Below are 72,089 nucleotides of genomic sequence, written 5' to 3'. Positions count from 1 at the left end.
ATGAGGCTTTGTATGGGAGGAAATGTCAATCTCCACTATGTTGGTATGAAGCTGGAGAGAAAGACTTGTTAGGGCCAAAAATGATAACCGAGACCACTGAACAAGTTAAGAAAATCCGAGATAGGATGCTTAGGGCGCAGAGTTGCCAAAAGAGTTACGCCGATCAAAGGCGGAAGCCCTTGGAGTTTGAGGAAGGAGACCATATTTTCCTTAAAGTTACTCCAACCACGGGAGTAGGTAGGGCAATTAAAGCAAAGAAGTTGAATCCTCGATATATTAGTCCATTTCAGATCCTGGAGAGGATTGGACCGGTGGCGTATCGGATGGCTCTATCACCTCATCTTTCGAACCTGCACGATGTGTTTTACGTATCGCAGCTTCGGAAGTATACTCTTGATGCTAGCCATGTGTTAGAACCTGAATCTGTTCAGTTAAGAGAAGATTTGATGCTTTCGGTGGCTCCGGTCAGAATTGATGATACTAGTATTAAACGGTTGTGTGAAAAAGAGGTTTCATTAGTCAAGGTGGCATGGAGTCGAGGCGGTGTTGAGAAACACACTTGGGAACTTGAGTCGAAGATGTGAACGGATTATCCGCACTTATTCTTAGGTAATGGAATTTGAATTTTGTGGGCAAAATTCTCAATTAGGTGGGTAGAATGTAAAACCCAGTTAATTAATGGCTAATTAACCCATAAATGAGAATTTATTATAGAAAGCCAAAAATGTGATTTTTATGGCTTAATATGATAGAGGAGATTGAGACGAGAATTTCGGTACCAATTTTATAGAAATCGGACCAAGATTGGACTGAACGGGCCAAACCGGGTCAACCGGACCCAAAGTGGGCCCTTGGCCCAACATAACTAAACCAAAACCCTAGTTTTCAACACTCTCTCTCCTCACAACACTCTAATTCACGCTAAAATGGTGGAGAGCAAGGGAAGAACACTCAAGTTCTCTCCCTTGGTTGACCTTCAAACCACCATAACTTTTTATCTAGAGCTCCGATTGTCGCACCGTTTGCGGCCATGCGTTCACCGCAGAGAGCTCTACAAAACCCATACAATCAATCTTGAGGTAAGCTACAGTTTTCTCTTCAAATTTCCAGCTTTGATTTTGAGTTTTATGAGCAAAAATGTTGAGATTTTGGGCTCTTTGATGTTATAGGACCCAACTCTCTTGAAAAAGAAGATTAATCTTGTCTCCTTAGACCTTGGGTGTGGTAAGATTCTCAACCCTAGTGTAATTTGTTGTTCTATGATGTTTGGGTATTGAGATGTTGTGTATGGGTATGATGATTGTGGCTTAGGTTGTGTATATGCAAATATTTGAGCTTGATTGAGACTTTGAAAAGCTTGAAGAGGGTTTTGTATGCAAAAATCTATTCTTGGAGGTGTTGAAACCTTGAGAGCTTGAGAAAATGTGGTTTGGAAGTGCTTTGGTTGAGCTTGGAAAATCGGCTAAGGTATGGTCTCGGTTTCTCGTATCTAATATGTAATATGGTGGGAAATACTTAGGGTAGAGGCCCTAAGATAGGCATTGAATTGTTGATGTTGTTGAATGGTTGAGATATATGATGTGGTCATATATGTGATGATGATTATTGATGCCTTGATGGTATGATGTATGAGAAATATGCATGTTGAATGAATTGTGAATGTTGCACTTCCACTATCGAAGATAAGAGTTTCCCTGGGAGAAAGCAGTTGCTAGCCACAACGTGCTCCAGGTTGAGACTCGAAGCTCTTTTGACCCTATGTCGTCAGGGTGGCCGGGCACTGTGAAAGCCCTGGATGAGCTCACCCCCATAAATATTCACTAGTGAGGGTGATGGATATGGATCATGATTATGATCAAGTTTATATTGAGTATAACTCGAGTTGGGGAGATACTACAGAGGGACAGTCCAATGGTTAGCTACCAGGACTTGTCGGGATGTCTCTATAACTGACAGATGATATCATCAATCATTAGGGACAGGCATTCATCATATTCATACTATGTGAATTGTTTGAGATTGCCTATTTGACTGCATATTACTTGCTATTTGTCTAAGTGCCTTATCTGTTCCTACTTGTATATCTCTTGTCTGAAATAACTGTGTTTGCCATTTTATACTCCTGCTGGCGGTTGGGAGGTCTGAAGAAATTGGAAAGGGAAGTATTAGTTAGACTGAACAATCTTTAGTCAGATGCCCTTTATGGTTTAGCTTGTTTATAAGCTTTGATTTTTTTTTATCTGGAGGAAGTTCTAGGATTGCCTTCGGCTTTCCTCTAATATTACATGTTATATATGTGGGAATTGTTACCATGCTGGGAACCTCTGGTTCTCACCCATGCGGATTTTGTGGTTTTCAGATGCAGGACGCGAGGCTTCTCGTTGAGGCATGCTGGAAACTTCCGAATCAGCGAAGATCCTTTGTTCTTGGGGTTCTGTTTTAGTCTTATATGTTTTGCATAGATAGTTTTATCTCCATTGAATAATACAAACTGTGTGACTCCTCTTATAGGAGATTTTAGAGAATATGTTCTTAGTTTTATGTTCCCTTTGGGTTTTCCTTGGGGTTTCCTATTTTATTTACATGTATATATATATATTGCTATGCTCGGACCGGTTATCTTCACAACCGGATTTTGAGTTTTGATATTCCTGTTTTGACACTCTTTTGTATATATATAATTTCACGTTAGTTTATTCTTGTTCGTTACGTTATCGATTGGAGTGTTGCGCTTTTTGAGTTACGATTTTTCTTGTACCCCCTTTCTTTCAAATGCTCCTAGTTATAATTATTATTCACATTACTATATGTACTAAATTTTTATTTTAGAGGTCGTAATACCTTGCCATCTCTGAATTATGACTTAAGCATAAGACTCTGTATGGTAGGGTGTTACAACTTGTAACCCTGAATGAGATGAGATAAAAAGAGAAGTGACTCCTATTGGATTGAAGGCAGAAGACCGTCTTGATATATTGTGTCGAGTTTTCAAGATTAAGCTTGATGGTTTGATTGATGACCTAAAAGAGGGAAAAATCTTTGACAAAATTTTGGGATGTAAGTTTGTGTTTATGCAACGCTTTATTAAAATCTTATGTTGTAATGATTTGCTCATTTGCCTTTTTTAATTTTCAGACGTTTGCACTGTAGAGTTTCAAAAGAGAGGGCTTCCGCATGCACATATCCTTTTATTCATGAGTAACGAGTTCAAGCCACAAACATCAGATGACATAGATAAACATATAATAGCTGAGATTCCTGATGAAAATGAAAGGCCAAATCTACATAGAGCTGTTCAAAATTACATGGTACATGGTCCATGTGGTCCGTACAACAAGAATTCACCTTGCATGAAGAATGGATCCTGTTCAAAATTCTATCCTAAAGAGTTTAGATAGCGAACACTTATTGATGAGGCCGGATTTCCCAAATATAGGCGTACTGATAACGGTCGAACAGTGAAGAAAAGAAAATATGTACTAGATAATAAATTCATTGTTCTGTATAATCTAGAATTATTGCTCAAGTTCGGGTGCCACATAAATGTGGAATACACATGCCAAAAAAGTTCTATTAAGTATCTGTTTAAGTATGTACACAAGAGTAATGACCACGTAACAGCTACTCTATACAATGTTGGTGATCCATCAGAAGCCACACAAGTTGTTGATGAAATTAAGAATTACTACGATTGTAGGTACATTTCGGCATGTGAGGCAGTCTGGCGTTTATTTGGATACGAAATCCAAGAGAAAGAACCATTTGTGATTAGACTTCCATTCCATTTGGAGGATGAGCAACCTGTGGTTTATGGTGAAACTTCTAATGTGAATGATATCGTTAAAAGAGCAATATCTCATAAGTTCATGTTTTTGGGATGGATGGCAGCAAACATGTCATATCCCTATGCTCGAAGTCTGACTTATGCTGAGTTTCCAACCAAGTTTGTTTGGAAGGACGATTCTTCAAAGTGGTTTCCTCGAAAGAAAGGCTTTACAATTGGAAGGTTGACTCATGTACCTGCAGGTAATGACGAGTTTATATTCAATTTTGATCTTACTTATTTAATGATTTAAATTTAAAATCTTAACAGCCTGTACCCCACGTCTATTTTATTCGATTTATCTACACTAGAAAATAAATGTTCAAATAACCTTCAACAGTTATAACCTGTAGATTATACAATTTTTTATTTTTCTATATTTTTTAGGAAAATTATTCTTATGCGGATGTGTAGCTACATAATAATTAAAATAGCGTAGCTTAATCCATTTAACAACTTAAAAGTAGGAGTTTAACCAAACTTTTTGCAGCAAATACCGAAGAATATTACCAACGACTTCTCTTGAATACTCAAAAAGGATGTATGAGTTTGCAAGATATAAGAACAGTAGGAGGAACAATTTATGCTACGTATAAAGATGCATGCTTCGCCCTTGGACTCTTGCAAGATGACAAAGAATTCATTGATGCAATTAAGGAAGCAAGCTCATGGGCCTCAGGATCATATGCTAGGAGGTTATTTGTCATTCTATTAACATCCAACAATATCTCAAGACCAGAACATGTTTGGGATAGATGTTGGCATCAACTCTCAGATGATATTTGTATCGACAGAGAGTCGTGATGAACATGAGGGGTGAGTTTTTATTAATTACAATGATAAAAGTTCTTCCTTATTGATCATTTTTAGTTTGATTGAATTTTTACAGTATCGTATAATATGCAGAGTTAACAATATTAGATGATGAGATTAAGAAGTTGTGCTTAATGGATATAAACAAGATCTTACATTTCTATGGTAAAACCTTCAAAGACTATCCTCCTATGCCTTTAACAACTGAAGTTGATAGTTCTTTGTTAACCGAAAGGGTTATTAAGGAAGAGCTAAACTTTAACAGGGATGATTTAAAGAAAAATGCCTCAGACATGTTAGCTATTGCAACACCTGAGCAGAGATATACATTCGATAAAATTGTTACAGCTGTGTATTGTGATGAAGGGGGGTTTTTTCTTTGTGTATGGTCATGGGGGTATTGGAAAAATATTTCTCTGGAACCTTATGTCTGCTGAGATTTGCTTGAGGAGTGATATAGTTTTAAACATTGCTTCGAATGGTATTGCATCTTTACTTTTTTCCAATGGAAGAACGGCACACTCAAATTTCAAAATACTACTGAATATAACTGAGGATTCTGTATGTAACTGGTGCATGAAATTGTGATCATCAATGGCGCCATCAATATGGTACGTGATGAGCGGATAATTTGTATGCTTTTTGGCATTATTTTTAGTATGTTTTTAGTAGATTTAGTTAGTTTTTATTATATTTTTATTAGTTTTTAGTTAAAATTCACTTTTCTGGACTTTACTATGAGTTTGTGTATTTTTCTGTGATTTCAGGTATTTTCTGGCTGAAATTGAGGGACCTGAGCAAAAATCTGATTCAGAGGCTGAAAAGGACTGTAGATGCTGTTGGATTCTGACCTCCCTGCACTCGAAGTGGATTTTCTGGAGCTACAGAAGCCCAATTGGCGCGTTCTCAACTGCGTTGGAAAGTAGACATCCTGGGCTTTCCAGCAATATATGATAGTCTATACTTTGCCTAAGATTTGATGGCCCAAACCGGCGTTCCAAATCAGCTCAAAACTGCCCGGCGTTTAACGCCGGAACTGGCACAAGAATGGGAGTTAAACGCCCAAACTGGCATAAAAGCTGGCGTTTAACTCCAAGAAGAGTCTCTACACGAAAGTGCTTCAATGCTCAGCCCAAGCACACACCAAGTGGGCCCGGAAGTAGATTTTTATGTCATTTACTCATCTTTGTAAACCCTAGGCTATTAGTTCTTTATAAATAAGACCTTTTGCTATTGTATTTTCATCTTTTGATCACTTTAGATCTTAGATCAGATCTTGGTCCTTCTGGTTCCCTCTCTGGGGCCGAAACCAATGATCACTATTATCACTTATGTATTTTCAACGGTGGAGTTTCTACACACCATAGATTAAGGTATGGAGCTCTGCTGTACCTCGAGTATCAATGCAATTACTATTGTTCTTCTATTCAATTCAGCTTGTTCTTGTTCTAAGATATCACTTGTTCTTCAACTTGATGAATGTGATGATCCATGACACTCATCATCTTTCTCACCTATGAACGTGTGCCTGACAACCACCTCCGTTCTACCTTAGATTGAGTGGATATCTCTTGGATTTCTTTAACCGGAATCTTCGTGGTATAAGCTAGAATTGATGGCGGCATTCAAGAGAATCCGGAAGGTCTAAACCTTGTCTGTGGTATTCTGAGTAGGATTCAATGATTGAATGACTGTGACGAGCTTCAAACTCGCGATTGTGGGGCGTTAGTGACAGACGCAAAAGAATCACTGGATTCTATTCCGACATGATCGAGAACCGACAGCTGAATAGCCGTGCTGTGATAGGGTGCGTTGAACATTTTCACTGAGAAGACGGGACTGTAGCCATTGACAACGGTGATGCCCAACATACAGCTTGCCATGGAAAGGAGTAAGAAGGATTGGATGAAGACAGTAGGAAAGCAAAGAGACGGAAGGGACAAAGCATCTCCATTCGCTTATCTGAAATTCTCACCAATGAATTACATAAGTATCTCTATCTTTATCTTTATGTTTTATTCATATATCATCCATAACCATTTGAGTCTGCCTGACTAAGATTTACAAGATGACCATAGCTTGCTTCATACCAACAATCTCCGTGGGATCAACCCTTACTCGCGTAAGGTTTATTACTTGGACGACCCAGTGCACTTGCTGGTTAGTTGTGCGAAGTTGTGTTTTTGCCATGGTATTGAACACCAAGTTTTTAGATTCATTACCGGGGATTATTTGAGTTGTGAAAAGTATTGATCACAATTTCGTGCACCAGTACGCTCAATTGCAATCTCAACTCTTTATCACAACTTCGCACAACTAACCGCAAGTGCACTGGGTCATCCAAGTAATAAACCTTACGCGAGTAAGGGTCGATCCCACGGAGATTGTTGGTATGAAGCAAGCTATGGTCATCTTGTAAATCTCAGTCAGGCAGATTCAAATGGTTATGGGTGATATATGAATAAAACATAAAACAAGGATAGAGATACTTATGTAATTCATTGGTGAGAATTTCAGATAAGCGTATGGAGATGCTTTGTCCCTTCCGTCTCTCTGCTTTCCTACTGTCTTCATCCAATCCTTCTTACTCCTTTCCATGGCAAGCTGTATGTTGGGCATCACCGTTGTCAGTGACTACAGTCCCGTCCTCTCAGTGAAAATGTTCAACGCACCCTGTCACGGCAGGGCTAATCATCTGTCGGTCCTCAATCAGGTTGGAGTAGAATCCATTGATTCTTTTGCGTCTGTCACTAAGGCCCAGCCTTCAGGAGTTTGAAGCTCGTCACAGTCATTCAATCATTGAATCCTACTCAGAATACCACAGACAAGGTTTAGACCTTCCGGATCCTCTTGAATGCCGCCATCAATGATGATGAGAACGGGAGTGGTTGTCAGGCACGCGTTCATAAGTGAGAATGATGATGAGCGTCACATAATCATCACATTCATCAAGTTCTTGAGTGCGAATGAATATCTTGGAATAAGAACAAGCTGAATTGAATAGAAAAACAATAGTAATTGCATTAATACTCGAGGTACAGCAGAGCTCCACACCTTAATCTATGGTGTGTAGAAATTCCACCGTTGAAAATACATAAGAACAACGTCTAGGCATGGCCGAATGGCCAGCCCTCATGATCTAAGATAGCATAAGACTAAAGATAGCTACCCAGATGAGAATACAATAGTAAAAGGTCCTATATGTAGAGAACTAGTAGCCTAAGGTTTACAGAAATGAGTAAATGACAGAAAAATCCACTTCCGGGCCCACTTGGTGTGTGCTTGGGCTGAGCATTGAAGCATTTTCGTGTAGAGACTCTTCTTGGAGTTAAACGCCGGCTTTTGTACCAGTTTGGGCGTTTAACTCCCATTCTTGTGCCAGTTCCGGCGTTTAACACCGGGCAGTTTTGAGCTGATTTGGAACGCCGGTTTGGGCCATCAAATCTCGGGCAAAGTATGGACTATTATACATTACTGGAAAGCCCAGGATGTCTACTTTCCAATGCCGTTGAGAGCGCACCAATTGGGCTTCTGTAGCTCCAGAAAATCCACTTCGAGTGCAGGGAGGTCAGAATCCAACAGCATCTGCAGTCCTTTTCAGTCTCTGAATCAGATTTTTGCTCAAGTCCCTCAATTTCAGCCAGAAAATACCTGAAATCATAGAAAAACACACAAACTCATAGTAAAGTCCAGAAAAGTGAATTTTAACTAAAAAATAATAAAAATATACTAAAAACTAACTAAAACATACTAAAAACAATGCCAAAAAGCGTATAAATTATCCGCTCATCACAACACCAAACTTAAATTGTTGCTTGTCCCCAAGCAACTGAAAATCAAATAAGATAAAAAGAAGAGAATATGCAATGAATTCCAAAAACATCTATGAAGATCAGTATTAATTAGATGAGCGGGGCTTTTAGCTTTTTGCCTCTGAACAGTTTTGGCATCTCACTCTATCCTTTGAAATTCAGAATGATTGGCTTCTATAGGAACTCAGAATCCAGATAGTGTTATTGATTCTCCTAGTTAAGTATGATGATTCTTGAACACAGCTACTTTATGAGTCTTGGCCGTGGCCCAAAGCACTCTGTCTTCCAGTATTACCACCGGATACATACATGCCACAGACACATAATTGGGTGAACCTTTTCAGATTGTGACTCAGCTTTGCTAGTGTCCCCAATTAGAGGTGTCCAGGGTTCTTAAGCACAGTCTTTTTGCCTTGGATCACAACTTTATTATTTTTTTTCTTTTTCTTTTTCTTTTTCTCTTTTTTTTTGTATTCACTGCTTTTTCTTGCTTCAAGAATCATTTTTATGATTTTTCAGATCCTCAGTAACATGTCTCCTTTTTCATCATTCTTTCAAGAGCCAACATTCATGAACCACAAATTCAAAAGACATATGCACTGTTTAAGCATACATTCAGAAAACAAAAGTATTGCCACCACACCAAAATAATTAATCTGTTATAAAATTTAAAATTCATGCAATTCTTCTCTTTTTCAATTAAGAAAATTTTTCATTTAAGAAAGGTAATGGATTCATAGGACATTCATAACTTTAAGGCATAGACACTTAGACACTAATGATCACAAGACACAAACATAGATAAACATAAGCATGATTTTTTGAAAAACAAGAAAATAAAGAACAAGGAAATTAAAGAACGGGTCCACCTTAGTGATGGCGGCTTGTTCTTCCTCTTGAAGATCTTATGGAGTGCTTGAGCTCCTCAATGTCTCTTCCTTGCTTTTGTTGCTCCTCTCTCATGATTCTTTGATCTTCTCTAATTTCATGGAGGAGAATGGAATGTTCTTGGTGCTCCACCCTTAGTTGTCCCATGTTGGAACTCAATTCTCCTAGGGAGGTGTTGATTTGCTCCCAATAGTTTTGTGGAGGAAAGTGCATCCCTTGAGGCATCTCAGGGATTTCATGATGAGTGGGATCTCTTGTTTGCTCCATCCTTTTCTTAGTGATGGGCTTGTCCTCATCAATGGGGATGTCTCCCTCTATGTCAACTCCAACTGAATAACAGAGGTGACAAATGAGATGAGGAAAGGCTAACCTTGCCAAGGTAGAGGACTTGTCCGCCACCTTATAAAGTTCTTGGGCTATAACCTCATGAACTTCTACTTTTTCTCCAATCATGATACTATGGATCATGATGGCCCGGTCTAGAGTAACTTCAGACCGGTTGCTAGTGGGAATGATTGAGCGTTGGATAAACTCCAACCATCCCCTAGCCACGGGCTTGAGGTCATGCCTTCTCAGTTGAATCGGCTTCCCTCTTGAATCTCTCTTCCATTGGGCGCCCTCTTCACAGATGTCTATGAGGACTTGGTCCAACCTTTGATCAAAGTTGACCCTTCTAGTGTAAGGGTGTTCATCTCCTTGCATCATGGGCAAGTTGAATGCCAACCTTACATTTTCCGGACTAAAATCTAAGTATTTCCCCCAAACCATTGTAAGCCAATTCTTTGGGTCCGGGTTCACACTTTGATCATGGTTCTTGGTGATCCATGCATTGGCATAGAACTCTTGAACCATTAAGATTCCGACTTGTTGAATAGGGTTGGTAAGAACTTCCCAACCTCTTCTTCGAATCTCATGTCGGATCTCCGGATATTCACTCTTTTTGAGTTTGAAAGGGACCTCGGGGATCACCTTATTCAAGGCCACAACTTCATAGAAGTGGTCTTGATGCACCCTTGAGATGAATCTCTCCATCTCCCATGACTTGAAGGTGAAAGCTTTTGCCTTCCCTTTCCTCTTTCTAGAGGTTTCTCCGGCCTTGAATGCCATAAATGGTTATGGAAAAACAAAAAGCAATGCTTTTACCACACCAAACTTAAAAAGTTTGCTCGTCCTCGAGCAAAAGAAGAAAAAAGAGAGTAGAAGAAGAAGAAATAGAGGAGATGGAGATGGCTTTTTTATTCAGCCAAAGGGAGAAGTAGTGTTTGGGTTGTGTGAAAATGAGGGGGTGAAGATGGGTTTATATAGGGGTGGAGAGAGGGGTAGGGTTCGGCTATGGGAGGGTGGGTTTGGGAGGGAAAGTGGTTTGAATTTGAATGGTGAGGTAGGTGAGGTTTTATGAAGGATGGATGTGAGTACGGAAGAGAAAGATGGGATTTGATAGGTGAAGGGTTTTTTGGGGAAGAGGTGTTGAGGTGATTGGTGAATGGGTGAAGAAGAGAGAGAGTGGTGGGATAGGTGGGGATCCTGTGGGGTCCACAGATCCTGAGGTGTCAAGGAAAAGTCATCCCTGCACCAAGTGGCAAGCAAAAATGATCTTCATGCCAATTCTGGCGTTAAACGCTGGGCTGGTGCCCATTTCTGGCGTTTAACGCCAACTTCTTGCCCTTTCCTGGCATTTAACGCCAGTCTGGTGCCTCTTTCTGGCGTTAAACGCCCAAAATGGTGTCAGACTGGGCGTTAAACGCCCATTTGCTGCCCTTACTGGCGTTTAAACGCCAGTAAAATCTTCCTCCAGGGTGTGCTGTTTTTCTTTCTATTTTTCATTCTGTTTTTGCTTTTTCAATTGATTTTGTGACTTCCCATGATCATCAACCTACAAAAAACATAAAATTACAAAGGAAAATAGATAAAATATAACATTGGGTTGCCTCCCAACAAGCGCTTCTTTAATGTCAGTAGCTTGACAGTGGGCTCTCATGGAGCCTCACAAATGTTCAGAGCAATGTTGGAACCTCCCAACACCAAACTTAGAGTTTGAATGTGGGGGTTCAACACCAAACTTAGAATTTGGTTTGTGGCCTCCCAACACCAAACTTAGAGTTTGACTTTGGGGGCTCTGTTTGACTCTGTTTTGAGAGAAGCTCTTCATGCTTCCTCTCCATGGTGACAGAGGGATATCCTTGAGCCTTAAACACAAAGGATTCTTCATTCACTTGAATGATCAATTCTCCTCTGTCTACATCAATCACAGCCTTTGCTGTGGCTAGGAAGGGTCTGCCAAGGATGATGGATTCATCCATCCACTTCCCATTCTTTAGGACTATGAAATCAGCAGGGATGTAATGGTCTTCAATCTTTACCAGAACATCCTCTACAAGTCCATAAGCTTGTTTTCTTGAGTTATCTGCCATCTCTAGTGAGATTCTTGCAGCTTGCACCTCAAAGATCCCTAGCTTCTCCATTACAGAGAGAGGCATGAGGTTTACACTTGACCCTAAGTCACACAGAGCCTTCTGAAAGGTCATGGTGCCTATGGTACAAGGTATTAAAAACTTCCCAGGATCTTGTCTCTTTTGAGGTAATTTCTGCCTAGACAAGTCATCCAGTTCTTTGGTGAGCAAAGGAGGTTCGTTCTCCCAAGTCTCATTACCAAATAACTTGTCATTTAGCTTCATGATTGCTCCAAGGTATTTAGCAACTTGCTCTTTAGTGACATACTCATCCTCTTCAGAGGAAGAATACTCATCAGAGCTCATGAATGGTAGAAGTAAATCCATTGGAATCTCTATGTTCTCAGTGTGAGCCTCAGATTCCCATGGTTCCTCATTAGGGAACTCATTAGAGTCCAGTGGGCGTCCATTGAGGTCTTCCACAGTGGCGTTCACTGCCTCTTCCTCATCTCCAAATTCGGCCATGTTGATGGCCTTGCACTCTCCTTTTGGATTCTCTTCTGTATTGCTTGGAAGAGTACTAGGAGGGAGTTCAGTAATTTACTTGCTCAGCTGTCCCACTTGTGCCTCCAAATTCCTAATGGAGGACCTTGTTTCAGTCATGAAACTTTGAGTGGTTTTGAGTAGATTAGAGATCATGGTTGTTAAGTCAGAGTGGCTCTGCTTAGAATTCTCTGTCTGTTGCTGAGAAGATGATGGAAAAGGCTTGCCATTGCTAAACCTATTTCTTCCACCGTTATTGTTGTTGAAACCTTGTTGAGGTCTCTGTTGATCCTTCCATGAGAAATTTGGATGATTTCTCCATGAAGAATTATAGGTGTTTCCATAGGGTTCTCCCATGTAATTCACCTCTTTCATTGAAGGGTTCTCAGGATCATAAGCTTCTTCTTCAGATGAAGCATCCTTAGTACTGCCTGGTGCATTTTGCAGTCCAGCCAGACTTTGAGAAATCAAATTAACTTGCTGAGTCAGTATCTTGTTCTGAGCCAATATGGCATTCAGAGTATCAATCTCAAAAACTCCTTTCTTCTGATTTGTCCCATTGTTCACAGGATTCCTTTCATAAGTGTACATGAATTGGTTATTTGTAACCATTTCAATTAGTTCTTGAGCTTCTGTAGGCGTCTTCTTCAGATGAAGAGATCCTCCAGCAGAGCTATCCAAAGACATCTTGAACAGTTCAGATAGACCATCATAGAAGATACCTATGATGCTCCATTCAGAAAGCATGTCAGAAGGACACTTTCTGATTAATTGTTTGTATCTTTCCCAAGCTTCATAGAGGGATTCTCCTTCCTTCTGTCTGAAGGTTTGGACTTTCACTCTAAGCTTACTCAATTTTTGAGGTGGAAAGAACTTTGCCAAGAAGGCATTGACTAGCTTTTCCCAAGAGTTCAGGCTTTCTTTAGGTTGTGAGTCCAACCATATCCTAGCTCTGTCTCTTACAGCAAAAGGGAATAGCATAAGTCTGTAGACTTCAGGGTCAACCCCATTGGTCTTGACAGTATCACAGATTTGCAAGAATTCAGCTAAAAACTGATGAGGATCTTCCAATGGAAGTCCATGGAACTTGCAATTCTGTTGCATTAGAGAAACTAATTGAGGCTTAAGCTCAAAGTTGTTTGCTCCAATAGCAGGGATAGAGATGCTTCTCCCATAGAAGTTGGGAGTAGGTGCAGTAAAGTCACCCAGCACCTTCCTTGCATTGTTGGCATTGTTGTTGTTTTCGGCTGCCATAGGTTCTTCTTCTTTAAAGATTTCTGTTAGGTCCTCTACAGAGAGTTGTGCCTTAGCTTCTCTTAGCTTTCGCTTCAAGGTCCTTTCAGGTTCACGGTCAGCCTCAACAAGAATGCTTTTGTCTTTGCTCCTGCTCATATGAAAGAGAAGAGAACAAGAAAATATGGAATCCTCTATGTCACAGTATAGAGATTCCTTGAGGTGTCAGAGGAAAAGAAAAATAGAAGGAAGAAGTAGAAGAATTCGAACTTATCAAGAGAGATGGAGTTCGAATTGTTCATTGAGGAATAGTGTTAGTCCATAAATAGAAGGATGTGAGAAGAGGGGAAGAAATTTTCGAAAATTAAGTAAAAGATTTTAAAAACATTTTGAAAAATACTAATTGATTTTCGAAAACTAAGAGTGGGAAAGAAATCAAGTGATTTTTGAAAAAGATTTTGAAATTAGAAATCAAAAAGATATGATTGAAAACTATTTTGAAAAAGATATGATTAAGAAGATATGATTGAAAAGTTATGGTTTTAAAAAGATGTGATTGAGAAGATATGATTTGAAAAACAATTTAAAAAGATTTGATTTTAAAAATTAATGACTTGGCTAACAAGAAAAGATATGATTCAAACATTAAACCTTTCTCAACAGAAAAGGCAACATATTTGAAATGTTGAATCAAATCATTAATTGATAGCAAGTATTTTTGAAAATGGAAAGAAATTGATTTTGAAAAAGATTTGATTGAAAAGATTTGATTTGAAAAAGATTTGATTTTGAAAAATTTTGAAAACTTGAAAAAAATTTGAGTTAAAAAAACAGAATCTTCCCTCTTGTGCCATCCTGGCGTTAAACGCCCAGAATGGTGCACATTCTGGCGTTTAACGCCCAAAGCACTACCCTTTTGGGCGTTAATCGCCCAGCCAGGCACCCTGGCTGGCATTTAAACGCCAGTTTGCCCTTCTTCACTGGGTGTTTTGAACGCCCAGCTTTTTCTGTGTAATTCCTCTGCTGTATGTTCTGAATCTTCAATTCTTTGTATTATTGACTTGAAAAGACACAAATTAAAAATATTTTTGGATTTTTAATAATGAGGAATAATCAAAATGCAACTAGAATCATATAACAATGCATGCAAGACACCAAACTTAGCAGTTTGTATACTACTGACACTAACAAAATGAGAATGCACATAACAAAACACTCAAGTCAAGAGAATTCAAAGATCAAAGCAAGGAAATCATCAAGAACATCTTGAAGATCACTTAAGACACATGAATGAATGCAAGAAGAACAGAAACATGCAATTGACACCAAACTTAAAATGAGACACTAGACTCAACAAGAAACATACAATATTTTTTGTTTTAATGATTTTGTAATTTTTTTTTGGATTTTTCGAAAATTAAGTGGAAAAGAAAATAAAGGTATCAAAATTCTTAATGAGAATTCCAGGAATCATGCGATGTTAGTCTAAAGCTTTAGTCTAAAGGAATTAGACATGGCTAGCCAAGCTTCAGCAGGACATTGCATTCAAGAGCTAAATTGATGAGAATCAATCAGCTTTGGTGATGATAAGAGCATCACCTTGAAACACTAGAATTCATTCTTAAGAACTCTGAAGAAATACCTAATCTAAGCAACAAGATGAACCGTCAGTTGTCCAAACTCGAAACAATCCCCGGCAACGGCACCAAAAACTTGGTGCACGAAATTGTGATCATCAATGGCGCCATCAACATGGTACAGTCAATTGCAATCTCAACTCTTTATCACAACTTCGCACAACTAACTAGCAAGTGCACTGGGTCGTCCAAGTAATAAACCTTACGCGAGTAAGGGTCGATCCCACGGAGATTGTTGGTATGAAGCAAGCTATGGTCATCTTGTAAATCTCAGTCAGGTAGATTCAAATGGTTATGGGTGATATATGAATAAAACATAAAACAAGGATAGAGATACTTATGTAATTCATTGGTGAGAATTTCAGATAAGCGTATGGAGATGCTTTGTCCCTTCCGTCTATCTGCTTTCCTACTGTCTTCATCCAATCCTTCTTACTCCTTTCCATGGCAAGCTGTATCTTAGGCATCACCGTTGTCAGTGGCTACAGTCCCGTCCTCTCAATGAAAATGTTCAACGCACCCTGTCACGGCACGGCTAATCATCTGTCGGTCCTCAATCAGGTTGGAGTAGAATCCATTGATTCTTTTGTGTCTGTCACTAACGCCCAGCCTTCAGGAGTTTGAAGCTCGTCACAGTCATTCAATCATTGAATCCTACTCAGAATATGACAAACCTCAATTTGACGGTTTGTTTTGTATTGAATTTAGAGTATTTTGATAACCTTTTGTCACATTTAGCCTAGGAATTAGCATGGTTTTGTTATCTCTCCCTTATTTGTGCTTAAGTGTAAAAACATGCTTTTTAAGCCTTATTTTGATGAATTCTAGTTCCTCTTTGATTCCATAAGATGCCTTGATGTGTTTGCTAGTAATTCCAGGATTGAAATAGGCTAGGCATGGATCAAAGAAAGCAAGGAAGGAAGCATGCAATTGGAGAGAAGCATAAAAAGTCAAAGAAGCAAAGTCAGCCATGCACGCGTACGCGCACAAGGCGCTCGCGCGCACATTGCGGAATCGGCCAAGGACGCGCACGCGTACCGTGCGCGCACGCGTCGATGATCGCACATGACTTCATTAAGGCAACATGTGCCTGGCGATTTTGGAAGGTTTCAACAACCAACTTTGGCGCCAAAATGCATATAAGAGCCAAGGATTGAAGGGGATTGATACACATTCACATCCATAGACTAATTTTAGATCATTAGATAGTTTAGTTTTAGTTAGAAGATTAGTTTTAGAGTTTTAGAGAGAGAAGCTCTCTCTTCTCTCTAGAATTAGGATTAGGTTTGGTTCTTAGATCTAGATTTTAATCTTTGCTTTCTTCTACTTCTACATTTCAATTCTTTGTTGTTAGATTCATCTTCTTCTACTCTTTTATTGTAATTTCCTTTATGTTGTTCTTGTGTTTTGTTGTAGATCTACTTTTGTTTCTCCCATTTTCTTTCAATTCAATAAGAGGTAATTCATAATAATTGTTCTTCTTTGCTTTTCTATTGTTGATCTCTTGCCTTTGTAGTTAGATCTCTCTTTAATTCTTGCAATTTATGTTGTTTACTTTTATTGCCTTTTATGTGTTTGATGAAATGTCTCTTATAGCTATTAGTTAGATTTTGTTTCTCTTGGCCTAGGTAGAGTAATTAGTGACTCTTGAGTTATCTAATTCCTTTGTTGATCGATAATTAGAAGTTGCTAATTGATTTGAATGCCTCTAAAGCTAGTCATTCCTTTGGGAGTTGATTAGGACTTGAGAAATCAAATTGATTCATCCACTTGACTTTCCTCCATGGTTAGAGGTTAACTAAGTGGGAGTAATGAACAATTATCATCACAATTGAGAAGGGTAACTAGGATAGGATTTCTAGTTCTCACATCTTGCCAAGGGCTTTGTTAGTTGTTAGTTTATTTTCATTACCATTTACTTTTCATGCTTCCTATCCAAAACCCCAAAATAATTCTCAACCAATAACAAGACACTTTATTGTAATTCCTAGGGAGAACGACCCGAGGTTTCAATACTTCGGTTTATAAATTTAGGGGTTTGTTACTTGTGACAAACAATCTTTTGTATGAAAGGATTATTGTTTGGTTTAGAAACTATACTTTACAACGAGATTTCATTAGTGAAATTCTAAACCGTCAAAAATCCAATCATCAGAATACCACAGACAAGGTTTAGACCTTCCGGATTCTCTTGAATGCCGCCATCAATTCTAGCTTATACCACGAAGATTCCGATTAAAGAATCCAAGAGATAAACATTCAAGCCGTGTTTGCTTGTAGAACGGGAGTGGTTGTCAGGCACGCGTTCATAAGTGAGAATGATGATGAGCATCACATAATCATCACATTCATCAAGTTGAAGAACAAGTGATATCTTGGACAAAGAACAAGCGGAATTGAATAGAAGAACAATAGTAATTGCATTAATACTCGAGGTACAGCAGAGCTCCACACCTTAATCTATGGTGTGTAGAAACTCCACCGTTGAAAATACATAAGAACAAGGTCTAGGCATGGCCGAATGGCCAGCCCCCATGATCTAAGATAGCATAAGACTAAAGATAGCTACCCAGATGAGAATACAATAGTAAAAGGTCCTATATGTAGAGAACTAGTAGCCTAAGGTTTACAGAAATGAGTAAATGACAGAAAAATCCACTTCCGGGCCCACTTGGTGTGTGCTTGGGCTGAGCATTGAAGCATTTTCGTGTAGAGACTCTTCTTGGAGTTAAACGCCAGCTTTTGTGCCAGTTTGGGCGTTTAACTCCCATTCTTGTGCCAGTTCCGGCGTTTAACGCCGGGCAGTTTTGAGCTGATTTGGAACGCCGGTTTGAGCTATCAAATCTCGGGCAAAGTATGGACTATTATACATTTCTGGAAAGCCCAGGATGTCTAATTTCTAACGCCGTTAAGATCGCGCCAATTGGGCTTCTGTAGCTCCAAAAAATCCACTTCGAGTGCAGGGAGGTCAGAATCCAACAGCATCTGCAGTCCTTTTCAGTCTCTGAATCAGATTTTTGCTCAAGTCCCTCAATTTCAGCCAAAAAATACCTGAAATCACAGAAAAATACACAAACTCATAGTAAAGTCCAGAAAAGTGAATTTTAACTAAAAACTAATAAAAATATACTAAAAACTAACTAAAACATACTAAAAACATACTAAAAACAATGCCAAAAAGCGTATAAATTATCCGCTCATCAGTAACATCAAACCTGATTCCCCTTAAGCAATGTTACTGTTGAAAGCCAAACTTATAATTTGGGATGAGGCTCCAATGGTTAGCAGGTACTGCTATGAAGCACTTGATAAATGCTTGGGTGATATCTTGAGGTTCTCTCCAACATATAGCAAAGATTTGCCCTTTGGAGGAAAAGTGGTTGTACTAGGTGGAGACTTTAGACAAATTCTTTCTGTCATTCTACGAGGATCGAGACAAGATATCGTTCATTCAACTGTGGATTCGTCTTACCTTTGGAAGTTTTGTTAGGTGCTCAAACTAACAAAAAATATGAGACTTTCTGTAGGGACGACTGCTTCAGATCAAGATGAGACAGAACAATTTGGTGAGTGGTTATTAAAAGTTGGTGATGGTCTAATAGGTGACAATATGGATGGTGAATCTGAGATATGTCATCCAGGAGATATTGTTATTCCTTCTTCGGATCAGGCATTTGATGAGTTAGTTCATTTTTCTTATCCAAATATTTTGGAAAACATGTCCTCAAATGATTTTTTCAAAGCAAGAACTATACTGGCTCCCACACTAGACATCGTTGAAGAGGTCAACAACCATCTGATGGCTATCATTTCTGAAGGAAAAAAATTATATCTTAGTTCGGATTCCATTTGTATGGATGAAGAGAATATGGAGAGTCAACTAGATCTCTATGGTCCGATCCTGAATTACTGAATAGCATAAATTGCTCTGGTTTGCCTCCACATAAATTAATACTTGATGAGCGGATAATTTGTACGCTTTTTGGCATTGTTTTTAGTATGTTTTTAGTATGTTTTAGTTAGTTTTTATTATATTTTTATTAGTTTTTAGTTAAAATTCACTTTTCTGGACTTTACTATTAGTTTGTGTGTTTTTCTGTGATTTCAGGTATTTTCTGGCTGAAATTGAGGGACTTGAGCAAAAATCTGATTCAGAGACTGAAAAGGACTGCAGATGCTGTTGGATTCTGACCTCCCTGCAGTCGAAGTGGATTTTCTGGAGCTACAGAAGCCCCATTGGCGCGCTCTCAACGGCGTTGGAAAGTAGACATCCTGGGCTTTCCAGCAATGTATAATAGTCCATACTTTGCCCGAGATTTGATTGCCCAAACCGGCGTTCCAAATCAGCTCAAAACTGCCCGGCGTTAAACGCCGGAACTGGCACAAGAATGGGAGTTAAACGCCCAAACTGGCACAAAAGCTGGCGTTTAACTCCAAGAAGAGGCTCTACACGAAAATGCTTCAATGCTCAGCCCAAGCACACACCAAGTGGGCCCGGAAGTGGATTTTTCTGTCATTTACTCATTTCTGTAAACCCTAGGCTACTAGTTCTCTACAAATAGGACCTTTTACTATTGTATTTTCATCTTTGGATCTTAGATCATCTTTAGATCTTTGAATCTTTGGATCATTTTCGATCTTAGGATCATCTTTGGACATCTAGTTCTTAGATCATTGGGGGCTGGCCTCACGGCCATGCCTAGACCTTGTTCTTATGTATTTTCAACGGTGGAGTTTCTACACACCATAGATTAAGGCGTGGAGCTCTGCTGTACCTCGAGTATTAATGCAATTACTATTGTTCTTCTAATCAATTCAGCTTGTTCTTATTCCAAGATATTCATTCGCACTCAAGAACTTGATGAATGTGATGATTATGTGATGCTCATCATCATTCTCACTTATGAACGCGTGCCTGACAACCACTCCCGTTCTACAAGCAAACAAGGCTTGAATGTTTATCTCTTGGATTCCTTAATCAGAATCTTCGTGGTATAAGCTAGAATTGATGGCGGCATTCAAGAGAATCCGGAAGGTCTAAACCTTGTCTGTGGTATTCTGAGTAGGATTCAATAATTGAATGACTGTGACGAGCTTCAAACTCCTGAAGGCTGGGCGTTAGTGACAGACGCAAAAGAATCAATGGATTCTATTCCAAGCTGATTGAGAACCGACAGATGATTAGCCGTGCCGTGACAGGGTGCGTTGAACATTTTTACTGAGAGGACGGGACTGTAGCCACTGACAACGGTGATGCCCAACATACAGCTTGCCAGGGAAAGGAGTAAGAAGGATTGGATGAAGACAGTAGGAAAGCAGAGAGACGGAAGGGACAAAGCATCTCCATTCGCTTATCTGAAGTTCTCACCAATGAATTACATAAGTATCTCTATCTTTACTTTATGCTTTATTCATATATCATTCATAACCATTTGAATCTGCCTGACTAAGATTTACAAGGTGACCATAGCTTGCTTCATACCAACAATCTCCGTAGGATCGACCCTTACTCGCGTAAGGTTTATTACTTGGACGACCCAGTGCACTTGCTGGTTAGTTGTGCGAAGTTGTGATAAAGAGTTGAGATTGCAATTGAGCATACCATGTTGATGGCGCCATTGATGATCACAATTTCGTGCACCAATACTCAAGGTTGGTGTTCCGGTGATGTTACTGAGGAATATTGAATTATTGACCAATCCAGTGGTCTTTGTAATGGTACAAGGCTACAAGTTAAAAAGCTTGAAAATCATGTCATAGAATGTGAAGTCTTAACGGGTAACAATATTGGTCATATTGCTTTGATTTCAAGAATGAATATGGTACCAACAAATAAAACCGTCCCAGTTATATTCCAACGAAGACAGTTTTCCATAATAGTATCGTTTGCCATGACAATTAATAAGTCTCAAAAACAAACTTTATCTCACGTTGGATTGTACTTGCCCAAACCAGTTTTTACACATGGCCAACTATATGTGGCACTTTCAAGAGTTAAGAGTAAGAGAGGTTTAAAAGTTTTACTTATGTATCATGTAGGAATGTTTGTAAATTCAACCATCAATGTTGTTTATAGAGAAGTCTTTGAAAAAATAGTATTCTAATGTAAATATTTTAATTTTATTTTAAATTCTGTGTCAGTGTATAATTATTTTACCTTAAAAAATATAAAATAATTATTACTCACTTTTTTAAGTTAAACTTTGATTTTGATAATAATTTTTATAAATTTTTTAAAATAATAATTATTTTATATTTTTATTTTAAATATCAAAGCATATAATTTTTTTTTACTTTTATAAATTTTTTCGTGCTGAGCACGGGTTTATACACTCGTTAAAATTAAAATAAAGATTCAATTGTATAAAAAATAATTTATTTTTAATTTAAATTTATAAACTATTGATAAACCACTATTTTATGGTTTATCTTGTGCTCAATTGAGTGGTTTTTATCTACTCTTTACCCACTTATTCATACTATTTGCATGGTTTTATATTTCCTTCTTGATTATGTGCTTTGATTGAAAACATGCTTCTTTGGACTTATATTTGCTTATTATTAATCCTCTCTTATCACCATTAGATGCCTTGATATGTGTGTTAAGTGATTTCAGAGATTACAGGGCAAGAATGGCTTGGAGGATGGAAAGGAAGCATGCAAAAGTGGAAGGAATACAAGAAGTTTGAGAAATTGCTAAGCTATCCAGCCTGACCTCTTCGCACTCAAACGGCTATAACTTTAGCTACAGAGGTCCAAACGACGCGGTTCCAGTTGCGTTGGAAAGCTAACATCCGGGGATTCGATTTGATATATAATTTGCCATAGTTGCTCCGACGCCAGGCGACGCGAACGCGTGACCTGGCCAACACCCAATCCGCGCGGTCGCGTGGACGACGCGGCCGCGTCACTTTTCCGCGACCTGTACGGACCAGAAAGTGCTGGAAGTGATTTCTGGGCTATTTCTGACCCAGTTTTCGGCCCAGAGAACACAGATTAGAGGCTATAAAGTGGGGGAATGCATCCATTCATAAGGAGGCCTCTCATAATTTACTTTTCATGTTTTAGGTGTAGTTTTGGAGAGAGAGGTTCTCTCCTCTCTCTCTCTCTCTCTCTCTCTCTTAGGATTTAGGACTTCTCTTTCTAGAGTGACTCTTGATCCAGGTTCAATATTCCTTTTTCTATTTAAATCTCTCTTTTATATTTTGATTATTCTGAAGCTTTTATTATGTTTGATTGATGTTGCCCAATTGGCTGTTGATGACATTTTTATTTAATGATATTTGAGGTATTTCAGTTTACTATTGCTCTCTTTGATTTATGTTATTGATGTTTCCCATCTGAGGATATTTTCACTCTAGCAATTTTACTTTTTCCCTTTTTGGTTCTCATTAAGAATTTAGTAACTCAACAGTTATTAAACTCAACGTAATTAATAATCGTTATCTTGCTAATTGAGCTGAACCTGAATAATCCCAACCTTTTCTTAGGAAATAATTAGGATTCAAAGGTCAATTTAATTAGTCCCTTAACTTTCCTTTGCCCTGGTAAAGGTTGACCAAGTGGAGTTTAGATTCAACTTTTATTATAGTTGAGAGAGATAACTAAGTTAGACCTCTAAATTCCCTTATCTTGCCAAGAGTTGTTTTATAGCTATTATTTATTTTAATTACCATTTAATTCACTCATCATTTAAATTACTTGCTTCTCACCTTCTAAACCCCGATTACAACCTTTATAACCAATAATAAGAACATACTTCCTCGCATTTCCTTGAGAAGACGACCGAGGTTTGAATACTCGGTTAACAATTTCAAAAGGGGTTTGTTACTTGTGACACCCAAAACGTTTGCATGAAAGGACTTTTGAAGGTTTAGAAACTATACTTGCAACGAGGATTTATCCGTAAATTTCTAGACCACGCAAAAGTTTCTCTCATCAACTATAAACATATATAAAACTTTTTATACTAATATCCAACTGTATATTATATAGTGAAAAATATATTTTTAGATAATACTCATAAAAATTAATTATTTTAATTTTTTGTAATAAAAACTTAATAATTAAATGAATATAGAATTATACAATTTAGATTGTTTTATTTTTTATATAATAAATTGTTACAATTAATTATTAATAAAAGTAAACTCTTTTACTTGATAACAAATAAGATATTCTTATAAAAAAATGATAACTAAAAACTTATGAATTGATTAGTTAAAAACTTATGACTAGAGGTGCATGATATTTTCATTTGAGGAAATACCATACTAACATTTATTTCTTTTTTTGTTATAGTGTGATTTATGAATATGATTAATTAAAATTCTAAGATTCATATAATATCATTAATACAACATAGATATTTTGAAGGTTTTTAACTTAAATATTTATAAAAATTGACTCAATTTTAAAAATATAGTATATCTTTAAATGTGATTTAAAAGAAAAGAAAGTTATCGTTTTCGTTTTTGCCATTTAAAAAGTCTGAAATATCTTACATCAAAATTCTTATTTTCTTCTATACATTGTTTTTCTTATTTAATGAATTATTCAAAATTTTTATTGAATTTTGAAGTTCAACATGTCATAATATATAAAATGTAATTCAAGGAGTTTTTTATTTCAGGATAAACATTAATTAAATATTCAACAATAACCCAATAAAAATAATTAAAAATTAAATAAATAAAGAATAAAATAAAATAATTCTGTAATATTTTATAGGAATAACTATTAATTTCAACTCCATTTCACTTTTTAGTTAATCATACTAATAAAATCTAAAAAATACATGAAAAGTACACAAAGTAGACAAAAATAAAGAATTGTGTTATTTATTTTTTGATTGAAAATTACAAAAATAAAGTTAAAAATATATAAGTTGAAATTGTAATTGAATTTATGTATTTTGTTAGACTGAATTTACAGGCCGAAACTTCTTTGTTGTTGTCATAGACTAAGGTTGAAGAGTAGTTTAATATGGTCCTGCAAACGAGAGGATGAAAGATGTCAAAAACACCAAAGTTATTGAGATTAAGATGGAAGGGTTAAGGGGACAAATGTTTAGTGAAGATGTCAGCTAGCTACCTAGAGGGAATGGGAAGAAGTTTTATCACTCTAACTTGAATTTTTGTCGAACCAAGTGACAATTAACATCTAAATGTTTGGTCCATTCATAAAAAAATGAATTAGCAGTAATATAAAGGACACTCTAATTATCACAATATAAAACTGGTGGGTGGATAGAAGAGATGCGTAAAAATTGTAACATATTTAGTATCCATTGAAGTTCACAAGTTGTGTTGACAAGTGTATAATATTCTGCTTTAGTGGATGAGCGAATAACGGTGATTTGTTTTTTGGTTTTCTAATATATTAAAGAGTTTCCCAAGAAAAAATAATAGCGGCGTGTCTTATATCGATCAACTGAACCATCAAACTTGCGTTTGATGCAATAGACCCATCTACAACTAACCGACTTAACACCTGTAGGGCAATCAACAAGACGCCAAATTTTGTTCAACTCAAGAGCATCCAACTCATCTTTCGTAACACTATACCAATTAGAGTATTAATTGGCGTCCTTAAAAGACATTGACTCAATATCATAATGTAGCGATAAAAGAAACTTATGATGTGAAGATGAAAGAGAAGAAAAAGATATAACTGAAGATAGAGGATACCGACACTTTGGGAAAAGAGATTTGTGGAGTTGAGAGAGAAATTGCACAAATAATTAATCAGAAAGATATACTGGAGGTTGGTGAGTTTGGTCGAAATGACAAGGACAGAATTGTTCAGGTGATAAGAAAGGTGACATGAGATGAAGAGGTGATGAGGAACTAGTGTATGTCTACTGTGAAAGCAAGAGAGAGTGTATAACTTGAAATAGTTTCGGTGGTCATGGGTTCAAGTTGGTTAGTACACGACAGTGAAGAAGAAGAAGAAGTTGTTGGAGAAAGCAAAGAATTAGATGAAAGTGGGTCAATAGGTATGAGTGAGGGTCCAACTGAAAGAAAAAATTTATTTTTGAGAAGGCATGTTTGATAATGTTGGGTTGAATATATAGAATTAGATATTTTGGTAACAAAAGGAAAGATCATTTCATAAAAAATCACATTTTTAGAAATCTCAATCCTTTTACTTTCTAAAACATAAACAATATATCCTTTAAAACCATATTGAAAACCAATAAACATGATAAACCCCACTTTTAGGGTTTATCTTGTATCGATTTCGGGGGTTTTATCAATGATTCCACACGCTTTTCATATGAAAATACACGACTTTGTGTTCCTTTCCTAATTTTTGCCTCATGAATGAAAACATGCTTATTTTGCATTAAACTAGATACATTTCTAATCTTCTCTTGGTGCCATTCGATGCCGTGACATGTGTGTTAAGTGGTTTCAGAATATAGGGCAGGGATGACCCGGAAGAGAGAAGGAGAGTGGGTGCAAAGGAAAGGAGCATGAGAAATTGAGCTTTGGAAACTTCAGCAAGGGCGCGTGCGCGTACTTGGCGCGCCCGCGTGGATTGCGCAGCCAGAAGCCAAAGCCAGGAGCCAAGCTACGAGCCGGCACGTGTAGCAGCTAAGCCATGACCCCCATGGGCGCGTCCGCGTACGTCACGCTTCCGCGCAAACTGCAAGATGCCCCAGTGGCGCGCACGCGTACTTTGCGCGTGCGCGCCGATGCTCGAATATGATTTTTTTAAAGGGTCACGTGACCTGGGCATGGAGACAGTTGGAGATCCCATTTTGGGGAAGTGCCTTGGCAGAAAGAGCTTAAGACCAGGGGTTGAAGGGTTAAGGGACTTTTTGCTCATTTTTAGATTGTTCTAGATATTTTGCTAGTGGTAGTTACACTCTTGGGTAGAAAGAGAGATTCCAACCTCTCATTAGGGTTCATCTTCTTCAAATTCTCAATTCTCAAGCATTCCTTAGTGAGATCTATTGCAATTCTCAGTTTACTTTGTCCATGTTATAGATCTTCTTCTCTAATCTCAATTAATGCTTGTAATTGTTCACTTCTCATAGATCTTAGATTCAACTTAGTAGTTTTGGGTTCTATCAATTCCTTGCAAAGTTCATTTCTATTGTTGTTCTTTGTTGATTGTTGTTAAATTCTTGTGTTGAAGCACTTTCAATTCTAATTTCTTCTCATTCTTACTATGTCTTTCATCCTTGCTCATCAATTGTTTGATAAAATGCCAACACTAGTTATGGAGTAAAAGTTTCTTACTTGGCATAGGGTTTGGAGCATTAGAAAAAGTTGAATAATTTATGTCAATTGTTGATTGGAAATTAGGAATTGCAAATTGACTTGGAGTGCACTAAAGCTAGATTTCCCTAGGGTAAAACTAGGACTTGTGACTCAAGTTAGTTACTCTCATTTGACTTTCCTCTATACCTAGGGGTTAACTAAGTGAAGCAAGGCTTAATTGTTATCATCATTGAAGGAAACTATAATGATAGAATTTCTAATGCCAACCCTAGGCTAAGTCTTCTAATATTGCTTGTTTGTCATCCACTTTCACTAAACTTCAAAAGAATCATAACAAGGCTTCCTAATCAATAATATGCATTCTCTAGCAATTCCAAGGAAGGACGACTCGGGAGACTAATACTCTCGGTTATAGAATTGTAGGATTGTTTGATGCGAAGTTTGAATGTCGATTAGACTATAATCACGATTACATCCATTATTGAATTCTATATCGGCATGTTAAATTTTGTTTATCAAAATGGCGCCGTTGCCGGGGATTTGCAATGGTGTTATGTTATTGGTTATTGTACATATGTGAATATTGTGAATAGGTTTATCTTTTGTTTGTTTCTTAATTTTTGTTAGTTTTATTTTGTTCTCTCACTATGAATTCTCACTTTGGCTTTGAGTTTGGTTCTAATTGTGTTGTAGGAAATATGCACTTCAATGATAACATGTACCAAGGATGGAACCAACAAAGATGGGAGGAGCCTCAAGGAATTGATCACTCCTATTGGCAACAACCTCCGGATACTTATAGGTATAATTTCCATCCTAATGCATGTCAATTTAACGGTTATGATGACTCTTTTTGTGACACTCAACAACCACCATCATATGCCTATGAATCTCATCCTCAACATGAACCTCAACCATTCTCACAAGCCTTTCATTACCAAACACCGCCCTATGATCCATATCCATCATATGACCAAACCTCCATACCATACTCTTATGACTGTTATGAGCAAGAACCCTCAGAACCACCACAACCCTATCAAAATTACTCCCAAGAACCACCTCAATACACACAATCTCCACAACCTTACCAAGAAGAACCACCTTCCTATTATGAACCCTCTCTCCAAAATAATGAACCTTCATATTCACCCAAAACCCCAAAATAACTCACAACCAATAACAAGACACTTTATTGTAATTCCTAGGGAGAACGACCCGAGGTTTCAATACTTCGGTTTATAAATTTAGGGGTTTGTTTTAGTGACAAACAACTTTTTGTATGAAAAGATTATTGTTTGGTTTAGGAACTATACTTGCAACGAGAATTCATCTGTGAAATTCTAAACCATCAAAAATCTAATCATCAAAACACAGCCTTTTTTATTCTTGGGTCAAATTTTGATTTATTTGTCATTAGTGTAGAAATAAAACATAAGCATCCAAAAACTTTAAAATCATGATAATTTGGTGGATGATTAAATAAAACCTTAAATAGTATTTTAAAATTAATTACAGATAATGAACCTCTATTCATTAAATAAACAACATGTTTAATAGTATAAAACCAAAAAGATGATGGTAAATTAGATTAAAATATAAGAGCACGATTTATATTTAAAATATGTTGATGCTTGTGTTTTACCCTTTTATTTTATTGGGGAGTTTCAACATAACTACGTTGATGAATAATGCCATTTGAAATATAAAAATCATGTAAAATGAATTTTGGTCAATTATCATAATAGACAGCTTTGACTTGAGAGTTGAATTGTGTTTCAACTCAAGTAATAAAATTCTTTACATAATTTCGCACTTTTCCTTTTGATTTTAATAAAATAATCATATAAAGCGACTAAAATCATCAACAGTAGTAAAAAATACTTATGATTATGAATAGAATTTTGTCGAAACGGACCCTAAATATCAAAATGTAATAAATCAAAATTTGCATTAGCTTTGTTAAAACTTTGAGAAAATGAAAGTTTCTTTTACTTAGAAAGATGACAAATGTCACAAGTCTCATCATGATGCATAGAAATAAAAAAAAAATGTTTATGTAAATGATTGAGTCTTTGTCCAGAAAGATATCTTAAACAAAAATGTCATATATTTAAAGGTGTAATGGGTGGGATTGGATGAAATTTGCGGAATGTGTAGTGGATGAATTTTTACTGAAATTGGGTTCAATGATATATAATTCCTTTCTTATTCTGCCCAAATCAATCGTAGCTAAATTATTGGCCAGTAGAGTGTAAAAAGAAGATAAAAAAGTGAGTACACATTTGAGTGCGGAAGTAATTTTTGATATGGAGATAATATTAAAATTAAAATGAGGTAAATAAAAAATATCATGAAGAATTAAGAATGGTGAAAATTGAACAATGCCTTTTTAAAAAATAGTAATTTGAGAGCCATTTGTTAAATGAACAATAATAAAAAAAATTTGTGTGTAAGAAATAAACCAAGACAAATTTGATGCAATGTGATGTGTGACACCAAAATCAATGATCCAAGTACTGAAAAAACAAAAATAATAATTGTTTTTGAAGGATGGATTTTTTTATTGGAAGAATGATTGTTTTTAGTTTTGCAATCTAGAGGATGAGCTTCAACCTTTTTTATAAATGTCATGAGAGAAGAGTGTTGGGCTAATGAGATATTTAAAAGAGGCTCCTGACGAAGTTGCTGATGTGTTTTTTCTCCTTGACTTAGGATAGAGTAGAGAGATAAAGGGACAACGGCAGTGTTAATGGAAGAATGATCATTCACTATGGGAAGGGAATTGAAAGAATTTTATGATCTAAATTAGTTAGTTTATACATGAATGTTAGTAGAGCTCAAAATCGAATTCTAATATCATAATAAAACTAAAAGAATATATGAAAATACACAAAGAATATGCAAAGATAAAAGATTGTATTATGTAATTTTTGATTGAAAAATTATAAAGATAAAGCTAAAAATATATAAACCAAAATTATAATTAAATTTATGTATTTTGTTAGGTTGAATTTGTGGATTAGTATAAAAATTTTTATTATTGTCATAGACTACTATAAAAGAATAATTTAATACATATTCTAAAATTACAACAAACAATCAAACAAGTAAAATAGCTAATATTTAAAGCAGCATCGAAAAAGTTAAACCAATGTTTAAGTTAACAGATAAAACAGAAATTAATAAATTGACAAGCTTCATAGTAAGTAACTGAAAAAGGATCGAATAAAAATTAAATGTGATGATCATGAACTCACCTTTAAATTCTCATCACTTTATTGTTGATTTTATCTATGTCGAAAATTTTTATGTAATTATATTTATAATTTACGTGATATTATTAATAATTAAAATTATGAGATAATTTAATAAATTTAATTAAATTATTATTTAATTATTTTTAATTATTAATTTTAGATGAAGATAATTCTATGTAAATTTTTATATCAATAAATACTACATATTAGTTAATATGTACCATTTAAATACTCGGAATATATCTACTTTTGCTTTTTCTTGAGATATACTCAAATTATAGACTATATATCCACTTCCTCCCCATAGCATATGTCCTTATCTTTCTTATCAACTCATAACAATAGTCCACCTTTTTATATATAATTCTCGATCCCTTGTCATAATTGAAAAATCCAGAAGAAACTACCCAACAACTTCCACATACTTTCACACTCTGTTCATGACACGAATTTATACTAGCGACCTTATTGGCATGTATGTAACAATACCAAGTTACCAACCTACCATTGAGTCTCCTTTTTTTAATTCTTTGGTAGCTTGAAAGCAATGAAGAGTTAGAATAGTAAATAAATAATTCTTTACATACACTAAAACAACAACAATCACGAGTCATCTATTATTGAAATACAGTTTAATAGCAAAATTCTACGACATAAGAAATACAAATACTCTACATATATAGGATATATAGCTGATGATAACAGTGATTGAAATTGAATGTAACATAATACATTTTTGTTAAAAGAGAAAATTATATTGCTTATGTATACAATAATACCTTCGTATAAAATTATTGTATATACACAACAGGTAATTACTTTAATTTGCACATATTTGCTAGAAGTTATTTCAAGGATATGTAAAAAGGAGAAAATACTTTTTACACCAAATCCGTAAAAGTAAATATATAATTTGGCTTTTATCCATTTTTATGATAGAACTACTGCATGGTCGTCCTTAATAAAAAATGATATAGTAATTTCTAATTAATTATTTTTAAGACATCTAATTTTTCACTCAAAACGATGTTATTTAAGGGATTGAATAAATATAGCCTCTGATTTTTACAAAAAAAATTAATATCATTTTGGACTTAAAAAAATCGATATGACTTACAAAGTTAATGGCTAAAAATTATTTATTTATTTTTAATTTTTTATTAAAGACCGTATAATATTTTGTAGAGACGGAAAAAGACCTAGTAATATATTTACTTAACTCTTAAACCCTCTTTATTAGTACTATCTAGTGTTTTTTCTAGTAATCTATTTACTACTTATCTCTTAAACTCTCTTTATTAGTATTATCTAGTGTGGATTTGTCCCTTTTTTTTTAGTTAGTTAGAGAGTAGATAAGATGAGAGTTAGACAAGAGATGAAAAGTAAAAAAAAAAAAAAAAAAAATTGAGAAGACAATTTATAAAATAGTTAAACAAAATTTATAAGTAACGATCTCTTTTTAAATATGATACATAATAAAATTTATTAATAGCTATTGTTTGATCTATATAATCAACTTCACTTAATAAGACAAAATTTTATTATTGTTATTGTATTAGTAATCCAAAAATATAGTTTGTGAAAAACGAATAAAAATAAAAACTTGACAATGTCATTATGTCAGGAATACGTTAGGAAGAACATATATTTTTTTGTGACTAAAAAGAACATATATACAAATAAACAACGAAATTACTTAATTGATTTTATTAATAGTAAAATTAGAATGATAGTGATAGATTGATAAATAAATAAACTAAAATAAAATAGCCAACAAAATATAAATATGTATTATATTAAATAATTTATTCAAATATATAAAATAATTAAATAAAATATTATTTTAATTGGTAACTTTTAGATTAAGTTATAATTTTTTTAATATTTGATATATTTTATTTTTATTTTAAATATTTTATTTTGGTCATATTGTCATAATTAAATTTTTTTAAAAATATTTTTTTCATTATATTATTTTTGGATAACGACAAAAATTATAATTGTAGTAAGAAAAAGTCTAGGGGCCAGCAATTTTATTGCATTTTAGCCGGCATGTAACCAGCAGAGAAATCTGAGCCATTAGATGAAATCTCACACCAATCTCACACCATCAAATTATCATTAATGACTAGTTGATGGCTACCAATCACAAATGTTACTGACCCCTAGTATTATAGAATGATAGTTGCAGTAATTTTAGAGCAAAAATGACTGAATAATAAAAAAAATAAAAAATAAGTTTTTTAAACAAAAGTTTTTAATTATGGCTAAAAAATTAAAATAAAACGAAATAAAACATTTCAAATATTAAAACAAAATTAAAACTTAATTTAAAAGTAAAATATTACAGCAATATTTTATCTCAAATTATTTAATAAAAAATACTAAATAGTTATCATAATTTATTATTTTTGACCATTAATTAATTTTTTACAGACTAAAATATATTAAATTATTCTACTAAAAAGACTTAAATTAATAAATAATTAAATATAATAACCAAAAATAATAAATTTTCGATAATCTTTTAGGATTTCTCTTATTTAATATCTCTTAATTAGTATTGACGTTAGTCAGCTTAAAATAAGCACATCATCATCAAACAATAATGGCACGGAGAGTATAATATATATGGAGTTATACAGGCACAGAAAAAATTGAAAGTCACGCACTTCCCGCATAGCCATATAGCTCAGTGTCCAGCTTCGCCTAACCGTTTTTCCGTTAATGGAGTTTTTCACCAAGGCAAAAGCCGTTAAGCTCCGTAGCCACCTCGACAAGTACCTCGTGGCGGACCGGGACCTCGAGAAAGTCCACCAGAGCCGAAAAGGCGACACAAGAAGGGCCAAATGGATCGTTGAAGTCGTGAATGATGACGACATCAACGGCGGCGGCGGCAGTCACCGCGTCCGGCTGAAGAGCTGCCACGGGAGGTATCTTGCCGCTACGGAAACCCCTTTCCTCCTTGGGATGACCGGAAACAGGGTGGTCCAGGCAGAGTTTGACAACAGCCTCAGTTGGAAGTTCGAGTGGGAACCGGTTCGAGACGGTTTCCAGGTCAGGCTCCGGAGCTGGTGCGGGAAGTTTCTCAGAGGGAACGGTGCGACTCTTCCGTGGAGGAACACCGTCACTCACGACGACCCTGTTTCAGGAATTTCAAGTGTATGTTGAAACAGAATCTGTTATCTTATTACTTCACGACATTTGCACTCAAAACTCAAATCAGTACGATGTATTTATATATAGAACCATATTAAGTGTACATTAAAATAAATAAAAATTGCTTTTGGTAGGTAATTTTAGTGTATAAATAATATTTTTAATTTACATATATTATTATAATTATGGTGCCTAATTGGATCTGTTTCGGCACTAGTAGTTCAATTCGAGTAGTTCTTATCAATTTTGATCTTCCCTTAAATAATTTATCTGTTACGTACACAGGGTTGGGTCCTATGGGATGTTGAGGCCGTGGAATTGCCGGAAGAAGAGGAAGATGATGAGGTGGATGAGTATGCTTCTTTGGCTTTCTCCGATGAGTTTTTCGCCCCTTCAGACCCGCCGTCGCCGATGTCCGTTTTCTCCCTCAAGTCTCCGCCAGTGAGGCAGGCCTCCAAGTTGGGTCAGGTGCGTACGTGTACTTTTTTTACGTGTTGATTTAATTGCTGTTTGATTTTTCCATTCTTCATTGATTGAATTTTGATTTTATTTCCCCTTTATTTGGTTTTCCTTTCATGGAAAACTTTTATAAGTTGTGAGATTGTTTGGAAATTATGGGCTTTTGAAGTCCTTAACCAATTTGATTTGAAAATTCTAAAAGGATGATTTCATTGGGTACATGCATTATTTACTCACGGCAAGTATTAATTATTGATGATTTTTGAAAAGGACAACTCTATAGACCAACATTTTTAACAGACAAACAAAAAAAAAAAAAAAGAAGAAAATTAACTATAAAATTAACGCAGACCAACAATTTTCTAAATATTTTTCAGAGTAGCAAGGTTTACGGATAAATTCATATGTGAAAATCCTTGTAGATGTAGTGTCAGCCTAGGAATAACTCTTTCATCTAAAAATGTGAATGTTTCACATCCGGGAATCATGATCATAGATAATCCTTTTCTTTAAAATTTGGCCCAACTCGTAAGACACAGTATAATCCATCTACCATAAGTTAACTTTCTCTTTTTACTATTTAGGTAAGATCGCCTCTAAACATTCTCTAACAATACAACTGTGTAAACTAACACTGCTTAGATACCGGTTCTTTTTTTAATTTCTTCCGAAGAACCACATCTTTCATTTAATTGATTGCGATATGGTTGGATTATTATGAAACAGTTATTATATATGTTGCTTCATGTCTTCACCAACCTTACTCCACTATAAAAAATGTGTCACCTCACAAGACAATTCACACATACACACGCGAAATGTTTTCACACTCTTTAATAAACTAACAGACGCCCTACCATTAAGATGGCAACACGAAAGTAGGGGGTCGTTTAATTTTCTCTCTAATAATAATATTTTCTTTTAAGCTTATTGTTAATTCTACATACTATATATTATTACGCTTTTATTTTCGGCAGCACCAACTTTAATTTGATATTTGATCTTAATAAGAAGGATTAAAGGAAGTATACTTTTGTTAGGGAAACTAGATTATGATTTTGAAGGAGTAAACAAAAAAATTAAACACACTTATGGTATTGCAGCCCATTTCTTCGATCTTTTCTATAAGGCATTTGAATTTCTTATAAAACGGATTAAATTAAAGGAAAGAACAGTTCGATTAGTATGGAATACTTAGGAGAGTATAAGTACTATGTCCTACGCGTGTATATACTTGTCAAGTTATTATAGGTCTACGTCAACATGTCAATTTTGGTAGATGAAAAATATTAAAAGTGAGAACGCTAGGACCTTGACCAATTCTGATTTCTCTATACAGCTATGGCCGAAACTTTTAAAGAGGCGTTTTCTTGTGAATTCATATAAGGATTAGAGCGTATTCACGCGTCAAAACGGGTTATGACTTATGATTACATGCTTGTTTGGATGTCATTAAGTTGATAAAAAAAATTTTTTAATAATTTTTTTTTTATTTTTTAGTGTGTATAATATATTTTTAATAATAAAAAAATAGAAAAATAAGAAAAAAGTTATAATTTATATTTTTTTAAAGATTTTTTAAAAAAAATACTTTTACATAATAAATAAATAAAAAGTGCTTTTATATAGTTATACCTAAATATAATTGACAAATAAAAAAATTTTTTATATAAGATATTTAAACATAAAATTAATTTTATTTTTATAAAATTTTAAAAAAATAATTAAAAAAAATTCTTAGAAGTTCACTTAAACAAATCTTACAACTTGTTTACTATGGTTTCTGATTTTATTTTTTTGTTTCTATTATAAAATATTTATGTGTTGTTTTTTACACATTTTTCAATAAAATATTCAAAACCATTAAAATAATGAAAATTTTTATAATAAAATAATTAAAATTTTCACAACAACATAATTAAATTTTTACTGGAAACCAAAATTGAACAATTATTATATTTTTGTAATTTTATTTCTATTTTAATTATAAATGTAAATCTAATTTAATCATATTATTTATAAAATTTGATCATAAATATTATTTTTGGACCAACTAGAAAGGATATATAGATGTGTATTTAAATTAAATGTTTTTATAATTTATGCATAACGATTAGTAATACATGCTATAAGAAATGGAATCAATAGAAAGAAACAAAATGGGATAAGGGTTGGCTTTGGGAGTGTACAAAGTGTTGATCAATACTATCTATCCTATATATATTAGAATAAAATAAAATAAAATGTGGATAAATAAAATATCAGAAATTGTATGTTCTCTCTAGAAAGAAAAATTTGGTGCAAGATTGTCCATTTGTGTTTATCAGAGGACATGGCATGCAAACGTTAGTCTCATGGTTTCCAATGCATTAATTAATAGTCATGAGAAAAATGTCCATAGCTTCTGCCTCAAGTATTATTGTTGTTTCTTTGTCTTCCTTCCGATCCGTTCTTGTGTTGGTCTTTCATTAGTCATATGTCTCTTTCTTTATCCCTTTTCCTTAATTTTTTAGTTGCGGCTATACCCTAGAAGCAACCATAAGCCATACCATAAGTTGCCACTGGCATACCATTTTAATTCTCCCTCCTTCTAGGTTTCTTTCTTTGGGATTATCAAATACGCCAGACAGCGACAAAAACAGCACTTTAATTTGTTTTGGTTCATTGGATAGTGGATACCATTATAGTACAGGATATCCAAGATTGACCGTTTATTGAATTGGGCTGACTCACCAATCCTATCTTACACTTTTTTGGGGTCATGGGGCCTAATTAAATAATAATAAATAAATATGAGTTGGTTTGGGCTCCACTGAATTGGTCTCTGTTAAAATATGTAACCTATCATCTATATGGCATTATGGGTTATGTTGGAATTAGATAAAGTTTTTCAAATTTAGTTTCACCCAATAAAAACTCAATTGATGAACTCACTCTTATAAATGAATTTGTCATCCAAAATAAAATAAAATTAATTTTACTATATTAGAAATTTCGCATTAACTTGATTTATAGAAGTAATTATTAGTGTCATATGTTTCAGTAACTATATTTACCATAGTATTTTAAAAATGAATTATTATTATTAAAACTAAAATAATTTTTTTATTATTAAACAGTGTTTTTAAAAACATATTATTTAAAAAAATATTATCAAAATATATAAAAAAATGTAACTTTAATTTTAACCATACTTATATAATCACCATAGCTATCATAATCATATTAAAATTCATATATAGACTTAAAAGTTAAGTATGGTATCTGGCTTCCAGCTATACCTAATGATTTCCTGAAAGAGGTTTTTAACTAGATCCAAAGCACCTCCATATAAAATTATAAATGTTTAGGCTGAGAAAGTCATTTTTCCTAACTCTGCCTGATCAAGAGTGTCTCCAATCCCTACCGCTACAAATGAATGAACAACCTTGTCCTAAGTCCTAGCTTTATTTCCATTTATACTTATATTTATATTATTTTATTTAATACGAATTAAACCAACATTTAAGGGAAAAGAAAAAGTAGCACACCTTTCTCTCTAGAATTCGGAATAAGAATGAAACGGTATACTGTGCCAAGCCTTGTGAGGATAATATTGCGTCGCACCACACGGAACTTGAATTGAATGAAGGAAGATGGAAATACCCGATCTGCACGTGTAATGACCCAACCGTGTCTTTCAGTTGCCACCTATGACTGTTTCTTATTTCACCACATGTGCACCCATAAACATCCTCAAACCTGGCACATATACTTTTACCATGAATAAAAAATTACGGTGCACACACCACTACTGGAATTAAGAAAAAAAAAAAAAAGCAGTGCTACTAAAATGGATACTAATGTAAGAGTTTAAATGTTATATCTTGATTACTTAAGTTATTCAATTAAAATGTTGTCTTAGATTTTTAAATTAGTTGGTAGTTAATTTTTATGTGATAACTGATAATACATGTTAAAGAACATTTATACTAAAATTATTCATAAAATTTAAATCCATATTTTTAATCTCAACGTAAAATTTAAGTATATTTTATAACTTTAGCAATTAAATCCAATAAATAAATATTTTTTGTTGTTTAATAAATATTTCATTTTAGGAATAGTTTGACTGCCTAGTAAGAATTATTAAACACAAATAAATAGCTTAAATATTCACTTTAACATTATTTAAAAAATTAATTATTTCACAAAGCATGAGCCATGAACTAGTCACTTTTGTTAAAATAAAAAATTAATAAAATGGTTCACATCTTCATTGAATTACAGTTTTAATCGGTATTTTATTATATTTTATTTCGTTTAAATAAATTAAGCATAAAATAAATTAAAATAATTTTGTTAAAATAAAAATTATAAAAAAATATTCATTACTATTTTAAAATTATATTTACACTAAAAATTATTTTAATGAATCTTTGACAGATTAATTAATTAATGTATGTTAAATCTACAATACCAAATATTTCATTATTATTAGAAAAATATCTAAAAATAATAAAATTTATTTTTTATCATTACTTTTAATTATTAATCTAATATTTTATTAACATCTTTTTAATTTATATTTTTAAATAATAATAACTAAATAGTGAAGATCAATAAATTCATCCTCTTATTATTAGTGCCACATCATCGTGTTTTGCAACCCATAAATACTCACACCAGTTGCCATTTTAAAGCAACTCATCATTCTTTTCTCACCTCCAAAACCACAAAAAAGACCTTTCACTTCATTCACAGCAAAAGAAAACAAGAACAAACTCATTACTACTTACTTATTTTCCTTTAATTTCAACAACAATATATATTAAGTATTAACTGCGGCAACACAAACATGCAGAAAACGACCTCAAACAACAAATTCCGAAACGGCATGGATTTCTTCCGGCACGCAAAGGCGGTGCGCCTCCGCAGCCACCATGACAAGTATCTCATAGCGGAGGACGACGAGGAAACCGTTACGCAGGACCGCAACGGTGCCTCAAAGAGTGCCAGGTGGCACGTAGAGTACGTGGACAGTTACGACAACATAATCCGCCTCAAAAGCTGTTACGGAAAGTACCTAACCGCCTCAACAAACCCGTTCCTCCTTGGCATGACGGGGAGGAAGGTTCTCCAGACGCTACCTTCCAGATTGGACTCTTCAGTTGAATGGGAACCGGTTAAGGACGGTGGGCGCGTGAAGCTGAAGACGCGCTATGGGAACTTTTTGAGGGCAAATGGTGGTGTTCCTCCGTGGAGGAACTCCGTGACTCATGATATTCCGCATAGGACGGCCACACAGGATTGGGTTCTTTGGGATGTTGATGTGGTGGAGATTCATGTTCGTCACTCTCCGACGACTCAGAAGAATGAAGAGATGGCGGCGGTGCTGGAGAATCTCAAGCAGCCTTCTGCTCCGCCGTTGCCGAGGGCGGAGGAGGAGGAGGAGAATCTTGATGAGAGGTTTGGAATGAGCAACGCCCCGTCATCTCGTAAGCACGCCAAGTCTGGAACCTTCTTGAGGCAGGTATGAGTTTTAAGTTTCAACTTGCAAAATCTTTTTTTTGTTGGAATTGGTTAAATTTTATTTCATTTTTGTGAAAAGTTATTAAATCATGAGAGAAGTCTTTGCTTTGTGTATGAGTTATATAAGATTTTTATATGGAAAATGTTATTTGTAAGCTTAATTTTGTGTCTAATGGTTAGTCATTTTTTATTCCGTAATACCGTATATATGATTTTTTTTTACTTTTTATATATATTTATATTAAAAAATTACATTATTTCTTGTTTGTTATTATTTTTTATGTAATAATAGATGCGTCAAGTACTTAAAGTTATGAATTTTACTTTGGAAACACGCATTTCAAGTATTATTTCTTATTCAAAATACTATTTATGTATTAAAATTCGATTATCAAATTAGTTATTATATATTTATTATAAATATATTTTATTTAATTTATTTTTTAATGTGTATTCTATAAAAATAACTTATTTTCGATATATACTTAGCATGGTTGTTTCTGATTAGATAATAAAATTATGAAAAAATTTAGGAAATCAAATAGGGATATAACTAAATAATCAATTCTCTTTTATTTTTAATTTTAAAATTAAAAAAATTAAAGTAATGGAGGTTTTTTTTATAATAAATTTATTTTTCAACTAATGGACTCCAAATTAACTCATTCCTAGTTAGTTTCTAGTGGGATCGAAACACTATATTCTAAATTATATATAGATGTCTCCACGCATAAATTATTATTACATAAAGATGAAGAACAATCACGAAAATTATGCATTTTGATGTAAATGGTACCTAGCTAGCTAGTTATAAGAATTTGTTTGATTGTATTGTATTGCTTCCGGTTTTTGCTAACATTCATGTTTGGTTTTTGATCAGTGGAGTAATATGAGTGGCGGGTCGTCACCCAAGGTGGAAGGTAGAACCATATACTACCATGTTGCTGAAGACAATGGAGAAGTAACTGATGAAGGTGCAGGGTATTCCTTGAATTTCAAGGGTAATGGAGTTGAAGAACTAACTCGTAAGTTTGAGGAAGAGACAGGTCTAGAGGGTATCATTGTGTGTAATAGGAGTCCATTGAATGGAAAACTATATCCTCTTCGCTTGCAGCTTCCTCCAAACAATGTCACCATGCAAGTTGTCCTTGTTCTTCCTTATTCACAAGGTATATATGTATCTTCAATTTCTTCTTTGACTATCTCTTTTCTTTCTTCATGTTTAATCTTGAATTCTGCATGCCTAATTGATCCATTCTCATCAACATGCTTTCCAACTCATTTGTTGTTCTGTTCTGTTTTCCAACCTACATTGGTTGGCAACTAAGAATGAATTATTTTCTTATTTTTTGCATCCCTAGCTTTCCCAAACATATAATTAACTGAATTTGCATGTCAAGCTTATACTAGCTTGAATGCTTGCATTGCACATTAGAATACCTTTTGTTCCATATATTTTGTTTACCTTAGCTTAACATTTGCTTTCTTTTGTGTTTATTTTTTTCAGTGGCAAGAGACTTTGAGGCACAAGGTTTAATTTGAGAAGCCTATGATTATTATTATTATTGCAGCACATCAAGGCCTATATTATCCGTATGTATATACTGATCATTGCATTTATGAAGCAAAATTCATCAAGGCCCTTTGGAAGCTGAGGATTGAAATTATTGTAGGCAATGAAACAGATCATCATTACTGCAATATCAATTCATCAATGGCATCCAATGGATCATCGGGGGTTCTGATGGTAGATTTTGTTTGAAACTTCTCTATTTCATTAGGTTTAGATTTAAGTATAAGCATGATCTTCATTTGGATTCAGGATTTTGTATTGCTTGAAGGCCTTGTATTTTTTAAGTATTTTTTTGGTGATTCGTGATTTTTCTCTAGGCAGTGGTCATAACTCATAAGGCATGTAAATATAAGTTTTGTCAGAAATTAGAGGCAGACTTTGGTGAAAAAGGAGAATTAAGTAAGTTTGTTATATCCTGCGGAATTGCGGATGCTCTTCTTTCTATATCATAAATATTTGATTATGATTTGTAGACTCTACAAGAATTAAAAATAAATAAAATGATCCAACACCAAGTGAATACAAATAATAAATTTGTGGCTTTTAAGAGTATGTAATGATTTCTCCATATTATCATAACAGCATGATTAAATTACACGAGAGCTGAATGCAATTTGAATTCACTACTAGGAAATCAGTAATTATATCAATCATATATGGGATTGCACCGAATCCAGTTGGCTGGAGGATGAGTTGATACAATCTAAAAGAGATCACATGAATAATGTTGGCTTGGGTCGAAAGGATTCGACCGCAAACTCACTAAGAGTTTGTCAATGGTGGGTTGAGTTTGATGAAAGCTTTCCAGGAGAAGTTGATATGGAAAAGAGATTGAATTTTAATGTTTTCCTTTTGTGCCGGATTTGGATTACAAGAAATGAAATTGTGTTTGCGCAGAAACAATCCTCCCTTGAAGAGGTTCGCAAATTTCAATTTCTCTTTTTATGTATTACTCTCTCTAGAAACTAGTTTTATGCAATGAAGACAAAACTTTATTAGCTAATATCCGTAGACCAAGATCGAATTTAGAATACACACCCATATTGTGTTGAAATATTCCAATTATATATGCAACAAGAGTTTTGTTGATATAAGTTCGACTTTGAATTAGTAGCCGCAGTGTAAAGGCTAAAAAAGAAAATCGGTCTGCACCAGCCGGGAATCGAACCCGGGTCTGTACCGTGGCAGGGTACTATTCTACCACTAGACCACTGGTGCTTTTGAAAATCTATGAAAGACAAAAGATAAATATTTGTTACCAAAGAGTAAAACCTCGTTAAGTGCTCCGTTTTTGTGTCACTGTCCCCTTGTAACCTCGTTAACTCCTTCTTCTCCTTATCTTCCTCCAAACCTTTTTCTACTAATGACAATTTGAGAAGAGCGAACCAAGATTAGTCCCTTGCTTTAATCTTATCATCATTTCGTTCCCCTCAAAGCTTAAAACTTTTGCAATTTCACTTGCACACTGGTAGTAAATAGTGAGTGTTAGTTACTATTAAGCATTAACCCAGAAAAGAGAAAACTCACAGAATGTGATGATCAAGTTTCTGCTCTAGTTCTAGTGTTGTTCTTTCTCCTATCTCATATAAACAATAAAACCCTTCATCATCTTTGTATCGGTCTTCAATGGCTGCCTCAGCTTTGGCACTAGCATCATCTACCTCCCCATTATGTTTAAGAAAGCCCTATCAAAGGATTTCACTTTACAATGCCCGTTCCTTCATCTTACATGGAAAACAATTCCTTCCTCACACTCGTACTAACCTTGAACCTTCTTTTCATGTTAGAACCCCTCTTGCGGCTGTTCCTTCTTCCTTGCTCCAAAGGGGTGGTTGTGCTTTTTCTTCGGAGGAAGATGATGATGGGGATGATACCAATGATAAAATTGAAAAGTTTCTGCATTTTGAGGATAAGCCAATGAAATTCGCTTTGCTGGTTCTGTTTTGGGCTTCTGCCTCACTGGCTTGGTTTTCTTTTTCAAAAGATGCTAATGCTGCTGTTGCTGCTGCTTCTGACTCCATTAAAGCTTCTGGCTTTGGGTTAAAGGTTGCAAATTGGTTGAGGAAATTGGGTTTGCCTGATGGGGTTGTTGTGTTCACACTTGCCACTCTTCCTGTTCTTGAGCTTCGTGGGGCTATTCCTGTTGGTTACTGGATGAATCTCAGCCCTTTCACTTTAACGCTTTTGTCCATTCTTGGGTTAGTCCTTTTTTCCATGAGATTATATAATTTCTGCATTGCGAAGCCATAGTGACTGTACTATTAAATATTCTTGAGATTCACTCCTATTACGTAACCCTTGTTGCTGTTAAGAAGCTTTCTAGAATTTGTCATGGTTGTTTGGATGAATTGTGATTCGAGATATTCATGAAGTTTCCTCCACATATGCAACTTATTTGCTATTACTTGTTAAAAGGATAACAATAGGAGTGTTAGTTAGGAATTGTTAGAGTTTTGTTATGACAGTTATTGGTAGTTAGTGTGAGTCATTCGTTGAGTAAGCTATTCTTAGCTCTATATAATCCATCTCTATAACTACACTCATTGACTGAGAATCAGAATACACAATCACATTTACATCACTCATCTTTTTTTTTTCTTTCTTTCCTTTTTTCTCAGTCTTCTTCAACCTGTGGCCATTGTTAAATTTAACTCGCCATTCTGGAATTTCTCATTGGTATTTCTTGAATGAATGTGTATTGTTCGCTTTAGTGTGATATTGATTCTGATACAAGAGGTGTTTGCACCCTCATGTTGAACAGTTATATTTGAGTGTATATTGTCTCTGGTAATTTTATTTTATTCTTCTAGAGAAGATTTTAATAGTCAAAACATGGGTTTGGGAGTTTAGGATATGCTGCCGCAATAGTCAATACCTGTTGCCGTAACTTACTTTGACTCACTCTCAGTTTATAGTTCAACATAGAACATATCTCATCTTGTTCTTTAGATTTAGATCTAAGTTATCTCTGCTCTGTAAGTGTTGTTTGGCTATTTCTATGAACGAAATGTTTTTCTTCTGTCAAAGGTAAAAAAAAAAAAACTGACTTTTGGTAATGCTGGGAGTACCTACATTGTTTACTGAACAAGCTTTATTGCCATTGATGTAGGAACATGGTCCCTGTGCCGTTCATCATACTCTACCTTAAAAAGTTTGCATCATTCCTTGCTGCGAGGAGCTCTACCGCTTCACGATTCCTTGACATGCTGTTTGAGAATGCCAAAGAGAAAGCCGGTCCAGTCCAGGAGTTTAAGTGGCTTGGTCTAATGCTGTTTGTAGCAGTTCCTTTTCCTGGAACAGGAGCATGGTCCGGGGCCATTATAGCATCCATCCTTGATATGCCATTTTGGTCTGGTGTATCTGCGAATTTCTTCGGCGTTGTCTTTGCAGGGCTTCTGGTAAATTTGCTAATGAACCTTGGTCTGAAGTATGCGATTGTTACCGGTATCATCCTTTTCCTTGTTTCCACATTCATGTGGAGTGTCCTCAGAAATCTCAGAAAAGGTTTGAGCCCTTCAAATTGAAATGAAATATTTTATCTTCCTCTATCAACACAGAGAGTTGGTGAGGTTTTGTTATACACTCTTTTCCTCGAGTACTTTTATGAATGTATATTTGCATAACAGAGCCTACTAGTTCAATAATTTTCAAAATCAATATTAAACAGTGCTATCTGCAACCAACCTTTCTCCTGATGTCTTTAATGTCTTGGTTTAGGTAAGATTACCGGATGTATCCTTTATTTGTGGAGGGAAAATTGATTGAGTTTAAAATTGACTTCATAAATTTTTAAATTTTCTTTGTTATAATCAATGATATGCTAACACAAAAGAGTTTTGACTTTTGACCTCTTGGGTGGTTGTTGTGGTAGTCAGAACTCCTTGATTGGTTTATGCTATCTAAGATGCCTTTGATAAATATCCTTTGATCTAATTTTCATGTCAGTGATTGTCCCATGAACTCAAATTTCTGAATACCAATTCTCTATCTATTTATCCTATATGATATGTATGTGGTGTTAATGAACAAGAACCTCCACTTTATTTTCGCTTTTTTGGTTCCAGTATTTCAAAATCTCAAGTAATTGAACCCCTGACTCTGACCATGTTAAACTTCATTGCACAGTTTTACTTACCCGTTCTAAATCCAGATAAAAGAAGAGGATTACTAAGAAAACCGTAGAAAATATTATGTTAGTGACTTAGGTATTGTGTTGTGTGATTGTGTCCAGAGTCTCACATCACGTAGTATGGAATACTTGATGTTGTATTTAGGAGAGTGTTTCTTTCTCTCAGTAGCTAGTTTTTAAGGTGCAGATTTTCACTTTTCTTATATGCTTAACATATTATTAAGAGATTTATATATACATGGTCTCAAACTCGGATGTAATCTATAACAGGTTATTTTGACTTCACTTGATCTTATGTAGTAAGTAGTAGCCATGCCTAGTGGAACAATACTTCTGTTATTTTTGGCATTCAAGTGTCTGTTCTCTCATAAAATCACCACACATATAGATATATCAGGAAAGTAGTGTGCCAAATTCTTTCATTTTTGCTTAGAATCTCCATCACGATTGCTAATTTTCGAAGTTGTTTATGTTCCTGCAAGTGTAAAGTATATTTGATTTATGCGACATGATTGTGTTGTAAACTCAATATAAAATTTCTAGTGTACATCATAAAATTATCATTCATATAATAAAGGATCTTGAAATTATGATTATCACAAATAAAAATAAGAAGAATTACTAATCTTGATCTACGATGATAATGATATTAGAAAGAATTTATTTTATCTATCTTTTTGCCTTCTTAATTCTTTTTTCAATTAAGTTATTGATGGTAAGTAAAAAAAAAGACTTCATTGGTAGAAAGAGAGGATTGATTATGATTTTCTTTTTATAAAAATCAACTTTCATTAAGTTGGTTACATTTTCAAGTAACCATAAAACTTCTTTTATTTTATTATTTAATTAAATATGTATTAAACTAATAAAATAAGACACATCGCACATATGAGACATAATATAATATAATTTCTTACATTCTCTTACTTGGCTCATGTGTTGTTATTTCAATTGATAGTTTAAGAAATACATTTATCATAATGCACATTTTTAAGCAATTACATGCATAACTTAATTTATCATGATAAAAATAGAACTAACATGAGTCATAGCAGTTGTACGTCATCTAATCGACATAATCCTTTTTATGTACTACAAAGTTAGCAACATTTTTAACGTGAGTCATAATCAGAAAGTATATAATATAATTAGTCCAACAATAATATCTTCATTGTAAGACAATACCTGAGTATTCTAATTCTATTATGTATATAACAAATTGAAAAATCAGGTAATACAAAAATATTAATTTATGTGAGCTCAAAATGTCAATATTTATACAACATAAACTTTATTAAACATACATTGATCTTATAAACTCATAATAAAAATGTTAGGTGTCCAAATATTTTGAGTAACCAAGTTTAACCAAGTTGTTTAAAAATAAAAACCTATTAGCGTGCCACTTCTCTCTCCTTTAACGATCATTGCTGCTGCTTCTTCTTCTTAGGTTCCTTCTTCCTTCTTCACGTCATTGTCGTCATCACTGCTACCATTGCCATCGTCATCGTCGTTGTCACCACCGCTCTTCTTTTTTCTTGATGTTGTTGTAGTTTAATTTCTTCTCTTTTTTCCTCCTCATCCTCTTTTATTATCATTATCATCATCCTCGTCGTCTTCATTTTCTTCTTTTCTTATAAATGTTCAAAAAACTAGAACACAGAAATTTTGATACACAACACATAAATTTTGGTGCATATCACACAAATTTTAGTATACAACACAAAAATTTTCTGAACATTGACACTTAACTAATGAAATACGCACAACATATGAACACAAAAATCTTGTTGCATAGCATGGAATTTTTTATGTACAGCATAAAAATTTTTGGAAGACTACATACCCATAACATTGACTCACCTAACTAACAAAATACATTGCAGCAAAAATTTGTGTTATGTGCAAAGATTTGTGTGCTATGTGCAAAAATATGTATGTTATGTGTAAAAATTTGTATGCTATATCGATAAGTGTGTGCTATGTGCAAAATTTTGTGTGTTATATTTCGAAAATTTATGTGCTATATCAATAAGTTTTGTGCTTTCCAACAAGAATTTGTGTGACGTATGCATGCTTTTTTTTTTTTGCTGAGCTTTGTACTAACTTGGTTGGACTTGGTTACAAAAAGATTTGTACACGTAGTATCACTCAATAATAATAACCATCCTTTCAACATAATTAGTAAATATGTTGGACGATAACCATTAGGTCAAAGGATCAACAACCATAATATTGGTGTTAATGTGCTCTATTGATACTCTTTATTTTTGAACTTTTTCTTTAAAGACAAAGTATTTCAATTCCATATGCTTAGCACCTTTAGAATACTTATTGTTTTTAGAAAAGAAAACTGCTACAGAATTTTCACAATAAATTTTCAACGGCCAAGCAATACTGTCAATAATTCCAAGCCTTGAAAGAAGTTCCGCAACCACTTAGCTTGAACCATGGTCTCAAAGCATGCCACAAATTAAGGTTTCATTGTAGAAGTAGCAATTATTGACTGCTTTACACTCTTTCATGATATTGCTTCTCCAAGTAGATTTTCTCAATCTATGCAACCAGCAAAATCTAAATCTGAATATCCAATCACTTCAAGGTGACCAGATCTCCTATAAGTAAGCATGTGTTCTTTTGTCCCTTACAAATAATTTAAAACTTTTTTTTGCAGCTTTTCAATGATCCAATCCTGGGTTACTTTGATATCTACCAAGCATACCAACTGCAAAACTAATGTCTAGCCTTGTGCAAGTCTGAGCATACATCAAACTCTCAACAACAGATGCATATAAAATTCCTTCCATCTGTTTCTGTTCCAAATCATTATTTGGACATTGCATGAGACTAAACTTGTATGGGTGATGCCGAGCATTGTGTCATTCTAAATCTTTCTAATCCTTTATTAATATATGATTTCTGAGATAATCCTAATAGTTCTTTTGATTTATCTCGAAATATTTCTATTCCAATCACGTAACTTGCCTCATTCATATCTTTTATTTCAAAGCTATTAGAGAGAGAAATTTCTTAGTCTCTCTAAATAGACTAAGGTCATTAGATGCAAGCAAAATATCATCAATATATAGAACTAAAACAATGAATTTACTCTCACTGACCTTCAAGTATATACACCGATTAACGGTATTTTTCTTAAATCCAAAAGACAAAATGGTATCATTAAATTTGATAAATCATTAGCGAGATGCTTATTTAAGTCAATACGGTGATTTCTTAAGTTTACACACTATGTGTTCTTTTCGTTCAACTAAAAATTCTGATGTTGATCCATGTAAATATCTTCCTCTAAATCCCCATTAAGAAAGACGGGTTTTACATTCATTTGGTGTGACTCTAAATCATAATGAGCCACTAAAGCTAAGATAATTTTTAAAGAGTCTTTTCTAGAAACTGGTGAGAAAGTCTTCCTGTAATCAATGCTATCTTTTTTAGTGAAATCTTTGGTAACAAGACGAGCCTTGTAGCATTTAAGGTTGCCACGAGAGTCACGCTTAGTCTTAAATACCTATTTACACCCAACTTCTTGCATGCTTTTAAGTAATTCTACAAGGTCCCATACTTTATTTTGTTCCATTGATTTAAGCTTATCTTTCATGGTGTCTAACCATTTATCAACATTATCACCATTAATGGCTTGTGAGAAAGAAACTGAATCATTAGCAACACTCAAGCCATTTTCTGACTCTTGTAAATACACCATATAGTCATCAGAAATAGCAGATTTTTTTTTTCTTTGAGACCTTCTTAATGCCATTTCTTGTGATTGTTCTATTATCAAATCCTCTTTAACCATAGAATTAATAAGCTCTTGTTTCTCTTGATTGTTATTTAGTCCAACAACAATAGAATCAATAATGTGTCTCTGTTGATTGTTATTAGGCTTAATAACATGCGAAATAACAACTCTAGAAATATAAGTACAAATTAAAAGAACTTGTATTCTTACTTCCTGAATCTCCACATTTTGTGAAGTTGTACTCTCACTGTTCTCACCATTTTCAGTGAATTGTGCATTGCTAGTTTTAACTATTCTTGTACTATGAGTAGGATAATAAAATATGTAGCCTTTTGATTTTCTTAGATAACCAATGAAATACCCATTAATTGTTCTTGTATCCAGTTTCTTTTCTTGTGGATTATAGACTTTTATTTCTGCTTGACATCTCCAAACATGTAGATGTCTTAAACTAGGTTTCTTTTCGCCGGTTCATAACTTAAGGAGCTTTAGAAACTGCCTTACTAGGAACCTTATTCAATAAATACATAACAATTTTTAAAGCATACATCTACAATGATATAGGTAACGATGTATTATTCATTATTATTGTCCTAATCATTTCTAATAAAGTATAGTTTTGCCTTTCTCATACACTATTTCGTTGAGGTGTACCTGACATTGTGTATTAAGCACATATAATGCGTTTTTCAATAAGAGTGATAAAATACTTTTTTTATTGAAAGAGTTTACATCAAAGGGTCCACATATATCAATGTGTATAATTTCAAAAAGTTGGGTATTTCTTGTGGCTCCTTTCTTTGTATGTTTTGTTTGCTTTCCTTTAATATAATCCACACAAATATTAAGATCAATGAAATTTAAATTTAGAAGGATATCATTCTTTATCAACCTGTCAATTTTTTTTTGAAAGTGACTTAAATATTTATGCCACAAGTAAGCAGAACATTCATTCACTAAACCATGTTTACTGCCAACTTTATGATGCAAAGTCATAATTGATTCAACATATAAATTATCAATATTAAATTTATATAAATTATCAAAAAGTATGTTTGATCCAATCATATAGTTATGTTTAAACAAACTAAAACAACTATTACCGAAAATAAAAGAGTATTCAACAACATCAAGTTGGTTAAATTAAATTTCTAGAAATACTTGGTACATAAAAATATCTAGCAAATATAAATGATGTCTAGTGTCAAGAATCAAACGATAAGTTCTAACAGCTTCTACTAGAGTTTTATATTTATTTTTTATGTAGACAAACTTTTTATTTGACCTTTATGGTTCGAGTTGAAAAAAATTCCTGCATCGATTTAGAAACATGAGTTGTACCTCCAAAATCAATCCACCTTGTATTACAAGAAAAAAGTTTAATTCAATACATACATAAGCATGACTAAGCTTATTATCTTTCTTTTCAAACCAGGACAATTATTTTGGAAGTGTTCAAATTTCTTGCATAAATGACACTTGACTGTCTTCTAAATTTTAAAAGAGGACTTAGTAGTCTTTAATGGCCCTTTTTCCTTTCCCTTTCCATGCATCTTTTTAACTTTCTTCCCAACTCCTTGATGGAATGATTTCTTTGATTCTTAAGTTTGGTTTCCTGTTGAAATAACATGTTATGCAACTCATGCACATTCTATTTGTCCTTTATGGTATTATAGTATTTGAAAAGGACCATACTCATATGATAATGAGTTCAAAATGAACTGCACAAAAAAGTTTTTATTCACCTCCATTCTCAAGGAAAAGTTTTTATTCACCTCCATTCTCAAGGACTTAAGTCTTGCGTTAATATTTGTCATTTTAATGACATGCTCATGCATAGTACGAGAAATATCAAATTTTATGGTGGTCAAAGTATCCATCAATGTTCTGAGAACCGGACCGGACCGGCCGGTTCAACCGGGTTAACCGAAAACCGGTCCCCTAGCCGGTCCGGTCCACATGGAAAACCGCCCTGCAAAAAACCGGTGGAAAAACCGGCCGAACCGGTGGTTAACCGGCGAACCGGCCCGGTTTTTGTCAACGCCGGTTCTCTCCCAGCCCCCTGAAAACGGCGTCGTATTAACTTAAAAAAAAAAAAATTAAAACAGCCAATATCTGAAGCTGCTTCCCCCTTCCCTTCGACATTTCCCATTTTCCCCCAAATCTCCAAAACTAACCTAAAGCCAAAATCCCTTCACCTTTGTTTCGAAGACAGCCACCCTAATCGGAGCTGCAGACGGCGGAGGTGGTCGTCTTGTCTGCGTCGAGGCTGGACTCGCGGGTCGTGGGTCACTCGTCGTCTTCTCTGCTTCCAGGGTCGCTCACCGTCGCTCGTCCATCACTAGTCGTCTTCTCTGTTTCGAAGACAGCCACCCTAATCGGAGCTGCAGACGGCGGAGGTGGTCGTCTTGTCTGCGTCGAGGCTGGACTCGCGGGTCGTGGGTCACTCGTCGTCTTCTCTGCTTCCAGGGTCGCTCACCGTCGCTCGTCCATCACTGGTCGTCTTCTCTGCTTCGTGCTCGCTTACCGTCGCTGGTCGTCTTCTCTCCTTCGAGGTTAGTTCGTTCTGGCCTCTGGGTTGAACCAGTTCAAGGCTTCTGATGTTAGGGTTTAGGGTTGTGCTTCCTGCTCGGTTGTTAAGCTCTGTTATTAAATTTTATTTTTTTTGTTCTGTGCTTCAAATTATTAAGGCTGTTGTATGTTGGATAATTTGATTAAGTTCTGTGTTCTTGACTTCTTGGTTGATAATGATTTCTGTTCTGTTAATTTTTGATTGTTAATTTCGGTTGTTAGGGTGGATAATGAACTATGCTCTGTTAATAATGAACTCTGCTCTGTTATTAAATTTTGTTGGTTTTTTTTGTTCTGTGCTTCAAATTATTAAGGCTGTTGTATGTTGAATAAATTGATTAAGTTCTGTGTTCTTGGTTGATTAAATTCTGTTCTTGGTTGAATAAAGTGAATAAATTGTATGTTGCTGGCATTCTGAATTTAGATGGAACAGTCCCAAAATGATCAACAACAACAACATAATGCTGTACAAGAATCTCAGACAGGTTCTTCTCGAGGAAAATCTGACCCTGCTTGGGAATATTTCACTGTGAAATATGATAAGAATCATAAGGCACAATATACATGTATCTTTTGTTTGAATACTTATAATGGAGGGGGGATATATAGGATGAAATATCATCTTGCGAAAATTCCTGGACAAATTAAAGTATGTAGCAAGGTCACTGAAGAAGTTAAACTTCAATTCAAAAGGATTCTGATGGAAAACAAAAAAAATAAGATGGAAAAAAGAAAATTTGAGGAGGAGTCTTATGGTGGGGAAGCACCTGCACAAGAGGCTGAATCGCCTAACCCTGTACAAGTTGCTGTTCATACAACAACGGGAGACAAAGGAAAGAGAAGAGCTGTAGTTGCTACACAAATTGGAAGTTACTTTAAAGAAAGGACTACTCCAGGATCTCAACCAACTTTGAAAAGTGTTTTGGCTAGTAAAGAAATTGTGCACAAGGCTAAGTTGGGACTTGCCAAGTGGATTGTTGATGCACGTATTCCTTTCAATGCAATTCAATCACCTTACTTCCAACCTGCATTGGATGGTGTTGCTGCAATTGGACCTGGTTTCAAGGGACCGTCATATGATGAAATGAGAGTTCATTTGCTGGCTGATCTCAAGAGAGAGTGTCAGTTGCTGGTTGAAAAGTATAGGAGCTCATGGAAAAGCACTGGTTGTACACTGATGGCAGATGGGTGGACTGATCAAAGGCAACGAACTTTAATTAACTTTCTAGTTTATTGTCCTGCTGGTATGTCATTTGTTAAGACTGTTGATGCTTCTGATGTGATAAAAACTGCCAATGCATTGTTTAATTTGTTTGCTGATGTTATTGAGTGGGTTGGGCCTAGTAACATTGTGCATGTGGTCACTGATAATGCTGCTAATTATGTGTCTGCTGGAAAACTTATTCATGAAAAATACCCAAATATATTTTGGTCTCCTTATGCTGCCCATTGTATCAATCTTATTTTGAAAGATATTGCAAGTCTTCCTCACATAGCTGACCTTGCTTCCCGTGCTTCAAAAGTGACTGTGTTTGTCTACAATCATATGATCTTATTGTCTTGGCTTAGAAAACGAAAAAGTTGGACAGAAATTGTTCGACCAGGAGTCACACGTTTTGCCACTGTTTTCATTACTTTGAAAAGTATATATGATCACAAAGAAGATTTGCAGGCATTGATGGTGGACAAATATTTCACCTCTCATAAGTTATCCAAAAGTGCTAATGGAAAGATTGTTAGTTCAATTGTCTTGGACAGTAAGTTTTGGCAAGACTGTGTTACCACTGTGAAAATTGTTGGTCCTCTTATTAAGTTGTTGAGGCTTGTTGATGCTGATGAAAAACCCTCTTTGGGAATCGTGTATGAAGGCATGCAAAGAGCAAAAAATGCTATCAAGACAATGTTCAGAAATCGAAAAGCTGCTTATACGCCATACACGAGTATCTTGAAAATGAGGTGGGATAAGCATTTGAAGCGTGATCTCCATGCGGCAGCGTACTTTTTAAATCCAAGCATTTTCTATAGTGAGGGTTTTGTTGAGAAGGCAAATGTTTTGAGATCTTTACTTGATTTGCTTGATGTTGAAACACTTTGTGATGATTCAGTTGCTGCAATGCAAGAGATACAGCTGTATCGAGATTGTAAAGAAAGTTTTGGGAGGGAAAGTGCTAAGAGATCGACATCAAGACTCGAACCTGGTAAGTTATTTGACTTATTTGTTATTTCATATCCAAGTTCAGTTTAGTACTTTAGTTTCAAATTTTAATATGTTGGGTGATAAACATTAAAAGTATTTGATTTTTGTATCTACGTAGGTGAATGGTGGAGGCTACACGGTGGGAGTGCTCCTAATTTGCAAAAAATGGCAGTCCGTCTTCTTCATCAAACCTCTTCTTCATCTGGATGTGAGAGGAACTGGAGCCTTTTTGAACAAATCCATTCAAAGAGGAGGAACCGGTTAGAGCATCAAAGGCTGAGTGACATTGTTTATGTCACCTATAACCTACGCCTTCAATCTAGGTTGCATCGAAAGAAGAGGAATTATGATCCAATTGACATTCAAAGCATTGACACGGTAGATTTTTGGGTAATGGCAGATGAGGATGATCCTGAATTTACTAATGGAGATGTTGAAGGCATTGAAAGTTTAATATACACTGATAATGCTATGCCTTCCTATCCTAATGGTGAGTGACATAGCAAACTTTGTTTCCTTCCATAAAGATACATGTCATCAATATTGATTTCTTATTGCGTTCTCTTTCCATTTTATTAGATGGTGGAGACATGGAAGTTGAAGTGGATATGCCTGATGTTGTAATTGAATCCTCAAATACTATTTCTGAAGATGCTGGCTTTGGATTACCTGTTTATGATGGAGACATCGGAACACTTAATGATGATTATGACTTCTAGTGTCTTTGTTTAGTTGAAGTATTATTTGTTGAATATTGTTTCTTTTGGTTGCAAAACATTATGTTTGTCATTTATGTGCGTTTTAATTTCTTTAGTTATAAACTTTGACATTTGAAGTTGTCTTTGACCTTTTAATGATGAATTATGTATTGTTTATTTTGTGAAATTATTAAATTTTGAATCTTATTAGTTTAAAAATTATTGCATTTAACTTTTTAAAATTATGTTTTGATTTTTTTTTATAATTTTATTATATATTTAATTAAACCGGTTCAACCACGGTTCAACTCCGGTTGAACCATTGAACCATTGAACCAGTCACTTGACCGGTTCGATGACCGGTCCGGTTCTCGCAACCTTGGTATCCATTAATATTCCAACCAGAGACTTATCAGTATTTTAGGAGCGCTCTTCTACAAGCTTCATAAATTCTTTAGCATTATCAGTCTTGAAAAGAGCTGACTTGATGCTATTTGCTATGCTCATTTGCATGAAGATATTTTGTTTAACTTTTTCCAAGCTTTATAATGAGATTTTTCTTCATTGTTACTAAGAACAATTTTAGCAACAGGTATGTGAATTTGAAGTGCCAAATAAAGATCCAATACACCAAGGTAAAATTGGACTTGTCAGACCAATCAGAAAAATTCAAACCATTAAATATTAGAACAGATGTAGCATGCAAATACAATGCATAGAAAGAATTATTGCTGCAATTAATACATACTTAATATTAACACTTTGAGTCATAAGATAACACATTAATCAAATTTAAAGAACATTCATAAAAACATTTAAAGTATATTAATATTCTTCTTTAGGTAATATATCAATATATAATAACACAATGATGCTAACAATGTAACTTTATTTATCCAATATACATGTACCAATTAAAAATATTTAATATGTTTGGATATTTAGATACTAGTACTAGTACACATATATGCTTACCATCATATTCATTAATTATAAGATCAACTAATCAATCTTTGGATAATTCTTAAATATCTTGTAACAATAAGTTTCAATTAACATATAAATAATTATTATTTAACATTGATTTTATATGTAATTGAACATAAAATTATAAACATGAAATTAACTAAAACTTTTAAATTTGATCACTTTAGTGATTTACAAATCTCAAAATTTTAGTACAAAACTTTTTTTTATTGTTACGAAAATAAAAGACAAAAATCATACTGAATATACATTCATTTACTAAATATGTAATTACTAAAGAAAGCAAAATCTACTCTTCATAATGGTCAATTATGTATTCAAATAGGATATGCAAGCATAATAGCATAGCGTAACTTAATAAAACTAATATTGCATGCCTTGACCATTTAATTCATATAACATTCATCATATATATGTGCAAACATTGTAATCTATTATAATCATATAAATATCTTGCAATAAACAATTATGCACGAAAACATGTAAACTGAAAATATAATTACAAGTTCTTATAATTATAAATTTCATGCAATATTAATTTTGCAGTAAAAAAATTATTTTTATGGGCAATCACAAATTTTATAACCTAAAAACTCTAATACCCCATATAAATTCAATATATAATTTCTAGTGTACATCATAAAATAATCATTCATACAACAAATAATCTTAAAATTTATGATTATCACAAATAAAAATAAAAAAAGTTATTAATTTTAATTCATGATGATAACAGTATTAGAAAAGATTCACTTTGTTTATTTTTTTTTTTGTCTTTTTAATTCTTTTTTCAATTAAGTTATTGATGACAAGTAAAAAAAAAATATTTTATTAGTAAGAAAAAAGGACTGAATTCTGATTTTTTTTTCATAAAGATTAGCTTTCATCAAATTGGTTACATTTTTAAATAACCATACAACATTCTTTATTTTATTATTTAATTAAATATTTATTAAACCAATAAAATAAGATACATCACACATATGAGACATAATATAATATAATTTTTTACATGTGTATGTTATTAAACTGCCTTTGTTTATTGTCTTTTAAATACATGAATACAGACACAAATACACAAAGAGACATATACACAAAGATACACAAATTTTGTATTGTGTTTAGTAATATTGAACAAGACATACCAGTATAAACTAAATATCAATTTTATTCCTATATTACCACCAATGCTTTATCACTACCACTACAACCACCATTACTTTTCAGTTTTTACCATCACCACCCTTCAACATCAATTCAACCAAATAATCAATTCAACTATTTTTTCAGAAAAAAATTTTAAATTTGGAAAATAATTTTATTACAAGAAAAATTCTTTTTTCACGTTGTAACAATCTCCTCTTTTAAATCACGCGGAGAGAGGAGCGAGAAGGGGAGGACGAAGGTGGACTAGATGGCGGAGAGAAAAATGAGAAAGGAAGGACGATAACGAAGAAGAGGCAGAGAAAGGAGTGAGAATGGGAGAACAAAGGTAGAGCAGAGGCGGAGAAATGAGTGAGGAGGGGAGAAAGAAGGTGGAGTAGACGTAGAGAGAAGAGTGAAAAGAGGAAGACGAAGAGAGGAGGGTGCGGCGACAGTGGTGGTAGGCTGGTAGCAGTGGCAGAAAAAAAAGACAACAGCAAAGAGAAGAAGAAAAAAGGAGGAGAGAAAAGGAGGAGGGTAGAATTTGAATAAAAAATGAAAAAGAAGAAGAAAGATGGATTAAGGTTAGAGATAAGAATGACATTTTAAAAAATTACTAAAAATAAAAGAGTAAATATTTGTGTCTTATTCAATGCGTCTCAGTGTCTCATCTTTTTTGAAGGACACCAAATACATGTATTTTATATATATTTATGTGTTATTATGTCCTTAAATTCGTGTCTCAACAAACAAACAGTACCGTATCGATGTATTAGTGTTTGTGTCCCATCAAACAAACAAAGCTTAGCTACCTCAGATCTGATTTGATCATTTTAACTTTTTTGATCAAATGTGTTTTACTTTTCAAAGGATAATTAACATTGTATCATATAAATAATTACACATCCTATAAACACCTATCTATATAGAACGTTTATCTTCCACTTTTTCAAGTTCAATAGCAATTCATGCACGCTAAACTAAACGTCTTAAATTCATACTCTTATCAAATCTCGAAACGGAGTTGACTGCCTTAGTTATTCTATCATTGCATGTCCAAAAAGAATTGTCTCCTAGATAAGAAGATAGCTATCGTTTAGAAAATAAAGTGCTCGAGGTACATCATTATTAGCTTTCAAGCCAACCACCAACGTCTGATCCTAAGTGTATCATATATTAAAAATGATCAAATCATTCTAATTAATATAAATAATTAATCACGGAACTATTTCATGTTTCTCTGTCCATTATCCAATAGTCTTGGACTCAACCAGAAAATGAGATACAACTTCAATAATAGGTACAAGACAAGAGAGAACAAAAAAAAACTGCAGAAAGAAACAAAAATTGACAATCCAATGCTTTTCCACCTCCAAAAAAAATGGTTCCTAACAAGTGTATTCCTTCGCACATATCTAAATTCCTCTCAAGTTTTTATAACAAGGTGTGTCTAGTAACCTGTCTCTTGTACACATGTCTCACTTCAACTCGGTTGGGGCGGCAGGGACGTCAAGAGTGATTCCGGCTTGGATTTGACCCCACCCGATTAGACGCCAATGCTTCTCAACACGTCGGCTAAGTGCGATCTTCTCACCCTTGTTAGTGCACACAGGGGAGGTAAGTTGCAACTTCGCCAGATCATTCTTCACGGCAACAACTCTCGCACCCGTCGACATTGATCCTATGTTCAACATTAGCATCTCTGCTTTAGCCAGCTTAGATACCTTTCCCTGTCTCTCTGAGCCCTTGGTTCGAACACCAAGAAGCCGTCGAAGCAAGAAGAAATTTACCTGCAAAACCATAGAGCAAAAGAAATTCCATCATAAACAAGTACTTTCTGGCACAGCTAGAGAACTGATTGACTCATTGTGATCCTTCAAGAGTCATGACATCAACCTTTAATGCAAGTAAGGTAGAAATACATAAAATCGAGTTAGTTTTAAATGTTTAGACTTTAGAGCAGTTCACATCTTGACAACACCTAATGCAAAGCAAGAGGAAAGAGAAAATACAAAGATAAGCTCAAGCTGATTCGACAACCTAAATTTCACGGAGCGCATGCATAAACTGAAAAATAGTTAGTAGATACAGTCACCTACCTCAAGTTCAACAAAGACCTCCGGCAGTGATCCAACCTCTCCTAGAACTTGCCCGACCAACCTGTCAGCACGGGTCAAAGTGGGATCCATTGTTGTTCCAACACCAATTAAACCTCCTGGCACAGCAAATTGAAGCTCATTTTGCTCGGCAAATAATGAAACTATTCTAGAGTATATGGGTGTGCATCTGATATTTCCACTCTCATCTTTCACAACTATCCCAGGTCGAACTTCAATGAATTGGTTGACCCTCAAAACGCCCTGCAGGAATAAATTTTCAGACATGTTCAGCAAGATTGTCATGGTATGCTATGGGCATGGACAATTTAGCTTCCGTGTCCACGTGTCAACATATTTCAAACACAACACTAATCCAAGATTTGTTTGGCCCGTGTCTTTCATGTCCAACTGTCTTAATAAAAAACAAAAAATGTTTTGCCGGACACGCATGGACACCCAAATATCATCATACGTTGGCATGTCCAACTTTATTCTTGACCTATATTCTTGAAATGCATTTAGAAATAGTATAGATTATTGTTTATTAAAAAATTAACTTTAATGCTTTATATAATTTAGAAAAAGACATTAGAAACATTTTTTAACAATTAGTTTGTACTTTGATATCAATAAATATTAAGATATTACTACAATTTATCTAAAAAAGACACCGCGTGTCTCGTGTCATGTCATGTCTCGTGTCTGTGATTCATACAGTATAAGCAGCATTCTTGTACAGTATTGGAATATTTACCAAGACTTACCCTCAGGATACTTCCACCAGCTACACCTCCTTTTATTTCGTCAACCTCGAACCCAGGTTTATTAACGTCAAATGACCGAATAACAATCATATTGGGTGGAGAAGTAAAATTTCTTTCTGGGATTGGGATCTTTTTCACAATATACTCACACACAACATCAATATTATACTTCAGTTGTGCTGAAATAGGTACCACTGGTGCACTATCAGCTACAGTTCCCTATATCAAGCCAGTAAACCACCAAAAGACGGGAGTACATTAGTCATTTAAGAGAGAATAACTTGTATAGCATAAACCTTTTCATAGAAAACTTACTTCAATGAACTTTTTAATTGTATCATGCTGATTCATTGCCACATTCTCTTGAATCAGATCAACCTTGTTCTGAAGAATTATTATGTGCTGTAGACGCATAATTTCCACAGCAGCTAAATGTTCAGAGGTTTGTGGTTGCGGGCAACTCTCATTGGCAGCTATGAGTAGTAAAGCTCCATCCATGATTGCAGCTCCATTAAGCATTGTGGCCATAAGAATATCATGTCCCTACAGAAATTGGTGAAATAATATTGAACTCATCATGATGATTGACCGTTAGCTGGCAATACAACGCGCCTTGAAAAAAGATACCCCAACCAACATGAATATCGAAATTCCAGACCGCGTCGTAATATTAGGAAGGGGCAAAAAAAAAAAAACAAAATTATTGCAGAAACAGCACTGAATAGCAAATTAAAGTTTAGAACTTTACTGGGCAATCCACAAAAGAAACATGTCTCAGCAACTTCATCTTGGAGTTTTCAAACCCTGGCACATCACACATTGGACTATCTTCCTTTCCACTTCCATAAGCCCTTTAAAAGAAAACAGATCATGCCACTAGTCCCAAAAGACCTTGATAAATGATAATATAAGAACAACTGCAAAATAACTACCTACTTGTAGCACATAGGCCTTGGACACCTATCATCTTCACACTTATATATCTTTGCATTTGCATAGCCAAGCTTGATTGTGATGTTTCTCTCCAACTCATTTTTAAAACGCACGGTCTAGACATTCATAGGAAACCACAGCAGTTAACACTTCAAATATCCAAGGCTCAAGGGAAGCCTATAAAATCATTGACAAACTAAAACTGAAAATGTAACCAAAAAAAAAATAGATTAAAAAAGGTATTTTTAAAAATTTAAATGAAATATAAGTCGTCAAACCAGTTACTAAATAGCTCTAAGAATTGAAAGCTGTTCAGAAGGGCATCCAGAAAAACTTGGCTCAAGTGAGTAAATATAACTGGATAATTTATCATATATGACAAATCAAAATCCAATGATTATGGGTTAGGGGAAGCCAACTTCATAGTTCTTTACAAACATATTTCACAAGCATATAAATACATGCCGATGTAAATCGTGCAAAACATCTGTTCTAAGCAAAAATCCTTACAAATCATGAGATTATGACAATGAGTTACCTTCTTTACAGATGCCCTCCCCTCCCCCCCCCCCCCCCCCCCCAAAAAAAAAAAAAGACAAATCAAGAGAAAAATATTAAAAGCCAAGGAATACCTGAACACCTGATATTGCTTTCACAACAGTTGATTTGCCATGTGCCACATGCCCTATGGTGCCTGTCAGCAGACAATCCATCAGCATTAACAGCATCAATATGAAAGAAGCACATAATTTTTTATTTAATGATAAAATATTCTAAATTCCAATATGGCTGTAGACTGTAGTGGATTTCACATTACTGGAACCAAAGATTTGAGAAAAACTGTTACCAATATTAATTGTAGCCTGCCGAGATATGACTTCCGGAGAAAGTGGATGCAATTTTGTCACGTCCAACTTACTCAGGTCCTGTTCCATCAAACCCTTCCTCGACATCTTGGCTTTTTCGATGGAAACTTCAGTTAAATGAAGAATTTGACAATACTTGATGCTGAAATATCTACATGCATCACAGAACAAGAAATCTGCCTTAGAATATACACAATTTTCTGTTCAATACCATACATGAGTATATGACACACAAATCATCTATGGAGCCCATCAATTAATGCTAAATGCAGATTAATTATTTCTCTGAAAATGGAGAAAAAAAAACCTACAATTTCGAAAAATAACTTGTTGTAAGCTGTACACATAACCTTTCACAAATGGCTAGGTACTTGGATAACTCTACAACTAATTAATCAATGGGGACATCGATAGCAGAAAGGTTTAAATTGAGAGTGGTGGTGATGTTGAATCGACTACCAGATATCCACAAAAGCTGCTAATAAAATCTTTTCAAACTCAAGGATTATCAATGTACTATCTCCAATCATAATTACAGTTTCCAACAACAATTCCAAAACTCAGCACAATTGTTTGGGGGGGGGGGGGGGGGGGGAAGAAAAAATAAAAGCCAATAATTGATTTTATATTTTGGAGAAACCATCATGCGAACTGCCAAGCATGAGGTGTGGCTTTAATAAGTGCTACCAATGCACACATAATAGAAGAAAGATATAATAGTATAATACATTAAAATGTTAGGTAAGAATCTTTTGGCCAAATTACTTAGCAACTGGTAACATTGATCCTATTCTTACAAGAAACAACACATATTAACTCTCCACCACTATCCCTTATCTAGTTCCTTATTGATAACTTTTGGGTACCAATTAAGTAGCAACATTTTCTTACTTATCTCTTCAGCACGATAACACCACTCTAAGCGGAGTTTAAAAAAAGAAAAAGAAAAAGAAAAAGAGAGGATTAAAATAATATAAAATAAAATAAAATAGAATAAGAAAGAAATGGCAATTGCTAATTATTACAAGAAGATTCGAATGTGTCATGATCCTCTCCAAAAAAACTATATACATGGGAAAAGAAGAAATCATAAGTAAATTGTCCAAAGAACAAATTAAGCTCTTCAAGATTCTTAACAATCCATACATCCAAATCCCGAACGATCAAGGTTTATTGCAGCTGCTCCAAAAAGCCGCAAGTTCAAAAGTAATCAAATCAAACACTCCCACTAAACCAATAACTCAAACACCGAATTACATAACCAAAAGCACAAGTGAGGGCACACCGATACCCCTCAACACAGAGAGAGAGAGAGAGAGAGAGAGAGAGAGAAAGAAATATATATATATAATACCTGGAAGGAGCTAAAGCGCAGGATGGATTCAGTGGTTGCTCCGCCGGTGAATACGACGGATAACAGCAACCCGACAACGAAGTATGCGGCGGAGTCGGTAGTGAGTGAGGAGGGAAGATTGAAGCTAAGGACTAAGGAGTGCAGTGAGGGGTGTATAGCGGCTTATGGCTTTGGTAGAAGGTGACAACTTACGAGAATTAACTAACCCTAGGGGGCGATGAAAATTGGGAAATGATTTTTTTCTAAAACACGAATACACGATACCTCTAAAAATCTATTATCTATTATATATTATTAATTTTATAAAATTCTATTAACTATTATATTTATTATATATTATTATTTTTATAATTAAAATATATTATAAAATACTCTTTTAATATTATTAAAATTAAAATCTTTCTTTTTAAAATAAAAAAAGTCTCCTTCGACTAATTTATTTTAATTTTGATATTAGAAGACGTTTGGTATTATGTACCATTATAATACATTTTTATTTTAATATTAGAAGACGATTGGTGTTATGCAAAGCAGCACAGGGCAGCACAATGACAAATAATTTTAATTTTTGACATATAAATTATACATAAATTTTAATTTAGTCTTTTTAAAATTTATTTTAGTCTTATTTTATTATATAAATATTTTTTGTCTTTTTTTAATATTTTATTTAGCTCTATCTCTTACTATTATAATACAATTGTATATCTATCTATTTATTAATATACAATATAATAAGAGAGTAGTAGCAGGTCCAACGCATGACAAATGTATAAACTAATTGATCAATAAATATTTTATTTAAATGGTTGACAAGTGTCTTGTTAATAAGCAGAAAAGTAATTTTTCCACATAACTCTCACCTACAAAAGATTAGAAGTAAATATGTAAATACAAATTAGTTGCATGTTGAGCGCATTTTTTCCTTTATAAGATTTTGGAATTCAGTTGGAGAGATTCTGGGGGCTGTGGGTTTGTGCGGAATGGTGCTAATTGTGGTGTTACGAGCCTTACGAAAATCGATCAAGGTATGGTTTCGGTTTCTCGTAACTAAAATATAATGTGTCGTAAAAACTTAGGCTACTTAACTATAAGATAGAATTGAAATATTGTTGTTGTTGATAATTGTGATGGATTGATTTGCACAATGATTAGTGAGTTTGAGGTTGTTGTTGGTACTACATTGGTTGTGGTGTTGGTATTGTGTTTAGTAGAGATAATTGATGATGAATATGATAATGATAATGATAATGATGATGTATATTGAACTTGAATGGTTGGATATGATAGTGATGATGTATATTGTGTCAGATTAAATGTGGAATAGTTGAGTGTGTGTGTGAGTTGTTGATATAGATTATGTTGTTGTTGGAAATGAATTATTGTGTGGGAGTATTATATATGTAAAATTGGTGTCATATGGAGTAAAATTGATGTGTCGAGGAGTGCTTGGAATTGGTTTGATATGGTTGGGTAAGTTTTAAAAAGGGTTGAAATGGAATTGTTGTGAAAATTGAGGTTTAGAAATCTTTGAGAATTTTGTGAAAAGTTGATTTTTGGCCGAACTTCGGCGAGCTATAACTTGGCTTCCAAAACCTCAATTTTCCTCGAATTTATTTTATATGAAAATTGGGTCCGTGAGGTTTATGTCGTTCAAAGAACGGGAGAAAAATATTTTGAAACGAGATAGTTATGCACATCGGAAGTTTACTGTGTAAAGCTAAAATTTTGCAGTATTCAAGATTTTTGCCAACTCTGCCTAACTCGTGTACACAAGCCTCCCACGTAGCATCGAAGTTCGTTTTGGGTTGGCTATCCCGCGTACGCGAGAGGTGGCGTGCGTATGTGAGTAGGGAAAAAACGCACAAACGCACCCACGCGTACGCGGGACCGACGCGTACGCGAGATCCTATTTTCAGCAAAGTAAATTTTATGTTTTAAAACCTAATTTTGATCTTCTAAACATCTATTTTTACTCTCCAGTGCCCTAAAGTTAAGTTTAATTATATTGAGGGAGTTGAACATTAAGAGGGTAATAACTTGCGAGTGAAGAAAGATTGTGAAGGGATGATGTAAGTTGAAAAGTTTAACGAAAATGCTGGTTTGTAAGTAAATGTGATTGTGACCCCGGGTAGTAGGCAGTGGCAATGTTCACTTGCTCAGGGTATGAGACGGAGAAGAAGAATTATGAAAAATGAGTTTAATTATGGAATTTCGAATGAATGTATGGTTGTGATACCTGAGCATTAGCAAGGATATTGTGGTTCGTCCCGCTTGCTCCAAGTTAGTGTTTCAGATTTGATAATAATGATGATTGATTTAGACTGAATAAATGTATTTTGAGATCTTGGGCAGTAGCAAGGATTGTTGTAACACCATACCACACAGAATCTTATGCTTAAGTCATAAGACAGGGGTGGTGAGGTATTACAACCTCTAAACATAAAATACTTATATATATAATATAGTTTGAAAAAGGTTTGTAGGTAGGAGCCTTTGAAGAAAAGTTTAAAACAAAGGGGCACAACGCTTACGTAAACGGAAAACTTGCGTACGAAAAAACGTAAGATATATGTATATACAACAAGAGTATAGGATCAAGGATGCATATAGCAAGGCTTCTGACTCGGCTCGCGAAGCTAGAACTGGCAAAAGCAAATATATACATATACATATATATAACCCAAAAGAGTAACCCTAAATATATGACAAAATACCTATTTCTCTAAGTCAACCTCTAGGAAGGACAAAATACAAAAATACAAGGTGGAGAATCTACATACATATATAAATATAAACAAAATACGTCCCTGAGCCCCAAGAGTTCTTCGCTTCATCCGAGCTTCCAGAATACAGAGTGGTGCTTCTCAATCTACATTTGAAAAACAAAAATATTGTATGGGATGAGAATCAAGGTTCTCAGTATGGTTAAAGTGCCCACATATATAATAAATAAGGTCTCGGAAAAGCTAGAGGCAATCCTAGAATGCCGACACTCAGATTATAAATCTTAAGGAACTAAAGTTGAAACCATAAACGAGGGTAGGTCTCTAAGGTTCTAAACTTGATCAATATCTAATCAAAACCCTCAATCCTCTATCTGCCCTCCAACCTCCAACTCCGGTGAATTTACATAGACAAACAAACAGACAATGACAAACATAGATAGAATACAAGTAATACAGATAGTAACTATAACAATTAGCATATTAAAATCATTTAGGCAATCCCAATTAATGCACAAGCAATCAAAACACATAAATGCATATGATGCATGCCTGTCCTATGGCATGATGATATCATCTGTTGGTTATGTAGCCAACCCGACACGTCCTGGTAACTAACCATGGACTGAAACACCTATTGCAGAGAAAGTGGGTTTGAGCTACAACCCCCTTGCTACTACCCGCTTAATCTAGAGCCAGTGGAATAACCATTACTATGGCTACTACCCAGGTGAGTGTTTAAAAGCTCAACCTGTAACAAGTGGGATAAACTACAACCCTTGCTACTTCCCAAGCATCACAATCTCTGACTTGGAGCAAGCGGGACGAACCACCATCATTGCTACTACCCAGGGTCTCAAACATACATTCATTCAGTTTAAATAAGGCATCATCGTTATCAAATCTCAAACATTAACCTGGAACTAGTGGGATGAACCACCATCCTTGCTACTACCCAGGTATCACAAACATACATTCATTTATTACTCCATAATTAAATTCATTTCTTCATACTCTTCTTTCATAGCTCATACCCGGAGCAAGTGGACATCGCCACTGCCTACTACCCGGGGCCACAATCACATTTACACACTTCTTATTCGTAATTCACTACCTCTCGAACTTTTTTCATCTTTAAGTTACTACTTCTTCCTACCTTCTACTCACCATTTAACATACAACTGAGATTTAGGGGCTAAAAGAGTGAAAATAGACATTTAGAGGTTCAAAATTTAGCTTTAAAACATAAAAACTTAGGTTTGCTAAAACAGGGGCCATGCGTACGCGTGGGAGTGCGTTACTGAGATGTTCGCGTGGGCGTACATTTTTCCTTCCTCGTGTACACAAGCTCCTTGCTCGCGTACGCGAGATGTCCAACTCGAATAGTGTAAACCCCGCTAAGATTGGTAAATAATTAGTTAATAAATTGAATTTTAATTAGAAAAATTAAAAACACAAAACTAATATCAAAATAGGATAGAGCTTTTCGAAACGAGAATTTTGATATAAATTTCAAAAAATTTGGCCCAAAATTAGACCGAACAGGCCGAATTGGGTGGACCGGGCCTATATTGGGCCCAAGGCCTAACCCAACTCAGCCCAATTGAATAAAACAGCACCCATTCCCTTCTTGGCCTTCATTTTCACGCTGGAACTCATAATGAAGGGGGAAGAAGCTCTCTCACAAAACATAAACCTAGGTTGAACTTCAAACCAAGATAACTTTTGATCTGGAGTTCCGATTGACGAGCCATTTACGATCACGCATTCGTATTGGAGTCCTCTTCAATTCTATTCAAACAAAAAGGTATGTCTCTCTCTAATTCGTGCCCAGTGTTCTGTTTCCCCTTTATGTGCGAAATTGGTTTGAGTTTTGAGTGATTTTGATGATTTTGGTGGTTTAGGTGCAATCTAACATTGGATAGTTGTTGAATTATACTCCAATCATCAATGGGTAAGGTAAGAAGACTCTAAATCCTTGTGGATTATCCAATTTTGTGTACCGAGTGCTAATTTAGTGAATTGTGTAAATTAGATTGAAATTATGTTAGATTGAAGTTTGAATTGGTGAATTGGAGCTTTTGGGAATAACTTTGGTGGCTGGATTTTTGGAAGTGGAACTTGTGAGCTTGCATTGTCGGGTTGCCCCGGGTTATACGTGGAAATCGGCCAATGTATGGTTTAGGTTTTGCACATTTAATATTTAAGGTGTTGTGAAAACTTAGGCTAGAGAACCATAGGTTAAGTTGAAAAGATTGGATGCACTAAATGATTAACTTCATGATGACATTGGATAGATTTATGATTGAGTTTGAATTAGGATTTATGAGCATGAGTAGTTGAAGTTATTGAATATGTGTTATTGAAACTGAGCTTATGTTGGAATTTATGAGCATGAATGGTTGGTATATGTTAATGGAATTGATGGTTATGGCTTGTTTAAATGGTTGACGTTGATTTATGATTGGTTATGTATGAATGAAGGGAATGGGTTAATGAATTTTTGAAATAGAAGATTATGGTTGAAAAGGATGGATTGTTGAATAATATATGAGTTTTATGAATTGATGTGGATATTTAAGTGTTGGAAGATAGTCTCAATGAGATGGAGTTTGTTGTGTGCTAAATGTGCAGGTTATATTGGTAAGGAATGTAGTTTTGGTAAGAAAATAAGGTTTGGCAAAAATTGGTAAAAAGTTATTTTTAATGAACTTTGACAGTCCATAACATGCCCTTTAAATTTTGAATACAAATGAGGTTTGTTCTAAATTAAAGTGTGTTTAATAAGCTTGAGATTGATATAAAGTTTGAGAAAAACGAAATTTTGTAGAGAAAGTTATGGACGACGGAAATTTGGTATATAAAAATGTGATACAGGTGTTGAAAACTAGTTTATAGCAGCTTTCCAGGCATTCTGCCCTTTTTTTTTGAAAAACGCCCACCCACGCATACGCGTGACTCACGCGTACGCGTGGCGTGGAATTTTGGCGACGCATATACGAGGGGCATGCGTACGCGTGTGTGTATATTCACGCATACGCATGACTCACGCGTACGCATGACTTGATGTACGCTCCATGCGTGCACATGGCCTACGCGTACGCGTGGATGCCGCCTACTACAAAACTGGGTTTGACTGTTTTTAAACCAAATTTTCACTCCTAAACCTCTATTTTCTTCCTTTTAGACTTAAGGTATAGTGTTAAGTCCAGTAGCTAGTTGAAACCAGGAAAATAAGGTAATTTAGAGGTGAAGTAAAGTCGAAAAGATGGTGTTTTAGGTGTGAGAAGGCAGGTGGTACAAATATATATGTAAATGTCATAAATCTGGCTAATGAAAGAAATAAATAACGCACCTGAGCACTCTTTCTTAAAAGTGCAACCCCAGGAGATGGTGGATGGTGAGGATCCCCTTCTCTGTTCCTCCTGGTATTGTAAAATCACCCCCAACGAGATGGTGGGAGGTTAGGATCCCCTCCTTTGTTCCTCCTGGGCATATGAGAACGTACCTCCTGGGTAAACGCAAGAGTTGTGGTATCGCCCCACTTACTCCAGGTTGGTTAGTATAGAGGCTCCCTGGGTAGACACAAGAATTGTGGTTCCGTCCCACTTGCTTCGAGTTATGATGAGTTATGTATAAAGGTGCAATGACATGATGAGTAAGTAATGAATGATTATGAAATATTAATGATGATATCTGAGATACGAGTTTCCCTGGGTAAGAACCGTGGCTTGCCACCACGTGTTCCAGGTTGAATTTCGATACTCTGTTGACCCTACGTCGTAAGGGTGACTGGGCACGTATAAATTTCCGGGTACGGATAGCCCCCATTGAGTGATTATATGATGAATGAATGTGAACTCTATGCATAGACTCTTGGGGAAGCGCGACGAGGGACAGTCTAAGGTTTTCGGATTTGTCGGGTTGGTTGGATAACCGACAGATGGGACCCATCAGCCATAGGACAGGCATGCATCATATGCATTTGTTTGTTTTGATTGCTATGTATTTCCTGGGTTTGCCTAAATTGATATATATCACCTGTTACCTATTATACTTGCTATTTGTACTATCTGCTCATAACTTGTGCGTGAACTTGTTTGGTTGCTTGTTTCTGTTGTATTATGGATGATGGAAGGATGATAGGAAATGGAGAACAGTTTGGTATTAAGTTAGGATTAGAATTGAGTAAGTTAGATAGATTTAGTATACCTACCCCTGTTTATGGCTTTTGTTTAGTACTTAAGTTGGATAACTGAATAACGGAGTTCTAGGATTGCCTATGGAATTCTCAGGACCTTATTTATTATACGTGTGGCACCTTTACCATGCTGAGAACCTCCGGTTCTCATTCCATATTGTATTGTTGTTTTTCAGATGCAAGTCGAGAGGCTCTTCGTTAGGCGTCTGGATCCGGGAAGCGAAGTAGTCCTTGGGTGGATTTTGGTTTTCTATTTGTATATATGTATATATGTATTTAGCTTACTCTCTAAGTAACTTATGTATGCTGCTCCTCTTAGAGGTTGAGGGAGAGATAGGAGTTTACTTTGGCATTTGGGTGTATTTTGGGGATACTTATGTATGTTTATATGTATATATATATCCTCCAGCCAGCCTTAGCTTCGCAGACTGAGTCAGGGGCTAGTTATGCTGTTTTCTTGGCTTTCCTTTATTCTTATACTTATCCTTACCATATTCCTATTAGGTTTCTTAGCACGCAAGTAATCTATTCCATTGAGCGTTGCGTTTTTTTTTAATTTGCAATTTTTGCTTACCCGTTTCATTTCAAGGCTCCTAGTATATTATGCCCTTCTCTATTATGTATTTATTTTGCTATTTAGAGGTCCGTAACACCACACTACCTCTGTTCTACGACTTAAGCGTAAAACTCTGCGTAGTAGGGTGTTACAAATAGGTTGTTTGCGACGCGTACAGTGGTCGCGTATGCAAGCTATGCAGAATAGTAAAAATGTTGAATGCTGCAGAATTTTTAGTTTTGCACTCTGAACTTCCGACGCGCATAACTTTTTTATTTTAAAACATTTTTCATCCGTTATTCAAACAGTGTAAACTTCACAAACTCAATTTTCATATGAGATAAGTTTGAAAATGTTTGAGAGTCTGGAAGTTGAGTTATAGCTCGTTGAAATTTGGCCAAAAATCATATTTTCACAAAGTTTACCAAACCTCTATTTTCACCAATCTCATAACTCAGTACCAAAACTCTAAGCTTTTTGACAATATCTAAACATACCAATTCATATTTCAATGTTCAATTCATTCCATGGTACCCTATGTAGAACCTATGCACAATTACTCAAGAGGGGGGGTGAATTGAGTAATGCAACAACAATGAATCTTTTTGCGAAAGTTAAAGACAATATACAAAAGTGTTATTGTACTAGTATTTTTCCAAGAGCTTAACTCAATTGCTAAGCATTTATAAGGAGCTTTTACTTTCCAATAGACACCAACTCAAATAAATTGATCAAGCTTTTCACCAATCGGACTTAAGCCACTCCTTAAGTACTTACGAAGCTACTTTTCGATCACAATTTATTTGCTCAAAAGTAAAAGACGATAATATTGAAGAGATGAGTTTGGAGAGATGCAAACGCTATTTAGAGTGGTTCGGCACAATCCTTGTCCTACGTCCACTTTCTTTCTCAATCGCAATTGAGAAGTTCCACTATTGCCAAGCTTCAAGGTGCTCGCGCAAAACCTTTTACAATCCGAGTCCTTAGTTTCTAACACCCCACGGTATATGATCACCACTTGTATACTAACCCACTCCACTTAGAGATACCTTTCTCTAAGATTTGCCTTGAGTATTTAGTATACCTCTTTGGTATCCTCACCGACTATAGTGTTTATAACTCTTGACTCAACCTTGGAGATCACACTCCAATTTACAAGGTGTACAAGAAAACAATTCCCAAAGAATTGTTGAGATGAAATGGGTACTCTCTAGAAGAGTGTTTGATAACAAGTTTAGCACTATTGAACCAATTGATATTGCTCTCTCAAATTGTGTATTATAACACCTTAAAAATGTGTAGAATGAAAGAATATGAATAAGATAGTTTGCAAATGCTCAAAGATGTGAAATAAGGCTTCAATCCATCCATTTATAGATTCCCCAAACCTTAGAAACGTTAGGGAATTAATGGGATGGAGCCTTTATGTCAAAACTAGCCGTTTTTTTATGTTTTTGAATTATTTGCATCGATGCATAACACTTTGCATCGATGCAAATGTGTCTTCGACGCTGAAATTTGAATTTTCAGCTAGGTTGCATCGATGCAAACATCTTTGCATCGATGCAAAAAGTCGTTGCATGCTTTGCATCGATGCAAGATGAGTGTGCATCGATGCAAACCTTAAAGAATGGCTTAAAATCACTTTAAAATACTTAGGATTGATCTCAAACTTGTTGGAGTCAATTTCTATGCTTTTGTACCTTTGAAAATAAGTTTTTAAACCATTTGGCTAGCATTGAATTGCAAGATGTGCATCAAAACATTTTTGTGAGTGTGTGTTGAGAGATTTAGCAATTGGTTCTTAACAAGAAGTTACCTAAGTCCTAAGACACTATACTTGTCTTCAAATGTTGTGGACTTGAGTTTCTTGTTGTTGTTGTGTTGCTTTCAACTCTTCATTCCTCAACGTTGAATGTTGGTTGATCTTTCAACATGCTTGTTCATTCAAGTTGTTTGGTTTGTCTTTCATGTCGTTTGTTGGTTTGTCATTCATCAAAACCTACGAATACAAACTTCGCATACAAGCAACATGTTTTACAATTTCCCCCTTTTTGATAATGACAAACCAATTTTGAGGATATGCATTTATAAATGGTTTTGAAAGCAACAATAATGCACTTTGTTTTATAGAAAGCTTTAGAGAAGACTTCACAAAAAAACAAAAAAAAAATTTGCAGAGGTTCCCCCTAAATATGTGCAATTGTTCCCTTAAAGGGCGTTTATCAAAGAAAACGATTTAGATATCAAAGTTTTTGCTTAGCGGAAGTCTTTTTGAAATCATTGTTTTGCAAACTTATTTCTTCTTTTCAAAACCTCAAAAAAGTTCAAAACTTCAAATATCCTCAAACTTTTCTTCCCCCTTTTGACATTAACAAAAAGAAAGGAGTTTGAAATGTGTTATAGAAGCATGCATAAAACAATGAATTTTTTTAAGTTCAATTTCTCTATTAATCTCAAGGATGAGATATTCCCCCTTTCAAAAAGAATTTGATTTCCTCTTTTTATATTTAACAAGCATGCATAATTCCCCCTAAAGAAGTGAAATATATCAAAGCATGCACATTAACTTAAAATAGGGGTACCAAGCCTATTTTGAGTCATTCACTAAATAAGCATACAAGCATTAATCATTAAACAGATATCAAAGTATTTAAACCATAATAGAAATCCTTAGCTTACTAGGAGTTAGTTTGACAATTCACATAATCAAATAAACATAAAGCAATAAAAAGTGACTTGATGAAGAGGAGACAATCAATCTTGGTCTTCATTA

General features: G+C 34.7%; 5 protein-coding genes and 1 non-coding gene across 6 annotated transcripts; 4 read left to right on the top strand and 2 right to left on the bottom strand.

Annotated features, from left to right (window-relative positions):
* Positions 1 to 18,650: 18,650 nt before the first annotated feature.
* LOC130980724 (uncharacterized) lies at positions 18,651 to 19,052 on the top strand. The gene has a single exon (XM_057904374.1). The coding sequence runs from the start codon at positions 18,651 to 18,653 to the stop codon at positions 19,050 to 19,052; it is 402 nt and encodes a 133-aa protein (XP_057760357.1).
* Positions 19,053 to 32,229: 13,177 nt separating this feature from the next.
* LOC130979849 (uncharacterized) lies at positions 32,230 to 40,745 on the top strand. The gene is made up of 5 exons (XM_057903393.1): positions 32,230 to 32,792; positions 33,075 to 33,257; positions 38,092 to 38,760; positions 39,640 to 39,928; positions 40,267 to 40,745. The coding sequence occupies exons 1-5, from the start codon at positions 32,358 to 32,360 to the stop codon at positions 40,299 to 40,301; spliced, it is 1,611 nt and encodes a 536-aa protein (XP_057759376.1). The 5' UTR covers positions 32,230 to 32,357; the 3' UTR covers positions 40,302 to 40,745.
* Positions 40,746 to 41,479: 734 nt separating this feature from the next.
* Positions 41,480 to 41,550, bottom strand: TRNAG-GCC (transfer RNA glycine (anticodon GCC)). The gene has a single exon. It is a non-coding gene; the product is annotated as a tRNA-Gly (tRNA).
* A 112-nt stretch (positions 41,551 to 41,662) lies between these two features.
* On the top strand, positions 41,663 to 44,455 carry LOC130979744 (uncharacterized). The gene is made up of 2 exons (XM_057903271.1): positions 41,663 to 42,530; positions 43,442 to 44,455. The coding sequence occupies exons 1-2, from the start codon at positions 41,959 to 41,961 to the stop codon at positions 43,854 to 43,856; spliced, it is 987 nt and encodes a 328-aa protein (XP_057759254.1). The 5' UTR covers positions 41,663 to 41,958; the 3' UTR covers positions 43,857 to 44,455.
* A 7,055-nt stretch (positions 44,456 to 51,510) lies between these two features.
* On the top strand, positions 51,511 to 53,368 carry LOC130980723 (uncharacterized). The gene is made up of 3 exons (XM_057904373.1): positions 51,511 to 52,987; positions 53,105 to 53,194; positions 53,310 to 53,368. Exons 1-3 carry the CDS (start codon positions 51,511 to 51,513, stop codon positions 53,366 to 53,368), a joined length of 1,626 nt encoding a protein of 541 aa, XP_057760356.1.
* A 3,629-nt stretch (positions 53,369 to 56,997) lies between these two features.
* Positions 56,998 to 62,067, bottom strand: LOC130982810 (eukaryotic translation initiation factor 2 subunit gamma-like). Its single transcript, XM_057906909.1, has 9 exons — positions 61,831 to 62,067; positions 60,458 to 60,627; positions 60,243 to 60,304; positions 59,614 to 59,726; positions 59,426 to 59,528; positions 58,993 to 59,220; positions 58,678 to 58,896; positions 57,914 to 58,174; positions 56,998 to 57,604 (listed from the first exon to the last, which is right to left on the bottom strand). The coding sequence occupies exons 2-9, from the start codon at positions 60,561 to 60,563 to the stop codon at positions 57,293 to 57,295; spliced, it is 1,404 nt and encodes a 467-aa protein (XP_057762892.1). The 5' UTR covers positions 60,564 to 60,627; positions 61,831 to 62,067; the 3' UTR covers positions 56,998 to 57,292.
* Between the last annotated feature and the right edge of the window lie 10,022 nt (positions 62,068 to 72,089).

This window comes from Arachis stenosperma, chromosome 5 (assembly GCF_014773155.1).
Source record: "Arachis stenosperma cultivar V10309 chromosome 5, arast.V10309.gnm1.PFL2, whole genome shotgun sequence".
NCBI lineage: Eukaryota > Viridiplantae > Streptophyta > Magnoliopsida > Fabales > Fabaceae > Arachis > Arachis stenosperma.
The sequence above is the reverse complement of the archived record's forward strand: the minus strand, read 5'-3'. Positions and strand labels throughout refer to the sequence as shown.

Excerpts from the sequence above, each read along its gene's own strand:
- LOC130980724 (XM_057904374.1), top strand. The coding sequence starts at position 18,651 with ATGAGACTTTCTGTAGGGACGACTGCTTCAGATCAAGATGAGACAGAA.
- LOC130979849 (XM_057903393.1), top strand. The coding sequence starts at position 32,358 with ATGGAGTTTTTCACCAAGGCAAAAGCCGTTAAGCTCCGTAGCCACCTC. Across the intron at positions 33,258-38,091 it reads AGGCCTCCAAGTTGGGTCAG|AAAACGACCTCAAACAACAA; the intron begins GTGCGTACGTGT and ends ACAAACATGCAG. Across the intron at positions 38,761-39,639 it reads CTGGAACCTTCTTGAGGCAG|TGGAGTAATATGAGTGGCGG; the intron begins GTATGAGTTTTA and ends GTTTTTGATCAG.
- LOC130979744 (XM_057903271.1), top strand. The coding sequence starts at position 41,959 with ATGGCTGCCTCAGCTTTGGCACTAGCATCATCTACCTCCCCATTATGT. Across the intron at positions 42,531-43,441 it reads ACGCTTTTGTCCATTCTTGG|GAACATGGTCCCTGTGCCGT; the intron begins GTTAGTCCTTTT and ends CCATTGATGTAG.
- LOC130980723 (XM_057904373.1), top strand. The coding sequence starts at position 51,511 with ATGGAAAAAAGAAAATTTGAGGAGGAGTCTTATGGTGGGGAAGCACCT. Across the intron at positions 52,988-53,104 it reads GACATCAAGACTCGAACCTG|GTGAATGGTGGAGGCTACAC; the intron begins GTAAGTTATTTG and ends GTATCTACGTAG. Across the intron at positions 53,195-53,309 it reads AACCTCTTCTTCATCTGGAT|GTTGCATCGAAAGAAGAGGA; the intron begins GTGAGAGGAACT and ends CCTTCAATCTAG.
- LOC130982810 (XM_057906909.1), bottom strand. The coding sequence starts at position 60,563 with ATGTCGAGGAAGGGTTTGATGGAACAGGACCTGAGTAAGTTGGACGTG. Across the intron at positions 58,175-58,677 it reads CTGGTGGAAGTATCCTGAGG|GGCGTTTTGAGGGTCAACCA; the intron begins GTAAGTCTTGGT and ends TTATTCCTGCAG. Across the intron at positions 57,605-57,913 it reads AGGTCTTTGTTGAACTTGAG|GTAAATTTCTTCTTGCTTCG; the intron begins GTAGGTGACTGT and ends ATGGTTTTGCAG.